Source organism: Microtus pennsylvanicus, chromosome 2 (assembly GCF_037038515.1).
Source record: "Microtus pennsylvanicus isolate mMicPen1 chromosome 2, mMicPen1.hap1, whole genome shotgun sequence".
Taxonomy (NCBI): Eukaryota; Metazoa; Chordata; class Mammalia; order Rodentia; family Cricetidae; genus Microtus; species Microtus pennsylvanicus.
In genome coordinates this window covers 108,006,144-108,078,232 of record NC_134580.1, presented here as the reverse complement: position 1 = coordinate 108,078,232, position 72,089 = coordinate 108,006,144, and the positions used below count along the sequence as shown (strand labels likewise).

General features: G+C 45.2%; 1 protein-coding gene across 2 annotated transcripts; it reads left to right on the top strand.

Moving 5' to 3' along the window:
• The first annotated feature begins 40,535 nt into the window (after window positions 1-40,535).
• Window positions 40,536-64,935, top strand: Pdyn (prodynorphin). 2 transcript variants are annotated; one of them, XM_075962145.1, is made up of 4 exons: window positions 40,536-40,625; window positions 54,634-54,693; window positions 61,632-61,783; window positions 62,902-64,935. In XM_075962145.1, the coding sequence occupies exons 3-4, from the start codon at window positions 61,649-61,651 to the stop codon at window positions 63,517-63,519; spliced, it is 753 nt and encodes a 250-aa protein (XP_075818260.1). In that variant the 5' UTR covers window positions 40,536-40,625; window positions 54,634-54,693; window positions 61,632-61,648; the 3' UTR covers window positions 63,520-64,935. The 2 variants fall into 2 exon arrangements, with proteins under 2 accessions (XP_075818260.1, XP_075818259.1); XM_075962144.1 differs by lacking the exon at window positions 40,536-40,625 and adding an exon at window positions 53,063-53,490.
• The last annotated feature ends 7,154 nt before the right edge of the window (window positions 64,936-72,089 follow it).

Sequence of the window (72,089 nt, the reverse complement as noted above, 5' to 3'; positions counted from 1 at the left end):
TCTGTGAGTTCGAGGCCAGCCTGGTCTACAAGAGCTAGTTCCAGGACAGGCTCCAAAGCTACAGAGAAACCCTGTCTCGAAAAACCGAAAAAAAAAAATGGCTTGGGTGGAATGAAGTCAGGTGACAGAGGGGACTGGGCTAGTGTAAGGATGTGCTTCCTGATTCAGTTCTGGAGTGTGGGGTAGATCTGTCTTTGCAGAAAGGTTAGATATGACCTGAATAGGGTTTGGGGGACTGTGGGTTGAGGGATAGATAGGGAGGATTCTGGCGAAAGCCTAGCGAATTACAGGCATGTGTCATCAATAAGGCAAGTGTTTAACAATCGGTTCAATTATTGGAAATTCAGACATGATATCGGCAGTCATTATATATAATGTGTGTGTTTGTGTATGTGAATTTTATGCATCTTTACACATGTAGGTGGGTACATGTGCCCATGTGCATGCATACAGAAGCCAGAGGACATCTGTGCCTTTATCACTTTTTCTCTTTTTTGAGATAAGACCTCTCACTGAATCTGAAGGTTGCCATTTTTCAGCTAGGCTGACTGCAAGCTCCAGCAATCTTCCTGTCTCCATTCCCCCCAGTGTTACGATTCCAGGCATGTGTAACCACACCCGTTTTTTTTTATATGGGTCGTGGGGAATCCAAACTCAAGTCTTCATGCCCATTCATTCAGCAAGTACTCTTACCCACTGAGCCATCTCCCCAGCCTGATTTTATAGGATAGGTTGCTTTACTGTGATAGACTTTACTTTTAGGAAACCTTTAGTTTTGTGCATTCTGTGCCTCTACTATGTGCAGCTTCACCCCACCCATCACCAGCTCCCTGTAGAGAGATGTATTTGTTATATTGGCCGAACCTGCACTGAGACATCCTAATCAACTGATGTCCATTGTTCATGTTACTCTTTAATGTTGGGGTTGCACACTTTCAGATTTGTCTAAGTATGTGGTAGGAACATAGAGTTGTTTCACTGCCTTGAAACTCCTCTGTGATTTATAGAACTGTTTTTAAGATATACAGGCATATTACTGAATATCAGTAAAGGCTTAAAAAATTGGCTGGATTTTTGACTGATGCGTAACACATTATAATTTTTCTTATTTAATATAATGGGTCTCCTTCTGGCATTTTCACCAAGAACATGCTTTTTTTAAAAAAAACACCTGAATGGTATTAAATGGGAGACACTTAAACTAAGTTACAAAGCATGTCATAAACAAATTGCGTACTATTTTAGTTAGCAAGCTTTGGCTGTGCACAGCTCACCTGGTGAAAATGAAATTGAAATGTTCTTCCACCCAAGAACAGAAATAGTGTTTCTGGAGGTGGCTGATTCAGCCTCCTGGCCTATTGTCAAAGAGTCAAATTCTTCCTATATTTCTGCTTGCTATCCCTAGGTTGCAGGCTCATCTTCTTAGTCCACAATGGCTGCCATTGTTGCAGCAACCCTATGTCACCGGCAATATAAAGAGTCCAAAAAGGCCTGTCTTAATTAGGGTTTTCTATTGCTGTGAAGAGACACCATGACCACGGCAACTCTTATAAAATAACACATTTAATTGGGGTGGCTCACTTACAGTTTCAGAGGTCCAGTCCATTATCAGCATAGCAGGGAGCATGGTGAAGTACAGGCGGACATGGTGCTGGAGCTGAGACTGCTACATCGTGTAGGAAACAGGAAGTTGACTGATACACTGGGCGGTATCCCGATCATAGGAAACTTCAAAACCTGCCCCCACAGTGACACCCTCCCTCCAACAAGGCCATATCTCCTCCAACAAAGCCACGCCTCCTAATAGTGCCACTTCCTATGAGATTATGGGGGCCAAACATATTCAAACAGGACCCTAACTGCGTCCCCTTTTGAGACTGGGGAAACTTTCCTAGATCGTCTGTCAGATTCTTCTTTATCACTTGCAGCCAGCACAGGGTCATGTGCCCCATTATCAAGTAGGCCAGGGGTGAGGGGAACATTAGTATCCAAAAGAGTTATGGCAAGTAGATCTCAACCCAGCAGAACGCTAATAATATCTGTCACGTCTTCCTTCCTGAACCCAGCGGCACAGTGCACACCTCCCGGTGGGACCGAGGCTTTGTAGGCATTTAAAATTCTCTAGGTTGTTTTGATAGACTGCAGGGTCAGACCTACTCTTTGCATTAATCATAGCCCACTGCCAGGAGCCAACGAGGGCCATGTTTCTCAAAGTGTTTGGCTGCTAAACACCTGAAGACTATCATGGTTATTAGGAAAAAAAAAGACTAGCAAATATTTGTCATATAGGCAAATTCTCATGCTGGGCACAGTCAGCATGTTCCAATTTCTGTAGGCTTAGATATGTATGCTAAGTAGTTCCTTCCTGTCAACGTAAAACAAAGTAGAATTACCTGGGACTAGAGAGCCTCAATTGAATTGTCTCCATCAGACTGGTCTGTGGGCATGTCTGAGGGACATTTTATTGATGGTTGATTGATGTGGGAGGGCTAGCCCACAGTGGACAGTGCCACCCCTGGGAAGGTGGGCACCGGCTATATAAAAAGGGCAACCAAGAAAGCCAGGAAAAACAAGCCAATAAGCCATGTTCCACTGTGGTTCCTGCCTCCGGGTTCCTGTCTTGAGTTCCTTCCCTGACTTCCCTCAGAGATAGACTGCTACCTGGAAGTATAAGATAAAATAACCCTTTCCTCCCTAAGTTGCTTTTGGTCAAAGTGTTTGCCGCAGCAACAGAAACCAGGCTAGGACAATATGTAACAGAATATAACAATAGATAACAGAATATGTAAACAGAAACTAGGACAATATATAAGTTGAATATATAATAAGTTGAATTATATATGAAGAAAAATGAAAACTAGATTGAATTTTTACTAGTGATTACCTTTGTAGAGAAGGGGAACGATTAATTTCAGGTGAGTTTCTATCATTAGTTGAATTTTGCAATGAATTAAGCACAATCGGAGATCCTTCAGGAGAAGGTTTCAGATGGTCCTAGCTGTGCTCTGTTCATGTGGGAATCTCTACGGGGCCGTCTAGTCCCTGCTCAGGAAATCATAGCATCTGGTTGGCTCTTGTAAGTGTTCCTCCATGTAACCAGCAGAAAGGGGAACTCTGACCACGCAGACTTACCCCACTTGCCAGGCGTTGGTGGGGACCAGGACATGTGACACAGTTTGGGCCAATAAAACGTCAGGAGACATCCACAGGCAGGCGTAGGAGTTTTAGAAAATATTTCTTTACTTTTCAAAGAGACATACAAAGGGGCCTCGAGAATGGCTCAGTGGTTCAGGGAGCTTATTGCTCTTGTAGATCACCCAGGGTCAGCTCCCAGCCCCCAAGTGGAGGCTCACAACCATCCACAACTCTGGTTCCAGAGGGCTGTACCCTTTTCTAACATCTGACGGTACCAGGCATGTACATGGTGGATATATATACACAAAAGATAAAATAAATCTTTTAAAACGTTTTAAAAAGAGACCCTGGAAAGGGGGTAGGCCTCTTCCTCCCTAAGACCTAATGCTGATTACATGGAAAGCCTGGATATCATAGCTGCAGTTCAAGATGTGAGCTTTCTGCTGACTGCTCCTGCCACCGTGTCTGCTGCCTGTTGCTTGCTATCTCTGCTCTGTAACCACCAACCCAAACAAGCCTTTTCTTCTCTAAGATGCCTGTGGTGATGGTGTTTGTCCCAGCCATCAAAAAGTAGCCAATACTCGCAAAGGGGCTTTGTGACTGCTTCAACAGACTGTAGCGGCAGATGTGAAGCTGTGGGAATTCCAAGATCATGAAAGATAACGGGAGCTGGCTGTGATAGCTTATGCCTGGTTTCCCAGCACTGAGGATTCTGAAGAGGATTCTCAACTCCAGAGGATCATGAGTTCAAGGTAAGCCTGGGCTACATGGTAAGGTTCAGTCCAGTTTGGGCTACATAATGAGACACTACCTCAAAGAGCAGAAACAAAATGAAAGAAAAAGTAATTTGGCTCCCTGGGTTTTTTTTTCTCTTGGAGTGCTCACGCTGGTAAGCCTGCCACAGCAACCGCCTTGTAAGGAGCCCAGACCACATGAAGAGTACATGCGACTGTCCTGGCCGATATCCCAGCTGAGATCCCAGCTGCTGATCTGCAACAATAGCCAGCCAAGGGAAAGAATAATTCACCCAGGCGATTCAGGCTAGTGTTCCACCACCCAGGGGTGCTGCGGGACAGACAAGCTATCCCCACAAAGCCCTACCGAAACGAAGGTGTATAGATGAAAGACGTGGTGTTTCACAGAGGTTCTGTGTAATTTGTTACTAGGCTAACGACCACAATGGGGGCAATATGAGAGGGTGAAACTTCATCTCTGGAGCTCAAGGTTTGAGTGTGCCACCTGTCACTTACTCCCTGTGTGACTGTTACCAAGCTGGTGCAACTCTGTTCCTCAACTTCATGTGTAAAATGGGAACAATAACACTAAAGCCGTCACTAAATAGTAGTATCAGTGTATAAAACATTTGAGCTAGTGCTCTGTGCATAGTCAGTTATGACTATTCTTCACTGGCTAGCTGGTAGACCCCCAGAAAAATAAATATTACCCGAAGGAAGCTGATGTGCTGTTTTCTGCAGTCACAGGACAACTTCTGGAATTCTGACAGTGAAGACATTAAGGAAGGATGTTTACAAGGCTGCACCGGGTTCATTTAAAGGTGAGTGACCCTTGCGATCCAACTGGACTCTCTGAATGTGGCTGACAATGAGGGCTGACTGAGAAGCCATTGATAAAGGCACTGGGACTTGTTTCTACTGCACATACTGGCTTTTTGGGATCCTAGTCTATTTGGATGCAAAGCTTCCTAGGCCTGGATGTAGGTGGGAGGGCCTTGGACTTCCCACAGGGCAGGGTTCCCTGCCCTCTCTTAAGGAAGGAGGGGGAGGGAGGAGAGTGAGTGGGGGAGTGGGAGGGGAATGGGAGGAGGGGAGGAAGTGTAAATTTTTGAATGGAAAAAAAAATTGAAAAAAAAAAAGGTGAGTAACCCAAAGAACAGTATGATTGGGCAGAGTTTATGTACTGATTGCTTTGGAGTGATGGCCCCAGAGAGGCAAACTCCTTGAGGTGTGTCTTCTTGAGCAAGTGATTACTTATTGATAGGTAAGACAGTCAGTTGGTTCAGTCTCTCAGCTCCCTCTTTCCCACCCCTCCCGCTCTTTCCCCTCTCCTTCCTTTTCTCTTCTCCTCTCTTATAGGGTCTAATCATGTGGACCTAGATGTTTACCGACTTAAAACTGATCTCCTACAGAGACTGCTCCTACCAAGATCGGCTAAACCTGTCTTCTTGGCCCATCTGTATATGATAACACCCACCCCCTTATTTATCTGTTTGTAATAAACCTACCTCCTTGTCCAGCCGTATGCAATAACTGCCTCTCTCTTCACCTCTATATAACAAACATTTTGCACTTCCAGGATGTTGCAGTTTCTCCAGGAGAGAGTCCAGACCACTTAAACCCAGCTTTCTGTCTGTGTGTCCATTTGTCTGTCTGTCTGTCTGTCTTTTCTTCATTCCCTTGCCTGTAACTGTGTTAGACATAACAGGAGCTCAAGGCAGAGACTGAGGCAGAAAGCATAGAAGAGAGCTGCTTACTAGCTTGCTCCCCGTGGTTTGCTCAACCTACTTTCCTGCACCGTGCAGGACCACCTCCCGTGGGATGGCCCCACCTACAGAAGGCTGGACCCTTTCATGTCAATCACTAAGCAACAAAATGCCCGCCCCCGCCGCAGACCTGCCTACAGGCCAATTTGATGGAGGCATCTTCTCAATTGAAGTTCCCTCTTTCCAGATGACTGCGTGCAAACAACGGGTAGGTGATTGTCCTCACCCTTCACTTCTTAGCCAGTCCTTGCCTGTCATGAATTTGGGCTCATCTTAAGACGACCATGACATAGGAGCAATCCCAAAGTTCCCATTTCTCCTGTGAAGATGGGGTATTATGAGAGTGATGGGGAACAGTGAGCCTACGTCGCAGTGAACGACCAGTTAGAGCTCAGAAGGCCTTAGGCTTCCAAGAGAATGGTGGGTCTGAGCCAGTGCCCATGAGAACAAGTCTTCAGTTTCTGCAGCTGCGGGTTTCAGTCGGGTGACATAATTGGATTGCCACTGATTGGAGAGGACAAGAGGTATCTCAGGAACCAAGCCAGAACCCAGAAGGCAGCCCAAGGGCCAAGTCCTCACATTGCCGTGAGGTTATTTCCCTTATGTTGTCTTAGGGACAAGGAAGCAGAGGAGAAAACATTTTGGAGAAAAATCAAATAGCCTCTATAGCATGATTTCTCAACCTGTGGGCCATGATCCTTGGTGGATTGAACAACCTTCTCATGGGGTTGCCTAAGACCACTGGAAAACACAGTTATTTACATTGGGATTCATAACAGTAGCAAAATACAGTCATGAAGTAGCAGTGACATGATTTTATGGTGGGGGTCACCACAACACGAGGAACTGTATTAAAGGGTCACACATTAGAAAGGTTGAGAACCATTGCTCTATAGGATTTTAACTTTTTGAATGATTATTATTTTATATAGATTCTCCATATGTAGTCCAGACTGGCCTCAAGTTTTCTGTCTCAGTTCCAAGTGGCGGGATGACAGGCATGCACCGTCACCCCTGCTGTCTGTAAGTGTTGCAAACTGATCGTCATACCCAATTTTGAAGAGTTAGGCATCAACCAATAGAACCACACCAAGAGAGGACATTTGGAGGCAGGTCTAGCGTTTCCCACTGCTTTCTTAAATTGTGAAATTACTCAAGCAGGGGCTGGGGAAATTGTTCAGTGGTTAAGAGCGCTTGTTATGCAATCATAAAGATTGGAGTCTCAATCTCATTGCCCATGTAATAGGTGGCTTCCCACAAACACTTGTAACCTCAGCTCTAAGGGATTCAACATTCTCGGCCAGTCATCTTGAACAAAGAAATGTGTTCTATACTTGTATACATGTGTGCATCTGCACGCACATGTGCGCGCACACACACACACACACACACACACACATTATACTTGAGGGACTGGAGAGATAGCTTATCAATTAAGTGAGTTTTCTGGCTTCTACAGTGAACATAGCACCCATGTCAGCCAGGTTCTGAACAGCCTGTAACTTCTGCTCCAGAGGATCTGATACCCTCTTCTGGCCTCTGAGGATACACACACACACACACACACACACACACACACACACCACAGACACATACATACACACACATACAGAGAGAGAGAGAGAGAGAGAGAGAGAGAGAGAGAGAGAGAGAGAGAGAGAGAGAGGGAGGGAGGGAGGGACATATTTTTAAAAAAGATTTCTTTATTTTTATTTAATGTGTATGGATATTTCCTCTGCACACATTCAGTACAATGAACGTCAGAAAGGACATTGGATCTCTTGGAACTGGATAACTGAGCTAACACGTGAGTGCTAGGGATTGAGCCCAGGTCCTCTGCAAGAGCAGCCAGGATTCTTAACCACTGAGCCATCTCTTCAACACCACGCATATACAAAGTTTGTTTGAAAACTGCTCAAGCAGGAATGTAGAAAGAAGACAGCGAAGAGCCGATACCCACGCCTCAATTGTTTTCTGAAGAAAACTTAAAGAAAATCACACACACCCTGACATCTCCCCCACAGGCATCTCTGAAAAGGCGACCACAGGGTCCTGCATGCTATGGGGCGTTCTTGGTTGACACTGGGGACTGTTATTGACATTAAAGTGGGCGAGGGGCAGAGAGCCTATGTTCTGCGGCCTGCTGCCACTCCATCTCAAGGTCAAGTCTGCCAGGACTCTATAGCACCGCCTTGTAGGAAGACGTACTTGTGAGGGTGTGTGGGTGCACACACCCAGGTGCTATCATGTGTTTATCCTTTATATCTTTGTATTATAAAAATTGCACATAAGTTGCTGAAATGTAAAGATGTACCAGAAAAGTCTACAGCAAGAGCAGGGGGGAAATTGCCTGTGGCTCCACCCTCTAATGGGAGCCACTGTTGACATCCGGGGTGGCTTTCTTTCTAGTCCTTGCTCTCCACATGACTGAAATCATGTTAAGCATGCATGCAGTTTCCTACCTCAGGTGTATTTTGCATGGGTCATTTAAAGTCTCCTGACCACTGCTCACTCACCGCAGCCTACTGGGATGGGAAGGGTGCTCCGATTCTGTAACAAAAATGCTGTGTTTTCTAAAACTCTATCTGAATTGTTGCTTGTTGATTTGCTTCTGTTCAACTATTTGTAACCTCAATCCTCTGAATGACTTTAACATGAAGGGGGGCCCACCCCTGCCTCCTGGGGCAGGATCTGGCTGTGTGAATTCCCTGAGTGCTGAGATGACAAGACATCTAGCATCATGCCTGATTTCATGACCTCGTTGCCAGGGAGACACTGAAAGTTTGGGAAGACTGCATGCGGCTTCACAGCCTATGTCTCTCTCTAACCTAACTTACAGTTTTCCCCAGAACAACAGTAGGTTTTGTATCTACTATATAGGAACATACTTAAAGGAAGCTGTTATCTACCCCTTGACCAGCTGCAGGGAGAGAGAAGCGGGGACACCTGGATGAGAGCAGGTACCTGATTCAGGGATCGTTGGAAATGGCCCTTCAGATCTCGCTCTGTTAAATCTTAATTACAGGTAGGATCTGGCTGGCTAGGTGGAGGGCCCTCTATTCTCTTTGGACGGCGCTTCCTAGACGTGGAGAAGCAGAGTCTAAGTAGGGCACTGAGAACCAGTGACCTGGAGGGTGAACACAAAGCACCTGCAGCATACGAAAATGAATGTAAGGAATTTTGTCCACTTTCAGTTCAAGAAGAGGGTGCGTGCTCCTCCTATCGAGCTGGGCCGACACAGTGACTGCTTAACTAATAACAACATGGTAGAAGTTGGGCTATCTTCTGACCAAGGCCTTAGGGGACCAGAAGCTGTTTCATTTTATTCGTTTGTTTTTTGTTTTCCGTTGGTTGTTTTTTGTTTTTTGAGACAATGTTTATCTGCGTAGCTTTGACTGTCCTGGAACTCACTCTGTAGACAGGCTGGCCTCGAACTCAGAGACCTGCCTGCCTCTGCCTCCACTGCTAGGGTTTGTTTGCTTGTTTTTACGACAGGGTCTCGCATTATATAGCCCTTGCTGGCCTTGAGTTCACAGAGATCAGCCTGTCTCTGGCAAGCTGGAGCTAAAGGAACTCACCATCATACCTGGCTACGTTCTAAAAGGACTGTAATCAGTCCAGGACACACCGAGACCAAAGACATCTTTGACCTTCATTTGGGTTGACCTGTCTTGTCATAGAGAAGGAAACTGTAGCATCACACACTCCCAGGCCCTTGCCTATGTGTTCCTGCCTTTACCTCCTTGCCCCTTCAAGAGGCAGCATCTGCCCGGGAGAATATGTAGACCTCTTTCCACAACAGTTTACCACCACTGACTGTTGGAAGTTCACTGATAGAACTGAACCTTCTAATCTTAGCCCCAGGCATTTGAGCTTCTTCCTCTATATGATTCCCCCTCCCTCCACCCAATTTGAAATTTATACCCTGGCAATGCTGAAGCATGTGTGGGCAGCCAGTATATGGAACTTGTTGGGTTTCATGGTCTAAGTTGTTGGGTTTCATGGTCTAAGTTGATGAGGATGACTGACCAGGTCTCTTCCTCAAGAGGGCGCCAGATCTCATTACAGATGGTTGTGAGCCACCATGTGCTTGAAGGGAATTGAACTCAGGACCTTTGGAAGACTAGGCAGTGCTCTTAGCTACTGAGCCATCCCTCCAGCCCCAGGAATTCCCCAAATCTGTCTCACTAGATGTAATCACCCGACGCTCAAGTTTTAGTCAAATACCCAATGAGCAGCTAGACAAACCTCCAGCCACACAAGATAACCTGAAATCGGGAGTACCTTGTAAGTTCTCTCGTGACAGTGAGTTTCCTCCCAGGAGTGTTTATGGCTCACCCTTGTAGGTCTGAGACCCCTCAAACGCCCTCCTCAGGTCCTCGGGTTTATGCTGCTACATAACAGAAAATTTGTGTAGTTCTCTTAGGACTCACACTGTTTCCTTCTAGTTCATTACATGTCCCTGTCTCTTAGAGCACGCTGACATTTGCCAGTAGTTTGGATTCCAGTGGTGGTAAGTAAGGGCAGTGGTGGGTTTAAAACAGAATGAACTATGTGCTTGCCAAACCATGTGCCTCAGATAGGGCTACCTTAGGTTGCCAAGCAGAGAAATGCTAGTGTCCTAATGCGGCGGAAAGCGGCTGCTCCTCCCGGGTACCTGTAATGACTTGGGGATTATCAGTTTCATCTCGGTCCAGTCAGATGTCCGTATATTCAGCCTCCTCATTCTCTCCCGATAATTTTCACATGCACTTCTAAGGATAATTTGACTGACACTCAAAGTCAGCAATCTGCAGAATTAAATTCTCACTCTGTTCTCAGCGGTAGCAGTCATGTATCTATAATAAATCGACTCGTTCTTTTTAACAGTTAGGGTTCTCACCTCACGGTGTGAGTTCAGCTTGACAGTCTCTCTCTGTCAGTATCCAAGTACACTCAGAAGAATAGACGCTGCACCGTAGCTCTTGCTGCCGTCATTGGCACCACCCAAGCTGGGTAAAGCAGCTTCCTGGGCTCCCCGGGGCTTTGGATCCCAGTCCCGCACAGGCGATCAGTTGATGGACACCACGTGTCGTGGGTTGCACCAGTTTCATTTCCTACTGGGAAAGAACTTATTACTGTGCTCAAGCTCGGTAGTTTGGCCAAGCCAGGGCTCAAAACTGGCCTGTACAGGTTTGTCCCCTGAGCTGACTCTTCGACCAGCCAGAGTTCACTTAAAGACAAAATGCAGATAGCGGGACTGATGAGTTGGCTCTGCATATAAAGAAGTTTGCTGCCAAGTCTGATGTTCTGAGTTCAATCCCTGGAACTCACATGGTAGAAGGAGGGAATCGGTTCCTGTAGGTTGTCCCCTGACCTCTATCTATGCGCCATGGCATGCATGTACACAAAAAAATATTTGTAAAAGTGTAGCGATTTGCACAAGGGAAGTTTAAGTCAAAATGATCAAGTCTGAAATAGAATTGAAATCAAGATTTGCTCTAACAAGGAGCAAAAAAATATGTAAAACTGTAAATGCAGAAGTAGAAATTGTATACAGTTCTCACTACCCTTAGAACGGAAATATTATGCCCAAGAAAGAACGCCCAGGACTGGGACCATAACCAAGAGCTGTTGGAGGGAGCATGGTGTTCTGCTGGCAGGAAAAAGAGTTATGTATTTAAGGTACCGTACCATCCGTACTCGGGGAAATCTGTCCTGGAGGATTCCAAAGGAATCATTTGCATGGAGATGCCATGCTTTGAAACTTGTTTCAAACTGTCTGACATGACGCCATGCGAGACTGTTCACAGGAAGGTACTTCTATGGTATTTCCCTTTGATGACACCAGAAGTTTGGAGGAATCTGCTTGCCTTTGGGAACTGCTGGGCGCAACGTCCTGAGAACCTGGTGCCTGCCCTTCATGATCTGGGTGTGGGAGGGGTTGCATATGTACTCGGGGTTGGGTGCTGCAGAAAGCACACACTGGAGCATCTCAGAATGCTGCTGCATCTGGTGCCCACAGTCTCCTGCCCGCCTGAGCCTGGAGATGCGTAAACTGTAGCAGCCTGGAGGAGAGGCTTAGGCAAAGCAGGAAGGGAGAGCTTCCCCCTTCCTAGCCTCTCTTAGGCTCCCAGCAGACAGACTTTAGATTTTATCAGCTGGTAAAGGAGAAGTAATTATAAGGCCCAGTGGAGCTAGCACACAACCCACAGAAAAGGATAAGTTTGCATCCGAGACAATAAAGTGACGATTGACCCACGGAGCAAACACTGAATTCATCTCAGACTGAGCTGTCTGGTACCATGCTCCACCAGCCTCGCATGGCCATTCCAGTTTGTATTTAATAAAATTAAGTGAGCATTTATATTTTTAATAACCAGCCACACTTGGCCCCTTTTCAAGAACTAAGCTGCCTCATATAGGCAGTGGATACTGTACTAGAATGTGCAGTTGCCTTTCTTGCTCATCTAACAACTCATACTTGCCTCTTTGCTCTGGCCGGTGGGAAGATTGGAGACAGACACATCAGTCTCCAAGGCCAACAGCAAGGTGACTCTCTAGCAGACTCGAGGCCCTCAGCATCTCTTCAGAGAAAGAGCATCTCCTTTCACTTTCTTTAATCACAGCTGCCTTGTCTGCTTGCTTTCTCCGTTGCTTCCTCTCAGTAAATCTCATCTTTAAACATGTATCTCAAGATTAAACTAAGCAAAGGACACTTCATTTGAAAAAGCTGAATGGATCCTTACCAAATCATCTTTCTTATTTTCCAAATAAAGAACTTAGAAGTCCAATAACGAAACCAATCACTTCTAGACATAGAATCCTAGCTGAGATGATGACGCAGGTTTCATGACTCCTCTTCTGAGTGTCAGAGCGCAGGATTTACTGCCTGTCTTCAGGATACGAAGGTGACATCACCCAAGGAAGTAATTAGACCAGAGAGTTAACTGTGATTCATGGCTCTCTTCTGAATTCTAAATATAGGCATGAGAAGGTCAGGTAGAGGAGGCATCTCACAGCCCCAACAAGTTTAGCAGAATCACTTGCTCCCCTTATTTATGGAGATGGGCTTGGTTGGTTGTCTTTTTGCAACTGTTACTTGGGACCCTGCTCATGCCTTAGTTGGGCTTAGATTCTAGCCTACCTTGTGGTCCTATTCATTAATTTCTTTTTTTAAAAAATTATTTATTATGCTAGTTCCAGGACAGGCTCCAAAACCACAGAGAAACCCTGTCTCGAAAAACCAAAAAAAAAAAAATTATTTATTATGTATACAGTGTTCTGTCTGCATGTTTGTTTGCAGGCCAGAAGAGGGCACCAGGTCTCCTTATAGATGGTTATGAACCACCATGTGGTTGCTGGGAATTGAACTCAGGACCTCTGGAAGAGCAGCCAGTGCTCTCAACTTCTGAGCCATCTATTCAGCCCCCTATTAATTACTTTCTATTCCACTGAGTTTCCAGGAGTGTCTCTGTTACATAGCTAATGTCCCTGTCCTCTTTCCCTTGTGAAAATACAAGGTAATGACCTACTGTAGCTGGCTGAAGCTGCAGACATACAAACGTGTGAGCTCACCAGCTGGTAGCCTGTGCTGCACAGTATTTCCTGTATCATAGTTACCTCCTAAATAGCTCTCAGACCTGCCTCCGGCCCCATCTCCACTTACTCAGTGAGTAGCCCACTTATTACCTGGTCCACACAAGGTCGTATTCTCTCTCTCTCTGACAGGGTTTTACTGTGTACTCATGGTTGGCTTAGAACTTGTTAAGTAGACCAGCCTGTTCCTGAACTTACAGAGATCTTATGGCTTTTGCTTCCCAATTGCTGGGATTAAAGGCATGTTTCATCCTGTTCCAACCTGCCTGTCTGCCATCTTGTCTCTTATCCACAAAGGGCTTTGTTGACCGAGGTTTCTGTCCTGCCCGGTCCCGCAATCGTTCAGTCCCAAATAAACACACAGAAGCCTACATTAATTATAAATGGATTGGCCTATTAGCTCAGGCTTCTTATTAACTCTTATAACTTATATTAGCCCATAATCCTTGTCTGTGTTAGCCACGTGGCTTGGTATCTTTTTTGGCCAGGCAGTCACATCTTGCTTCCTCTGCGGATGGGTGACGACTGCAGACTGAATCTTTCTCTTCCCAGAATTCTCCTGTTCTCATTGCCCCACCTCTACTTCCTGCCTGGTTGCCCGCCTATACTTCCTGCCTGGCTACTGGGCAATCAGCGTTTATTTAAAATACAAGTGACAGGGTACAGACCATTGTCCCACAGCAGGGTTTGGATGGAGGTGTCCTCTAGTCTAACCAATTTGCCTCTAGGCAGCAGAACCGTTTTTGTTTTGTTTTAAGAGATATAATTCATGTACAGAAAGTTTGCTTTTTTTATTTTTGGTGTGCATTTCTGTGAATTCTGACAAGCACAGTCATATAAATGCTACCATAACCAACAGATAGCCTGATTCTGACCCCAAAAAGTGCCCCTGGAACTCTTTGCAGCCAGTGCCTCTTTCCATTTCTAGCTCCTGACCAGCACCAATCTGTTTTCTATCTACATAGTTTTAGCCTTTTAAAAATACCACATGAGATAGAATTATACAGCGAGGCTTTCTTTATGGCTGCGAGTGCTTTGCAGCTGGCCTCATGCGTTTACCAGATGAGTCTTCTTCTACTCAGTTGACACATGCACTGTTTGCTCCTCTTGCTGCTAAGTAGAACCCCACTGAGTCAGTGGGTAGTTTGCTGATTCTTTTTCTAGTCAATGGCCTGCACTTGTCTCCAAGTTCTGGAAGCTGCTACGCACACTTGCTTCTAGTCCGTACATGCGATGTGTGAACACACATTTGCTTTTCTCTTGAGTCAGCCTTAGAAATCCATTGCTGGGTTGTGTGGTTGCCTGGTTGTTTTTCTGTTGCTGTGACAAAATACCACACACAAGCAATTTCAAGAGAAAAGGATTTGGTTTGGTTCACGGCTGGAGGGTACAGTCCATCAAGGCAGGGAGAACATGGTGGCAGGGCTGTGAGGCCACAGGGAACATTGCATCCACAGTCAGGAAGCAGAGAATGGTGGGTGCTGCTGGACCTACCTTCCTTTCTAAAACTGCACAGCCCAGTTTGGCCTCGAACTCATGATCCCTCTACCCCCACCTCTTCATCATCAGCTTACCAGAGCGTTCCACCACATATTCGCCTGAACCCCAGTCCCTGGGATGGTGCTGCCCACATTTAGGGAGAGTATTTCCACCCCAGTTAAACCTCTCTGGAAATGCCCTTATAGACCTACACGGAGGTTCGTCTCCTAGGTGATACTAAACCCCCTCAAGCTGACGATAAAGATGAACTATCTCAGATGGTGTGAGCATTTCTAACCTCAACTGACAACTGGAAAATAGTTTTTCCAAGAAGTAATACTCACCCTGCGTGGAGACCTTGTTACTCCAGTCTCGTCTGCATTGCAATAATTTAGAATGTTTATCTTTTATTAGTTCTTTGAGAATTTCATAAATGTGTTTTGAGCATAGTCGCTCTCTTCCCCCACCTCCTCCCAGATCCCCTCCCTTCCCACCCTTTGTCCTCTTGTTTTTAAATCCATCAATTGCTGCTTATGCTGCCCATGCATTCTCGGATGCGTATTCCTTTACTGGAGCACAGTCAACCCGCCAGGGGTGACACCCTCCGACAAACCCAACTCTCCCGCTCTCCGTAGCTATCAAATTTTAAGAATGTCTGAATTCTTAAATTCTTACAAAACAAAACAAGACTTCAAATGTGTGTTATGGATATAGCTCAGCGGGTAGGGCGCCTGCTGTACAATTTTGGGTCCCTAGCACCCGTGCAAATGTTGTAGGCTATAGTGGGCATCTGTAACCCAGGCACTGTAGGGTGGAGACAGGCACATCCAAGAGGGCAGCAAGGCTAGCTGAAACCGTGAGCTCTGGGTTCACTAAGAGACTTGCCTCTTGACCCGAAAGACTCAGCTCGGGCATCTCCTCTGGAGATCCCCCCTGATTTGTAGGCGGGGTCCTGAGCTGTTTCTGTGAAGATGAAGGTAAGTATCAGAGGTCTGACAGAGGTAAGAGCCAACACTTCGGCTTTCCTTCAGTCTGGGTTTCCGCTCTAACTCTGATTGCCTTGCTTGCGGAGTCGCCTCTCTGGTGTGGTACGAGAAGAATGGTCCGAGGAGTTTTGTGATGATGATGGGCATGGGTCCCTGGAAAGCACAGACCCTGGCCTGTAATAAGAACTGAACTATAGTATTCATTCCTAATGACCAGTACTTAGAAGCTTTTATCCTATTTTGGGGGATTTAATATTTATTTATTTAGTGTGTATGAGTGTTTGCCTGCATGCATATATGCACACCATGTGTGTGAAGTGCCCACATAGGCCAGAAAATGGCTTCTGATTCCCAGAAACTGGAGGTACGGCCCGCTGGGAACTGCTCTGCAGTGCTGGCCTTTAACCCCGGTCCTCTGCAAGAGCAGCCAAGGCACTTAGCCACAGAGCCATCTTTTAGCTCCATCATTTTGTTCTTTGAGTAATGTTTCTATTTATTTCACATATTTATACAATGTATTTTGACATTCATCCACCGCTACCTTCATCTAATTCCCCCCTAGGATCCCCAACTAGAAGCTGAGCTTTGTGGGATAGGGGTGAGACAGGGCCTCATGTATCCCAGCCTGGCTTTGAACTCATTGTGTAGGGAAGACTAACCTCGACCATCTGGTCCTCCTGATTCTACCTCCTGAATTACAGGGTGACATATGTCACCACACCCTGTATATAAGTGCTGGGGACCAAACTCAGGGCTTGGTACGTGCTAGGCAAGCACAATTAATTGAGTCACAGCCATTCCCATTTTTTAAAAACTTATTTTTTGTTTTATTTGTGTTATGTGTGTGTGTCATGTGTGTGTGTCGTGTGTGTGTGTGTGTGTGTGTGTGTGTGTATCATGAGTCTTTGGGTACCCTTGGAGGCCTGAAGGAGGTGCCAGATCCCCTGGAACAGGAGTTATAAGTGATTGTGATTTGCCCAATGTGGGTGCTGGGAACTGACCTTGGCTCTTCTGGAAGAGCAGCATAGGCCGTTACTGTAATACAGATTAACTGAGCTCTTAAATATCTGACATTTCAATACTTCTTTATCCCCCCTTCACCCCGCTTGGTACCTAAATTATAGACTCTATAGGACTTTAAGTACAAAGAAATCTCTGTGCCCCCCTTCTATTTCCCTGCCGCTCCTCATAAAGTTATGAGGAGAGTTGGCATCCGGCAGACTTGGATCCTAGAGCAAACTAACTCAGTGACCTCAGCATGGCTTCCTTTCTCAAACCGTGGCTCTCTTTGAGAAATGTTCTCGAGTTGGGCAGTGGTGGTGTAGGCCTTTAATCACAGCACTTGGGAGGCAGAGACAGGCAGATCTCTGAGTTCGAGGCCAGCCTGATCTACAGAGTGAGTTCCAGGACAGGCTCCAAAGCTACAGAGAAACCCTCTCTCAAAAGACAAATAAATAAATAAATCTTCTCACCCTGGGTATCTGCGCCTTTCTCTAGCCACCTGAGCATCTCCTTAGGCTGTATCCTGTATTGCCTCCTGACCACAGATGAAGTAATGAGACCCTTCCCTTGTCTTGTAAAGTTCCATCAAAGGTCCCAACTCAGTCCTGAGTAGTGGTGGCAGTCTGACCGTGTCTTAAGAAGCATATCTTTTTTGAACATGTATTTTGTTCCCTTTCCCCAACCTAGTTGTGAGAGTTTTGAGAGCATGGATAATTCTCTTGGCCTTTGTGTCTGCTGACATGTCTTACCTGTGCTTTTGCTGTCCTCTATCACGGCTGCATGCCATTGTCGCTCGGGTCTGTTGATGACAGTACTATTATTGCCAAGTAGTTACCAAGTGCCAGGTCTATTGTCTCACCTCGGTATTACCACCATACCAGGAGGTAACTTCATTTTCAGCCTCAATTTACAGATGAGAGAACCGAAGCTTACAAAGTGACTGGCCCTGAGGTCAGCCGGATGATTGGCAGAGCCAAGAGTGAGCACAGGGAGCCTGACGCCAGAACCCGTGCTTCTCTCGGTGACACCCTGCCCACCTCCTCTGCCATCAGAGAGATGGATTGGACTATATTTGTCCTACTTGCGTCAAAGGCTGGTCTGAGCGCAATAGAATGAAATAACTGAAGAGGGCGTAAAAAGATGAAAAAAAGTTGGAGATTCAAAGAAAAAGCATTGTCATTAAACCTCGGGGATTTCCAGACATTATTCCATAGCGCCGGTTCTCTGACATGATTATCTGCTACCATCTGCCCTCTATTAAACGTTTCCCAAAGGGATGGCATTGATGAGAAGCCAGTGATACTTCAGAGGAAATTACTCCCCTAAGTGGTTCTGGGTGATCCTAAAACCTCTGCCCTTGCAGACAGAGCAGGTTCTGAGACATTCAGTTTTGGTGTTTTATTCAAAAGGATGACAAAGAAGCCAAAAAAGAAAAAAAGCATTGATTGATTTTTCTGGGGATACTTGTAGGCTTTGGATGTTCATATTGTCTGCCTCCCCTTTCCTAAGGCTCTCTTAGGGCTAGAGTCTTATGGGAGGATGCTGTCCAGGAGGATGCCTGAACGTTCAGTAACTCCAGTGGGAGCTCTGAGTGTCCAGCAGGTAAAGGAACTTGTTGTCAAGCCTGGTGACCCCCGATGCTCCCAGACACACAAGTCCTATAAGTTGTCCTTTGACTTTCACAGATCTGCAATGACACACACACACACACACACACACACACACACTAAACAAAAGAATAAATATAAAACCAGAATTTTAAAGTAACCGCTATGGCCCGGAAGAATGGGAACTTTGACTGGGTTTGGGAGAGGAGTCATCTGAGTGGTGGCGGAGGAGTCTGTTGAGTGGCAGGAGAAGAACTCTAAGCACAGATGCCACTGGTCAGGTTCCCTAGTCAACAGCCAGGTTCTCATTCCGTTCCAACCAATAGGAGGTAACACAAGCAACCACTGCCCATTTTTTTTTTTTTTGTCTTGGCTAAATAACTGCAGAGCTAGGAGCTGGAGAATTGGCTCAGTGGTTAAGAGCGCCTGCTGCTCTTGCAGAGGACCCAGGTTAGTTTTCCAGCAGTCACAGTGCAGTGACAGCCATCTGTAATTCCAGTTCTCGGTGATTTGACACTTCACTAGTGTACATACATGCACGTATACATACATCATACATACATACATACATACATACATACATGCAGGCAAAACACACAATAAAATAAAAAATAAGCGATTCTTTAAAGGCTTGCTGAGCTTGTTGCTGCCAAACCAAGAGAAACTCAAGACAATGTAAGTCTGCATCCATTAGAGAGACAGCTGTAGGTGACATTGACAGCCCCATTTACTGTGTCAGGAGTGAGGACATGTGTGCTTCATAGGCCTCATCTCACTTAATTCCACAGCCTCACCAGATAGGTTCTATTATTATCCCACCTCAGCGAAGGAAGACAAGGAGCTCGGAGAGCTTGAGTCACCTGCCCAAGTGGCTCAGGTGGCTCACACTCCCCTCTCTCCCTGGCTTTCTCCTGTGGAAAATGTCAAGTCAGTAGAAAACTTGTACAATGAAAAACGTGAAAGGGTACAGCCGCAAGCGAGGGCGTCTTTGGCTACGCTTAATCTTAAACCTATAGTTTCTGTAGTTTTGTCTGATTTCAGTTTTCAAGATGAGTCTGTAGATCGTGAAAGACTAAAACGGAGTAAAAATCTACCTTAATGTTAAAGATGCCACATTCCCTAGATGCTACTCTGTGAAGCCTTCCGAGACCAAGGAAGGCAAAGCTATCTCCAACTGCTCAAAGGACAGAGGCTCTGTAACTGTTAAGTCCAGAGAGAGGCCTTGGGGCTTCCACGGGTAGCTCGTGGGACGACCCTTTCTTCCATCTTGGGTATCTCTTTCCCTGCTTGTTGGTCTGTTTGTTGTTGTTATTGCTGCTTTCCGCCACTGCTCTCCACCTGCTCATTTCTACCTGACAAGGAGCTTGTCAGGATGAACGACTGACAGCAAGTGTTGAAAATTAATGCACCCAGCAAACAGAGAAATCCTAACTAGTAATAAGCATAATTGCTCTTCAAGATCTATGCAAAGCCCTCGCCCCCAACAGCAGGCAAACAAAGAGGGAGAACATGCTCACATCAGACACCTCCTGAGCTGGGGTGGGGGTTAGGAAAGTGTTGGGAGAATGAGTCACTCACCAACTGTCTTGCAGGCTCATCTCTGCCTATGCCACAGGTGGCTGGGCCCTGCTCCTGACTTGCTGGAGTCTTCCTTTTTCAAAGGCTGTGCACTGTGGTGCTGGAGAGAGGGCTCTCAAGGTCCTACCTGCTTTAGACTCCTTGTGGGCGTGGCTATATTCCCCGCACTGAAGATCTCTTCAACTCTGTTTCCTAAGTGGAAGTCAGGAACATGGTCTATTTGGACAGCAGATGTTGGGATATTAGGAGACTATGACCTGCTAATTTATTTAAAAATGCAGGAAAATGCAGACCGAGGCAAGGAGAAGAAGGCATAAGTAGGAAGGTATGTGAAAACAGTAAGCTTTTTGTTGTTGCTGTTGTTTTAGGTTTTCAAGACAGGGTTTCTCTGTGTTGTCTTGGCTGTCCTGGAACTCACTCTGAAGACCAGGTTGGCCTCAAACCACAGGCTTGACCATACATGTATTACATACCTCATACCATACATGCCTCAGGTTGTCATGTCCTTCTTGTGGCCATCTGGAAGAGCCTGCCTACCATGGAATGCCCCAAGAGGAAGTAGTTCCATGGGAAAAAAGTTCCTTCCTGGAACAGAACTTTCTCTCCTGTCTACGTGCTCCTCCAGGTGGGTGTAGGGTGTGAGATATGACTAACTTCATATTTTACTTCTCAGTGAGCGGCCAGAGTAAGTCAATATCTTTGTATCTTTATGGCATCTAATGTATAGAGCCACTGAATTCTCAGAAGCAGCTGTCTTATCCAGTTAAAAACATCTCCCTAATTACAAATGTTGGCAAGTCTTTTAAAAAACAATTTGGCAGCATGTAGTACATGATTTAGGACGCTTATGTTTGAAAGTCAAAACTCAAAGGCATGTGATTTAAATAAGAAAGGCAAATTTATTATTTATTATTATTTTTAAAAAAGATTTCGTTTTTGGATCCCAGCTCACTTGCTACCAGGGACCTTGTAGCTACCATCTTGTGGCATAGACCCAGGCAGACGACCAGCATTCTGTCTCATTTCCCCTCCATTTGAGTTGCCCGTGTCCCTTGGCTGCTCGCCAGGGTCATCCACCTTCTCTCAGCCCATCTCCCTTCCTCTGGAACTCATCAGATCTCAGCTCAGTTCCCAACAGGAGTCTAAGAACCTTATCATTCGCCTGACTGGGACCCTCCAGTTATGCTATCCAGCACTGAAAATCACAACCAAAGAGCTAGGCAGTGGTGTTCTGGGAGTTCGACGCCAGCCTGGTCTATAGAGTGAGGTCTAGGCCATCCAGGGATACACAGAGAAACCTTGTCTTAAAACAACAACAACCACAACAACAATAACAAAAAACAAACAAAAAGAAAACCATAACTAGGACACACTACCAGAGAAAGCTTGTTTCAGGCTCTTTGACTAAACTCCTGAGTAACTGAAGACCTTGGTAAAGGCTGTATCTGCCAAATACCAGGTAAGCAGAGAAATGGAGACTCCAAGTCTGCTGGGAAATACCTCTGATGGGAGAAGAAAGGTGTCATGAACAAAAAAGACAGGAATAAATATATATCTTTTAATAACAACTCTGAATATTAATGGTCTTTATTCTCCCAGTAAAAAGATATAGATTAACAGATTGGACTAGAAAATATAGTGGAAGTTTCTTTTTTTTCTTTTTTTTTTGGTTTTTCGAGACAGGGTTTCTCTGTGGTTTTGGAGCCTGTCCTGGAACTAGCTCTTGTAGACCAGGCTGGTCTCGAACTCACAGAGATCCACCTGCCTCTGCCTCCCAAGTGCTGGGATTAAAGGCGTGCGCCACCACTGCCCGGCTTTGAAAGTTTCTGTCTAGCTTGGTCTCACAGACATTCAGTCCCAAATAAACACACAGAGGCTTATATTAATTATAAACTGGCCTTTTGGTCAGGCTTGTTACTAACTACCTCTTGCAACTTAAATTTACCCATAATTCTTATCTAGGTTTAGCCATGTGGCTTGGAACCGTTTCTCATATGGCATTCTCATTTTACTTCCTTTGTTTCTAGCTGACAACTGTATCTCTGCCTTTCCTCTTCCCAGAATTCTCCTAACTGGTTGCCCTGTCTATACTTCCTGCCTGGCTACTGGCCAATCAGCCAGTAAAACAATACAAATCTTTACAACATATAAGAGCATTATCCCACAGCAAGAAAACAGGAGCCACCTCTTTGTTGTCTCAAAGAAACACACCTCAGCAACAAATACAAATATCTCCTTAGGGTAAATGGATGGGAAAATGTATTCTAAGAAAATGGAACTAAGACAGAAGCAAGTGTATCTATTCTAATATCTGACAAAATCAACTTCAAATCACAACTAGTCAAAAGATAAATGCAGTAAACACAGGAGCACCCAATTTTATTTTAAAAAAATAACCTGTTAATAAATCACATTGTACCCCAAAAGAGTGATAGTGAGTGGTTTTAATACCCTATTCTCACAAACTGATCATCTGGAAATTAGCTAAAAGAGAAGCTAGGGAAATAAGTGACATTACAAATCAAATGGGCTTAGCAGATACCCATGGAACATTCCACCCAAACACTAAAGAACATGTTCTTTTCAGAAGCCCATGGAACTTTCTCCAAAACTAATTATATGTTAGGACACAAAGCAATATTCAACAAATATAGAAAAATTGAAATCATATCCTGAATTTTATCTGACCACAGTGAAATAAAGCTGAATATCAATGGTGATAGACACTGCAGACAATACATACATTTGTGAAAATTAAAGACACACTACTAATACTAATTGGGCCAAGAGTTAAATCAGGAGGAGAATTTAAAAATTCCTAGAATTGAGTGAAAATACAACATGCCATAACCTATGGGACTCAATGATGGCAGTCATAAGATGAAAACTTATAGAACTAAGTGCCTACGTTAAAAAATTTAGAGAAATGTCAATTTAAGAAATTAATGAGAATTCATAGTATAGAAGGAACACAGATAAAAAGAAAATGGAATAGGAATATTATTTAAATACTATTAAATTTAAATATTAAATAAATAAGATATTATTTTAAAATTATAGCAGAAAGCTTCCTAAACTTAGAAAAGAAGTAGACAGATAATCACAAGAGGTATAAAGAATTCTGAATAGACATGACCAGAGAAGAAAGTCTCCATGACACATCATAGTCAGGATGTCAAAAATGCAGCGTAGGAGCCAGGCGGTGGTGGCGCACGCCTTTAATCCCAGCACTCGGGAGGCAGAGGCAGGCGGATCTCTGTGAGTTCAAGGCCAGCCTGGTCTACAAGAGCTAGTTCCAGGACAGGAACCAAAAGCTACGGAGAAACCCTGTCTCGAAAAATCAAAAAAAAAAAAAAATGCAGCGTAGGAGCTAGGGAGATGCCTCAGTGGTTGGGAGACTGACTGCTGTTCTAGAGGATTGAGGTTTGATTCCTCATTCCTAAATGGTGGCTTGCCGCCTACAGCCATCTGTAACTCCAGTTCCAGGGGACTCGACGCCCCTTCTGAACTCCAAGGGCATTAGGCATACATGAAGTACACAGACAAGCCTGTAGGCAAACATTCATATACATGAAATAATATTAAAATAATTTTTAAAAATCAAAAAATTGAAATAGTTACTTATATCCTATCAGACCATGATGGAATAAGACTAGAAATCAACAATAAGAGGAACTACAGATACCACAAAATATTTGTAGACTAAACAATACGTTTTTAAATTGGGTTACCCAAGAAATCAGGGAGAAAATTTAAAAATTCCTAAAGACAAATGATAATGAGAATAGAACCTATCAGAACCATTGGGATGCATCCAAGGCTATCCTAAGAGGAATATTTATAGTGATAAGCACTCATTTTAGAGAAATCTGAGAAATATCAAATAAATGACCCAAAGCGACTCAAAGCGCTCACAAAACAACAAGCAGCCAATCCCAAGTAAATATAATAAAGATTAAGGAAGAAATCAATGAAATAGAGACTAAAAGACAATACACAAAATCGAACAGTTCTTTGAAAAAGTTAGTAAGATAGGCAAATTCTTAGCTAAACTGACAAAGGAAATAGGAAGAAGATACAATGAACAGAATCACAGGTCAAAAGGGTGATCTTCCAACTGACTCCAATACCATGCACAACGGTTTGTTTTGAGAGATTACCATGGAAACTGATGCACCAGACTTGTAAATCTAAGAGAAGCAGAAGATTTTCTAAATGCAAATCATCAACCAAAATTAAAGTCAGATGATATAAATTACTCTTTGATACATTGGGGTATGCTTGAATGTTGTGAGCAGAACTCCAATAGCACAGGAACTGGTCTCAAGTGTCCACAGATGGGAGTCTATGAAACTGAAAAGTTCCTGCACAGCAAAGGAAGCTAGCCAAAAGGGCACAAGCAGTCCATGGGGTGGAAGGAAATTTTTGCCAGCTTCACTTCAAATGGGTTCATACGCTGAATTTATAAAGAATTATAGAAATTAAATATCAAGGAAATAAAACTGTCACTCATCAAATGGATTAATGAATTAAATAGACAGTTTTAAGAAAGATAAGTGGCCAATAATTATTTTTAAAAGTGTTCAATTTTCCATGACATCCAGAAAATTCAAATTAAACTACTTTGAAATACTATCTCATCCTCGTCAGAAGAGTTATTATTAGGAAATCTACGACAAACTCTAAGGAAGAGAACTAATGGGATGGATGCCTTTCAGAGAACTGTGGCAGAAGCCAGCTTTCCTGGATTGATTTCACCTTTCCAATAAATTTCCTTCATTTTATCAAATTAAAAAAAAAATCTATGACAGATGTTGGAGAGTATGTGGAGAAAGAAGAACCCTTGTTCAATGCTAGTGGAGGTGAAAATGCCATTATGGATATCAGTTTGGAGATACCTCAAAAAATTGAAAATAGAATGTCCATGTGACCCATCTGTCTTAGTTAGGGGTCTCTTTTGCTGCAATGAGACACCATGACCAAAAAGCAAGTTGAGGAGGAAAGGGTTTAGTTGGCTTACACTTCCATATCAATGTTCATCATTGACGGAAGTCAGTACAGGAGCTCAAACAAGGCAGGGTCCTGGAAGAAGGAGCTGATGCAGAGGCCACGAAGGAGTGCTGCTTACTGACTTCTCATGGCTTGCTTAGCCTGCTTTCTTATAGAATCCAGGACCACAGGCCCAGGGAAGGAACCACACACCATGGACTGGGCCCTCCCCCATTGATCATTAATTGAGAAAATGCCTTACAGCTGGATCTCATGAAGGCATCTCCTCACCTGAGGCTCCTTCTCTGATGACTCTAGCTTGTGTCAAGTTAACACAAAACCAGCCAGTGCACCAGATATTTTGCTTCTGGGCATAGACCCAGAAAATCTTACATCCTACCAAAGAAATATTTATACCCCTATGTTTATTGCTTCTTTATTCACTATAACAAGGGAATGGTACCAGCCCAGTTGTCCTTCAACAGTTGAAGGAACAGTAAGAATCTGGATGATATAAAACAATACTATTCATCTTTAAAGTAAAATGCAATTACAAAATTTACAGGAAAATGGATGGACTTAGAATGTGTTATACTAAGTGAGCACACCCATATCAGAACGACAAAAACCCCAAATGCTTCTCCTCATGTATGTATTCTAGACCATCTAGACTATAATGCATACATGTATATACATAAGCAGATGCACACGTGAGTATAGTCTAGCATGAAGAAAGGAGAGAAATAAATGATTCATAGTAGATGATGGGGAAGGATCGAATATAGGCAAAGGGTACATGAGTTACAAAAAACAAAATGCCTTTTCCAGTTTTAACTCCATCACGGATTTTTCTCTTTTGTGTTTGGTAGATAAGTGCATAAAAATGGAATTGATAGTTATTCCAAGTATATGGAAGATCTTGAGATGTGTTGATGTAAGGTATGAGCAAGACCTTGTTTGGGGAACTACATTAAATTAGCTGTGTGATGTTTTATATTTGCACACTTAAAAATTATAATAAGGTGATTTTCATTTTAAGAGTATGCATATGTGTGAGCCTCTGTTGAATGAGTGTGTATATGTGTGCAGTGACTGTGGAGGTCAGAAGTGTGGCTCTGCTGGTCTTTTCCTTACAGGTGGTTGTGAGTTGCCAGACATGGACGGATGCCAGGAACAAAACTCAAGTCCTCTGCAAGAGCAGTGCATGACCTTCAATGCTGAGCATTCTCTCCAGGCCTCACGGTTCTATTTTAAAATCTTCAGTTTCTAACTATTCATTGGTAGTCTACAAAAATAAGACTAATTTTCGTACAGTAGCCTTGGATTGTATAACCTTGTCAAACTCACCTGTTAGTTCCAGGAACATTTTCTTTTTATAGATTCCTTGAGGTTTCTTACATAGGCTGTGGATATGGGCAGCGGGTGTCTTACTTTCCAGTACGCATGTCCTCTATTTCTTTGATGGGTCTTGTCGCAGTGGCTAAGGCTACTGGTGGAACACTGAAGTGGTGCGCTGAATGTGGGTCTTGCTCCCAGGCTGATGCAGACAGATGTTAGCTGTGGCGTTCTTTAGAGACACACCGTTCAGGTTATGGAAGCTCTCTTCTAATTCCAGTTTGCTGAAAGATTTTAAAAATGAATCATGACTGGATATTGGGTATAACAAGATACTTTTCTGAATCAATTAAATGACCTTTGCGTTTTTTTCCCCTCTACTGTGTTAATGTGGTGAATCGCACTGATTTTACATGTTGAGCCAGTTTTTTACCTTTCAGATGCTAGGCCAAGACATGTGGGGGGGATTAGGGAGAGGAAAGAAAGAGAGAAAAGAGAAAGGGGAGGGGAAGAAGGAGACAGAGAGAAGAGAAAGAAAAGAGAGGAAGGAGATTTGCATATGTTCATGAATAACTAGACAATATTTTGTTGGACTCATAGGCATGGTCTATTTGTTAGGTCTAGTTGTATTTGTTAGGAATATTTTTAACTACTTTTTATATTTTATATTTAATTTTTAATTTTTTATATTTATTTTATTTTTATATTTAAACTTTTTCATACTGGCTAGACATATTCTCCTTGATACTAGTTTATTTAGTAAGCTTGGAAATATTTCGGTCATTATCATGCTAGTTTTGGTAATTTGTGGCTTTCAAGAAATCCATCACTTTCCAGTAAGCTGTAGATTTAAGTCACAAACCGTCAGAACACGGTCCAGGAGTGGCACTGTGTGGGAGAATGCTGAGAGCCTGTGAGGACTCTCCAAGAAAATATGATGGGAGTCTGTGGCTTTAGTGTCTTCAAAACATGGAATTGTTGTTGGAGTGTTCTCATGCTCCTCCCGGATGTCGTGGACAGGAGTGAGCTCACTTCAGATTACTCGGTATTGCTTGCTGGTGTTATTCAATCAAATCTTCACGTCTCTACGGAAAAACACGTTTCGCCATGTGTGGCTCGTCCTTGTGATTGTGTACAGCCTGAACTCATGAGAACTTTCTTCACATGACCTTCCTTAACCCACAGAATATAAACTGAGGCTCCGAATAAAGCTGGCTATGGCACGAGACTTTAAGCCTCTTCATTCTCCCAGATCCCAACCACCTCTAATGCGGTGGCCATAAACCTAAATACTAAATTCATGGTATTTCCTCCTCAAGTTAAAACATGTTTGTTTTATGTGTACAAGTGTTTTGCTGATATGTATGCATGTGCATGTTGTGTGTCTGGTGCTCATGAAGATCAGATTTCCTGGAACTGGTGTCACAGATGGCTGTGAGCCACTGTGTGGGTGTTGGGAGCCGTAGCTAGGTCCTCTGAAAGAGCAGCCAGTGCTTTAACTGTTGAGACATTTCTCCAGCCACCAAGGCATTTTCTTTCTGGTTGGTGACTGCAGTCTGTGGCATTCTGATTTCTACCTGCATACTGGGAATTTGTGTCTTCTATCTTTCTTTGTTATTCTAGCTAGAGAGTTAGCAATCTTATTGACCTTTTCACAAATGCATCTTTTGTTTTGATTGACTTTACCATTTTTCTGTTATCAAATTCATTCATTTGTGATCTTTGTTATCCTTACTTCTCAAAGTTTAGAGGGTTTTTTTTTCCTGGTTTTTCAAGATGACATCTTAGACTGTTGACAACTGTCTTATTTTCAAACATAAGCATTTAATTACACAGATTTTTTTCTTTTGAACACCTCTTTCATTGTGTCCCACTAACTTGGATACACAATTTCAAATTCCTCCAATTCAAAAGTTTTTGTCTGTACCCATTCTTAAGTTTCTTGGTTGGGACTAAGAACTTCAAACAGGGGGTCACAGTTTCCATATGATGGCTCTGCTGGGATTCCCCAAGATTTCCCATAATCTCTTTTTCCTATCTTTTCACTTAATTGACACAGATGAACCTGTTCTTGCACCTCTTGACAACATGAAATTTGTGTTCATTTTCTGGACTTTTCAATTGTTTGAGCCAATGCTTTTCAGGTAGTTTGACTGTAATTGGCCCTGTAATCTCATAGGAAGTGGCACTATGATGAGTTGTGGCTTAGTTGGATTGGGTCTGGCTTTGTTGGAGGAAGTGTGTCACTATGGGGTGGGTTTTGATGTAGGCAGAAACTGCTCATTCATTTCCTGGCTATGCAGACCTGAATAATCACAGAAACTTTATTAAGACAACACTGTTCGGCCAAAAACTCAGGTATGTTTCTAGCTAACTCTTTACATCTTGAATTAACCCATTTCTATTAATCTGTGTATCACCACGAGGCTGTGGCTTACCAGGAAATATTTAGGCATCTGTCTCCTTTGGCAGCTACATGGTGTCCCCTCAACTCCACCTACTCTCTCTATATATCTCTGTTCAGATTTCCCTCCTGGCTTTACTCTGCTAAGCCATTGGCTGGAACAGCTTTATTCATTAACCAATAAAAGCAACACATATACAAAAGGACATCCCACATCACTGAGGTATCCTATGCTCAGGATATGTTCCATGTCTTAGTCAACTTCTTTTTGCCTTCTGGTCAAAATGGAACTGGCACCATGTCTACCTGCACACCACCATGCTCCCTGCCATGATGATGAAGGACTGAACCTCTAAAACTGTAAGTGAGTCACCCCAATTAAATGTTTTCCCTTATAAGGAATCCTAAGACACTATGTTTCCTCATAGGGTATCATGAACATTCCTCTCCCTCCTAGAGGGGATGTTTCAATTAGGGGGAAAATGCAATACAACAAAGCATTCATACATAGAGCCTTACAGCAGGAAGTACAGCACCAGGGGTGGGGTTTGAAGATTTATAACCCTACCTCACTTCCAGTCCTCCCTGGCTACTTCCTGGCTGTGGATGAAAATGGGATTGGTCAGCTTCCTGTTCCTACTGACTGTGGCCATGCCTTTTCCACCATGATGGACTATAACCCTTTGGAACTGTCAGCCAAAATACAAATTTTATTCCCTAAATTGTCTTTCTTTGCAGGGTTATTTTAGTTACAGTAAAGTAACTAATACACTATGGCACTAGGGAAAGAGTTCTGACTGACATATGGACAGCAAGGGGTATGAGAGCCACAGTGAGGATGAAACTTTAGCATACAAATGTGTCAGTAGTAAGAAGGAAAAGGGACCTCCTTTAAGTGACAAGTGGTGAAGAAGTCATTCAGATCAGAGAGACAGAGTTGTTTTTGAAGGCCCAGAAAAATGGATGAGTTAAAACAAAAAAAGTAGAGAGTAATTGACAGTGTAAAATCCTTTCGAGGGGCCAGTCGAGACAAGAACTGAGAAGGATCCTTTAAATCTGTCAACAAGGAGGTTCATGTGTCTGCCAGACTAGAAAAGTCCTTGGCTTCCTCATGCTCTGTGCCCCTTTCTGCAGAATAAGATATTAAAACAAAGAGATATTTAATTTTTTCTTCATGTTTTGATTTGTTTTGGAGGTGGCAGATTCAAGATTACAGCTTGCAGAGACCCGGCTCCCCCAGCCCTTCAATACTTAGTCCTGCTCCTTACCTAGTACTTGAGCCTTCCTCTTATGATGATGAGGATGATGATATCTGTCTGAAGCTGCACCTGTTCTGTTTTTGTTATTGGTTTGCTCTTTCAAATCATTTATTCAGTTCACACTGACAGTCTTTAAACACAATCAGTAAATCTTACTAAACAGAACTCCAACATACCTTGGCCCCACTTCAGCCACAACAGCTTCCAGAGAGCTCCAGAAACCACCTCATCAGCTAGGCAGTAAAGGGAAAGCCTATGTCTTCAATGTATCTGCTGAGAATCCCTCATTCATAGATGGGCCAATGAGAACATCAGTTTAGTACTTCTTTTTAACCATACTTTGTATGCTCCACACAGAAGATCCAGGCAAGGAAATTGTAGCCATTTTAAGGCAACCCCTGGGAAAGGTGGATTTGATAAAGATGACTAAATCAGAGATTTGATATAAGGAGATCCTTGGCCATAGCAGATCTGACTACTCATGAATTCATCTACCTACTTAAATAAAACCAGGTACTTTTGTAGCACACATGAGGCCCTGGATTTAATCCCAGCATATCATAAACCAGTGGTACACACCAATAATCTCAGCGCTTGGGAGATAGAGACAGGAGGATCACAAATTCCAGGTCATCTCTGGTGACATAGTCAATCTGGAGTTGATCTTAAGCAAGACACAACACAATAACAGAAAACTTGGCTAGATATGTTCTTTCTGTACAGAGGTAGGATATATGTCTCTTCCTTTTAATCTGGGTGGACTTGTGATGGATTTGGCACATTGAGTTCAAATGGAGTGATGCTGTATGACTTCTAGGGCTAAGTCATAAGAAGTCATAGAGTTTAAACTTGTTTTCTGGAAAACTAGCTTTAAAGAATCCTGAGTGCCGGAGACCATTTCCTAAATATAACATCAGTAGCACAGACACTGAGAGCAACAATAAATAAATGGGACCTCCTGAAACTAAGAAACTTTTGTAAAATAAAGGACACAGTAAATAAGACAAAAATGCAGCCTACTGAATGGGAAAAGATCATCATCAACCCCATATTAGACAGAGGACTGATCTCCAAAATATATAAAGAACTCAAGAAACCAGACATCAAAATTTCAAATAATCCAATTTTAAAAATGGGGTACAGATCTAAACAGAGAATTCTCAACAGAAGAATCTCATATGGCTGAAAGACACTTAAGGAAATGTTCAACATCCTTAGCCATCAGGGAAATGCAAAGTCAAAATGATTCTGAGATACCATTATATACCAGTCAGAGGGCTAAGATCAAAACTACCAAAGATAGCTTATGTTGGAGAGGATGTGGAATATGTTGGAGAGGATTGTTGGTGGGAATACAAACTTGCACAACCACTCTGGAAATCAGTATGGCAGTTTCTCAGAAAATTGGGAATTAACCTACCTCAGAACCCAGAATACTATTCTTGGGTATATACCCAAAGGATGCCCAATCATACTACAAAGACATTTGTTCAGCTATGTTCTTAGCACCATTATTTGTAATAGCCAGAACCTGGAAACAATCTAGATGCCCCTCAACTGAAGAATAACTAAAGAAAATGTTGTACATTTATACATTAGAGTACTACTCAGTGGTAAAAAACAATGACATCATCTTGAAATTTGCATGCAGATGGATGGAACTAGAAAAAAAATCCTGAGTGAGGTAACCCAGACACAGAAAGATGAACATGGTATGTACTCACCCATAAGCGGATACTAACTGTAAAGCAAAGGATGACGAGCCTATATATATAATTTCCCATGGGAAGGGGAAATAGACAAGATCTCCTGAGAAAAATTGAGAGCATGGGGGTGGGGGAGAAGGGAGGGTGGAAGGGGAGGAGGAGCAAAGAAAGGAAGAGGGGAGGAGAACGTGAGGGAATGGGATAGTCGAGATAGGGAAAGGACAAAGATGGAGAGCAAGGAAAGAGACATTTTGATTGAGGGAGCCATTTTGGGGCTAGCAAGAAACCTGGCACTAGAGAAATTCTCAGGAATCTACAAGCATGACCCCAGCTAAGATCCTAAGCAATAGTGGAGAGGATGCCTGAATTGGCCTTGTCCTGTAGTCAGATTGATGAATATCTTAAATATCACCATAGAACCTTCATCCAGCAACTGATGGAAACAGAGGCAGAGATCTGCATCGGAGCACTGGGCTGAGTTCTCAAAATCCAACTGAAGAGTGAGATGAGTGAGAATGTGAGCAAAGAGGTCAAGACCATGATGGAGACACCCAGTGAACCAGTTTACCTGAGCTAATGGGAGCTCACCAACTCTGGCTGGACAGAGAAGGAACCAGCATAGGACCAAACTAGACTCTCTGAATGTGGGTGACATCTGTATGGCTGGGCAGACTGTAGGACCACTGGCAGTGGCACCAGCTTTTTATCTCCACTGCTTATACTGGCTTTTTGGAACCCATTCTTTTTGGATCGATACCTTGCTCAGCCTAGATATAGTAGTGAGGGCTTTTGTCCTTCCTCAAAGCAATGTGCCTTACCCTCTCTGAAGAGTGGATGGGGTGGAGGGCTGGTGAAGTGAATGGGAGGAGGGGAGAGAGTGGAAACTGGGATTGGTATATAAAATGAAAAAAAGATAGTTTTCTTAAAAAAAAAAAAAGAATCCTGAGCCCCTATGCTAGGGAGGCCAGAGGCAAATGCTCTGGTCACCTCCTACTGAGGCTGGCCCTTGAGTTACCAATACCTGGGACTCTACAAGTGAAGTCTCCAGGTTATTCCAACCCTTGGCTATTTGGGTTTGCTTATTTGGAGCCTCAGATATGTACAGTAGAGATGAGCCACACCAATTATGTTCTGTGTGAATTCCTGGTCGAAGACATGGAGCATAACGAAGTGATTGTGTTCATGTAGTTTGCTGTGCGGTAATAGATAAATGAAAGAGTACAGATTCTGAGCAGTGTTTCACTTTAAGATGAAGGAACTGAACTGGGTTTCAGGAAGATTAGGCAAGTTGACCCAGGTCCCACAAGTGGTCAGTGCAGAGCCATAGCTGAACAAATGTCTGGGCTATCATAGGGTCTTCTCTCCCTGTTATCCCAAGTGTGTCCTGCTGGATTAGGTATTTAACATCTCCCAAGCTTCTTATCACTATTCTTTAGTCTGGGGGCTACCCTTGGTCTATATAGATTGCAATGACCAGGGCTGGGCTAGATAAACAATCTCAGTGACACATTTGGTTTGCCTTCCCTCTAGATAATTGAAAGATGTTTGCTTTGCAATTAGTTCTTTTCTGATTTCCCCTCCACACACCACAGGCAGGAGCCAGGCACTTCTGCCAAGCCTGAGAGTTCTACTTCTCTCCCCACATTGCCCTCGGTGTGCCAATACCCACCGGTTCCCATTAAATTCTAATCACACTTGTAAGAGGGCTGATTCAGCCTCCTCTGACATGCCCAGGAAGTGCTAGAGATGAGCAAACCTCTTATTGGAGTAATTCTGGGAGCTGAGGCAAAACCATGGCAGGAAGCCACCCACTAACTAGGAACCCAAGACATCAATCAGCCAAGCTGATTTCTCTGCTTTCGCAGCCATTTGAACAGTTATCCTTGCTCCAGGCTCTGTTCAAAGTTACTCGACAAGTGGGTTCCTGGGTGATAAGTCACCACAGCCTCACTGCACTCTCTCTGTGTCCTGGGGCTCTCTTTACTCATTGCTCAAAATGGGCTGATGCTCATTTGCTGCACTTGAAAAAGAACAGAGCCGGCACTTCTCCTGCTCACATCCTGATTGTGGCAGGAAGATGAAAAAGGAACCCGAGGTAGGCTAGGATATCAATATGCTTCTCATTTGGTACCCTGGAGAGATAAGGGGACGAGGCTTAAATTCACTTCACTGTGCCCCCACTATCATTCTTCTCCAACAGCAACAGTTGCATGATCCAGCCCTGGGAAGCTACTGATAGCCAGAGGGAGCATGGGGAAGGGACCGCACTGCCATCAAGCCCCATTTCCTCATTTTAAATAGAGTAAATTGAGGCCAGAAAGATTTACCTAATGTTAAGTAGTGATGAATGTTTAAGATTTGAGCCTATCTCTCCCAGGCTAGCATTTCTTACAGGTTTCAGGAGTCCCCTGCTAAGCACATATTGGTGATTGACGGCCCAGCATAAAACCAAGGGACTGGATTTGCATCAGTCTTCTCTCACTTATACCTGTGGTGAGAAGGTAGCCCACATAGCCTCAGTTTCTCTCCTGTAAAATATGAATAAAAATGGAGCAAAACGAGGCTTGTGAAGATTCATTCATCCACACATCCCTTAAAACTCTTGAGGATTAACTATGTGCCAGGCTGTGTCCTGGGTACTCAAGCTATAGTAATGACAAGGCTGTTGCTGCTGGTTTCGAGAGTGATGGTCTCGTTAGTAAAGTGGATGGCATGCACACATCACAGAAATTCAATGACCATGGGAAGGGAAACAACTTTCCTTTGGTCTCCCTGTGTTTTAGGTAGCAGGAGACACAGGGTCCTGGCTCAACTTTGTCAGTCTGAGAATACTGGTGGCTTGAAGAGATTAAGTGTTCAACAGTCAAGGGCACATCAGCCTTTGTGTTCTCCAGCATGCCGGGCCCCAGGATATACTCAGTCAATATTTGTTTGGATGCGTGAAAATTACAGATGATTCTTTCTTAGGTTCATCTTACTTATTTATTCTGGTTCCATTTTGTGGCTCATCCTTAGCCCAGAAATTAGACCTGAGCTTTATGCTAGACATAGTCCTTGGGTCACAGCATATGCTAGCATTTTTGACTGAATAAATACATGTGTAGTTTCTGTTGGCCCCCACTTGATAGATTTGGGGACATGACAAGCTCTAGAAAGGCAGGAGCTTTTCCCATCTTTGAATCCTGTTGGAATAAGACCTTGTGGTTTATCTGTTATGGGTACTCTAGTCATTTACTAGCTTATGCCAGTCACTTGCTTTGCCTTCCTCAGGGCCATCAGTATTCAAGCTTTTTTGATGTTCTCTTTGGTACCTAGGCTCTTACACTGGCCTCCTTGCAGTTCCTTAGACACGTCATCTTGTTCCTACTTTGGGGACCTGCTAGTGTTGTCTGCAACCATGTGACCACCATATGTCTCATTTTCTTGACTCCATTACCTCTGTACTCACATGTCACTCCTTAAGGATGATCACGTTATCCATAAGCGCGTTCCCTGCCCTTATGTGTCCTCTTTCCCGCAGTTACGTGAGAGCTCGCTTGTGTGTCTGTTGGCTGTTTGTTTGCATTGCTGCCATAGAAGCTTCAGGAAGCCAGAGACCTTGTGGCCATTGTGCCCAACTGTATCTGAAAGTTCTATAATATCCCAGGGCGTGTTAGGCACTCTGCAAATGTTTTATAGAATCAACGGGTAGACAAAAAGAGTATCCCAGCATATAGTGGTCAAAATAAATCCGTAGACAGTTTCAGCACTCATCCAGTTCCAATTCAATGACCCAAGACTTCTCCTGTCTCTTGTATTCTCATGCCTAGCTTCGACTGAAAGATGTTTACATGCTTAGGAACAGATGTGGATGAAATCTCCTGACAGGGCATCAGAGAATTTTGCCTTTTTACTGTCCAAAAGCAGGCAGGGGAAAGCCCCCACTACCACTTTTATAGAACATTTTCAAATAGTGGTTTATACAGATGTATGCTCACTGTAGAAAGCCCCACCATGTGTGGTGACTGAGGACACGTATCTTCTCCATGTTTCCAACTGAGAAGAACTGCCAAGAGGAGACATCAGGAGGAAAAAAAAAAAGGAAATATTAAGTTTAGATTTCAAGCGATGGCAAAATGAAGATGTCACGAATGCCCAGTGGAAGACTGGCTCATTATTCTTCTCTCCACTCACTTCCCCTGGGCTCTATTTTCTGCCTCCGCACCTGAGACTCAAGGCGAATAGCAAAAATTTTCCTTTTCAGAACCACGGACAGCAACTGGCAAGCGGCCTGGACGCCAGGGGGAGCCAGACTAGGAGCAAGCACCCAACTAAACAAATATTGACTGAGTACATCTTGGGGCCAGTCCTGCTAGATGATACTGAGATTCCTATTATCCTGACCTTCAAAAACTCAGTTTCTTCAAGTCATCAACATTCTTAGACTGACCAGGATGGATCAGGGGCCCTTGGATCAGGCTTCCTGATACTTAAAAAATAGAAAGGCCAAAGAAAAACTGTTTCCTTTCCCACGGTGGTTAAGTTCTGTCGTGTGCGCATGTCATCCGGTTTACTAACGAGACTCCCACCCAGCAGCAAGAGCCTGGCCATTGCTACAGCCCAAGAACCCAATAGAGAAAACGGACTAAATCTTAAACTTTTCCACTTGCCAACTATTTTGGGACAAGATATTTTAATGCAACCCCAGGTACATAACAATACAGAACAGGTAAACAAGCCAACCTTGTTTAGGTAGCCTGAGCTACCTAAAACATGTCAGCTAAGATTTATGAGTTTTGTATGTTATGAATTGCAGTGGAGTTTCCTCCCCCTCATATATAGGAAGTTTTCTTCTCTACTAGAAACAATGATTTGATTGTGGAAAATAAACCTACCATTATTTTTCAACATGTAAATATCAGATTAGCCTATCTTTGAATTGTATAGTACTAAAATATAGGTTTCATTATACAGATTAAGAAGCCAGGCTGTGTCCAGAAAGGGAATCCAGCAGTAAAGGCAACTGCTACCAAGCCGATGGTTCAAATTCAATCTCTGGAACAAACTTAGTGGGAGGAGAGAACCAACTCCGACAGATGTCCTCTGACCTCCACATGTGCTCTGTGCCACTCACGCGCACACAAAATAAACAAATGTACCGATAATTTAAAAAATAAATTTTAGGTTATTTATGTCACACGGAGTCTTGTCTTTTGAAAAATTTAGAAAATATCCCATTTGTTTCAGGATAAATCAAATTTACCTGTTTTATTTTAAATACATATAATGAGCTCTTTGGTAGCATTAAAGATTTTAGGGGTAGAAAATTAAACACTATTCAACAACAGAAATAATTTTGAAAGCATTTTTGTGCCTAGAAATTAAAATTTAGAGGATGAATGGACTACTCTCATACTGTTATTACTTATTACTGATAAAAATAATTTTATAACTAAATTTAAAATAAATCATAAAACTGTAAGTAAACATCTTTACTTTTTCTCACCGTTAGTTTTTCACAACTAAATTCTCATAATGTGTTCTTTTAAGAGAACTTTCTTAAGTATTTTATTGCTTTACTGTCTTTTGGTGAATGACAAGAAACCATTCTTTATTATAGATTTATTTTAAAGTGCTTCTCAACCTGAGTTTTTGCTTTTGCTTTTGGCAAATAATGACAAATATATTTATCTTGATATATGTGTCATATATATTTCAAAGCATCACGTCATAGATATGAATACACACACATTGTGATTTGAATGGCAAATGTATTCATAGGTTCCTCTCTGAACACGGGTCCCCAGTTGGTGGCACCGTTTGCGAGACTGTGGACCCTTTAGGAAGTAGGGTCTTGCTGGGGTCCCTCTCTACCCTAGCATGTCACTGGATGACAGGTTTTGAGGGTTTATAGCCCTTCCTCCTGCCAGTTTGTTCCTTACTTTCTGTGTGCAGTTGAAATGTGATTATTCAGCTTCCCACTCAACGCTAAGGATGGCCCTTCTGAACCTGAAAGCCAAAATAAACTCTTCTTTAAGTTGCTCTTGGTCATGGTATTTATTGGAGTAACAGAAAAGTAACTGACACAACATATATACAAGGGGATGGCTAAGTTGAGCTAGTTAGCATGCACAATGCCTCATATAGCTTTTCTTGAGATGCTGATGTGGGATTCCCTTCTGTATGCTTTGAATGTGTTTGGTTAATGAATAAAGAAGCTGCTTGAGCCTATTCCAGGGCAGAATAGAGTAAGGCAGTAATTCCAAACAGAGATAGAGGAGGAAAGTAGGCAGAGCCAGAGAGAAGCCAAGTAGCTGCTGGAGGAGACAGACGCTAGGAACTTGCCGGTATGCCAAATTCATAGAAATGAGTTAATTTAAGATGTAAGAGATAGTTATGAATATGCACAAGCTAATATGTCAAGCAGTTATTTAATTAATATAATTTTTGTATAATTATTTCTGGTCTGGGTGACCTGGAAACAAATGAACAGTCTCCACCTACAAGATGCTTCAGAATCTACTTAGCATTTTCAGAACTATATTGTTATTAACTAGAGTCACACAATGTATGCTACATCTCTTCAACTTATTCCTTCTACTGAATGAAATTATGTTTTTGATCAAGATTTTATTATTTTTGCTATAACCTCTATCCCCAATTACACTTTCAAATTTGATAAAGTAATTTTTAAAATAATGTAATTTAAATTTATTATATGCACATTAAGTTTTGCCTTTACATACGTCTGTGCACAACATGTGTGCCTGATGCAAGAGGAGGCCAGAAGAGAGTTTCAGGTTTCCCTGGAGCTAGAGATGATTGTGAGCTGCCTTATAGATGCTGAAAACCAAACCCATGTCCTTGGGAAGAGCAGCAAGTGTCCTTAATCTGCTACACCATCTCTCCAGCCCCGACTAACTATTTTATGGTATAACACACATTTGGAAGGAAGCTGGGCTCTAGACCTCACCACAGAGGCTTGGATCCCTCTTTTTCTTTTTTCTTTAGTTTTGTGCTTTTGTTTTTGAGACAGACTCTTACCATGCAGCCCAAGCTGCTCTCACACTCATGATCTTCCTGTCTTAGCCTCTAGACTGCACCACCACATCCAGCCTAGTCTCTTCTTCAATGGAAAGAGTTTGGGCTTCTTTCTGCCAGGTGGCATACAGAAAGAAACATTTGCAGTGTCTTCACTAAGACTCTTCTTTAGTCTTCACATCAACCATGCAGTGTGTGTGTGTGTGTGTGTGTGTGTGTGTGTGTGTGTGTGTGTGTGTGTGAGGGGGGGGCACTGTCATCCATACACAGATCCAAAAGTTCTATACACTAATCTTCCAAGCAAGCATCATTTCTTGGGCTACCCCTCCTCGTGTGCTGGAGGTTCCTGAGTCTTGGAGGGCTGGACTCACCATGTATATATACATCTGACAAGTGCTAAACCGAAGACTAGAAAGCTTAAGTGATTTTTCTCGGCTCACAGAACACTAAGAGCTGAAGTAGGACCCAGCCCCAACTCTGTCTGACTCCAAAGCCATTTTTAACCCGTTCCAGCTAGTTTTATGTCAACCCGACACAAACTAAAGTCATCTTAGAGAAGGGTAGAAAATATCTCCATAATACTGGGCTGTAGAAAGGCAAACTTGTAGAGCATTTTCCTAACCAGTGATTGACATAGGAGGGCCCAGCTCCTTGGGGATAGAGATACTTCTGAGCTGGTGGTCCTGGGTTCTACAAGAAAGCAGGCTGAACAAACCATGAGGAGCAAGCCAGTCAGCAGCCCTTCTTTGTGGCCTCTGCGTCACTCCTGCCTCCAGGCTCCACTTGGTTTGAGCTCTTATTTTGGCTTCCTTTAGTAGACTGTGATTCAGGATATATTCGCCAAAAATATTCCTTTCCTCCTCAAGTTGCTTTTAGTCATGTTTCATCACAGCAATACTAACCCCAACTAAAATAAGATACAGTTTTCTTTAGGCTATCCAGCATTCAATTCATGACTTTAATTTGGGGCAGGGGGAGATTGGAGCTGGAGAGATGGCTCAGCAGTCAAGAGCATCTGCTGCTCTTGCAGAGAACCTGGGTTTGAGTCCCAGAATCCATAGCAGGTGGCTTACCTGCAACTTCAGTTCCTGGAAATCTGGCACTTTCTTTTGGCATCCACAGGTACTGCACACATATGGTGCACATACATACATGTAGGCACACACATGTGCATTAAAAAACACACTCCCCTACTCAGAAAGAACCAACTCTGATAACAGAAGTATCTGCTAACTCTACCTCTTTGTGGCACCATCTTATTTAACTTACTTCACCTTGATGTTAGAAGGGGACAATGGAGTGAAAAGTAACAGCTGGCATTTATGGATGGTTCTAGGGTTATAACCACTATACATTTATTAATTTCAGGCTTGTAGCAGCTCTATAAGGGTCATTTTGTTATTGCTGACTTACATAAAAGATAGCCAAAGCAGAGAGAACCTAAGTAGTTTGCCAAAGATCACGTAGCTAGTGAGGGGCAGATACAGACAGTCAGTGTGCAAGAACACTTCCTTGCTCTCAATTGCTGTATTATATGCTAAATTATATACAATCCTACAAAGGATAGATTTGATTAAACCTCAGATGAAACCCCGACCTATCCACAAGGCACCACGTGTCCTTTTCCCTGGCAATGCAGAGCCTATTATGCGACATCTCCGGAGAGACACAGAACAATTTTAACTATGCCAAGAAGTCCCGAGAGTGTTTTCTTTAAATGAGGATTGGTACTGTGCAGTTGTCTGATATTCTCTCCCACTCACTTTTCTCAGATGTGGAAATCGCTGTGCTCTGTGCGCCCTCCACCAGCTTGCAAATGCTTCACCAAGGAAGGTGAACCTTTTTGACGGGAGTTGGGTGTTCAGAAAGTTACTTTTTTAAAATGCCACTATTACAAGAAACTTGTAAAGGTGACTCAGAGAGGCAGAAGCTTGTAATGGAAAACTAATCATTTTATCAGAGGTGGAAGCCAGCTGAAGACCCAGCTTTAGACTGGCAGTAGCCTTCCACCAAGGAGCCCTGAGTTGAAACGGAGCAGCTGTTCAAGGTCAGTCAAGAACAGGGATCCAGAAGCTCCCATTCCCTGCGATAAGATTCCTGAGTTTGTCACAGACTGAGGGTGGGAGGTGGGTCCCCTGCAGGATGCGTTTGCATGGTACTTTGTGGTTGCTCTGTGAGCATGTGTGCATATGTACACTCATGCAATCATGTTTACGAGTTTGCAGCGACAGGGTGTTGGCAAGGGTCTCTACATTGATCCTGTTTGCGTGTGTCTGCTCTTATTGGTGTATGTTTGTATGAGAACTTATTTGTCTCAAGTCTTATGTATAGATTTTGGGCACCTGAGGTCTATTTTAGAACATCAGTTAGGAGACATATCCTTGATGTTTCGTGAGAAATCCACAAATGCGAAATGTCTGGGATGATGGAGCAGTTTCAGGACCAATCCTGCTGCTAATGGCATAGGAGAAGAAAGATGCGCCACCACTCTCAGCATTACATGATGTTCATTTCATAGAGGAGGCAGCGGGAGCTCGGGGAAGGATAACCTGCCCATGCCACACAGGTAGGAAGAGTGGTACCCAGAAGAACATCCAGAGCCTGGGCTTCTCCATCCCTCCAAGCTGCATCCCTTCAGCTGCACCAGCCTTCATCTGGAGAAGTGGTCTCATGGTGGCCTGCAGCAGACATAGGAGACGGTGGGAAGAAAGGAAAAAACTAGGTTCGGGACTCAGCTTGCCATCAGTTCTGTGGCCGTAAGACATTAGAGGGGCTTCTGTATTGCTGTGACAGAATGAGACTCTGGATTTTTTTTTAAAGATTTATTTATTTATTATGTATACAACATTCCTTCCATGCATGCTTGTATTCCAGAAGAGGGCACCAGATCTCATTATAGATGGTTGTGAGCCACCATGTGGTTGCTGGGAATTGAACTCAGGACCTCTGGAAGAGCAATCAGTGCTCTTAACCTCTGAGCCATCTCTCCAGCCCTGAGACTCTGGATTTTAACCCAATAGGGCTCCGCTGATCTGGTGGTGTGGGCTGTATAGGAAGGAGGTCCTTGTGGGTGGCCTTCCTACAACCCAGGCAGTGTTGAGTTGGGAAAAATACCTCCAGTGGGTACAGAAGGGTAAATTCAAGACTCATTCACCTGTCCTGGACACATGCTGTGATTACATTTCAAATATTTGAGATTTGCCCTTTTTAGATCTGGTCAAAGTATTCCACACCACTATTCAGTGAAGTCTAGACCTGGCGCCATCACTACCTTTTGCCTGTTGATTGACCAGAAGTCAAGAACATGCTCTAAGATGTGCAGTCATAAATATGAATGATGTTGCCATGTCCAGAGCCCAGATAAGTGCTCAGTTAGCAGGTGTCCCTTCTTGTGGCCATCTGCTGATCACAGTCTTGTTCAGGGGTTGCTCCCCAGTAGCTGGGAAGGAAGGAGGGCATTGTGGGTAGATGATAGAAAGGCATTTGGAGTACAAACCAAGCAGACTTGGCCACAATTGTGGTTTCGCAGAAGCCCGATACATCATTTAAGAAGCTTCCTGCCCCCAACCCAGAGTTTCATTGTCTTCACTTGAAAAATAAACATACAGAAATTTGTCCCTGTTTATCACTATGCCTGGTGCACCGTGACTCCTCTCTGTGAGTCACAGAAGCCATGCATGGCTATTTGGGTGCTGGTTCCCTCTGTAAGGCACTTAGATGCTGATGGATCTTGAGTTTCTGGGCTGTGTGACCTCAGGCACAGGGGTGTGACTTCAGGCAAACCATTGCTTTCCACGTTCAGTACCTTCCTTCCTTCCTTCCTTCCTTCCTTCCTTCCTTCCTTCCTTCCTTCCTCCCTTCCTCCCTCTTTCCCTTTCTTTCTTTCTTTCTTTCTTTCTTTCTTTCTTTCTTTCTTTCTTTCTTTCTTTCTTTCTTTCTCTCTTTGTTTTGAGACAGAGTTTCTTTGTGTAACCTTGACTGTCCTGGAACTCATTCTGTAGACAGGCTGGTCTTGAACTCACAGAGATCTGTCTGCCTCTGCCTTCCTAGTGCTGAGATTAATGGCATATGCCACCACCTCCCAGCCTCCAAGTTCAATTTCTTGCTCTGACAGATGGAGGTAAAACTAGCATCCACTTTGTTGTGAGGGTTAAATGATGCAGTACATAGAGATTACTTAGCAGAGTGATAGGCTCCGAGTAGGAGAAAAATAGTTATAAAGTAGGGGCCAGAATGCTGCTGCTGAGACAACAATCTGAGAGAAGTTTTGTCCATGAGAATTGGAGCTCTCCCTCGTTCCTGTTTCCCCTCTCTGCTCCTGGCACCTGGTAAATTTTTGGGCAGAAGATGCACACAGCTCTGTGTTTTTGTTGCTACCCAAGAGCCCATGTCTTCTAGGAAATGACATGTTTATAAATTCAGGCCAAGAGCACATGTGTGCCATGTCTAGCTTGGTGTCTGGGTGATTAGGTTCTCAAAGCTTAGAGTCGTTGCCAGGATTGGGAGCTTCCTGCCAGCTCTTGGCCTGGTGAGAGGATGTTTCTCTCTGAGAATGTCTGCCAACTTTTCCTGCTTCCTCAGTGATAGCCTTGAGCATCCTGTGGCTATAGTGAGCTTTAAAAGATAGAGACCTTCTGGTTATTTACAGCCAGGTTCTTTGTGGCCAACCTGAAGTTCTGTAGAGGGAGCTAAACCTTGGTGTAAATACTTTTGGCTCTGCCCTGGCCATTCCAACCTTATTTCATAGTCAAGATACCTGTTATGTTTGGTTTTAATGTCAACTTGCCACAAATTAGAATCACCTGAGTAGAGAACCTCACCGAAGAAGTGATTAGTTCATGTGGGAAGACCCACCTAGATTGTGGGAAGCACCTTCTGGTAGCAGCCCACATAAAAATAGCATAGCAGAAGGGAGACCATGTTGTCATTTGCACACTTAACCTTCTCTCTTCCCACTGAGCTGATTTGCCCTGTGGTTGATAATGATTACTTTTTTGCAGATATTAGAATCAGTGTTTCTTGACTTTCATTATAGAGACCAGCAGCTTCCAGAAACCTTCAGGGCTTGCTTGAGGAAAGCTCCCTGCAGGAAAGATATATCTCATGAATTTTTTCAAGTCCCCTTGTTTCAGATCCCAAGTTTCTACATGAACGGATGTGAGCCTGGAAGCACAGTGGATGGGAAGACCTGGGGCTGAGGCAGGAGTCTTAGCAAAGTATAAGGAGCTCCTGGATCCTTTAAATAACCCACTAGCAGGTCAGGATTTGTTTCTTTATCCCAACTGTGTGATGATATGAACATCCTGCTGTGGAGAGATTGTGTGTGTGTGTGTGTGTGTGTGTGTGTGTGTGTGTGCGTGTGTGTGTGTGTACACATACAAGGTTTACCATTGTAATGAGTTACACATTTACTTCATCAGTGTTAAGTTGTGTGTTTAGTTCATCATGATGTTCTACAACCGTTGTACATTTTAGTAACTGTTTCTTCATTCCAGAGACTTGAGCAGTGACTCCGTATGTCTCCCTTCTGCATAGGAGTAAGTTAGTTCCACCCTACTGCTGTCTTACAAATGTGTCTGTCTGGACTCGCAGGGCTGCTACTGTGTGGCACTGCCTTCTGGGTTTGCCTCATTGGGATGCTAAGACTCATCTTCCACAGCAAATAGCAGGACCCCACCCCTTCTCAGAGCCAAATGGTACTGCAGTCTCTGCATAGACTGTCAGGTCTTACTCTTTCACCAGTGGGATTGCTTTTTAAAAAGTCAGTGTGTGTTTATCCTTTTAAATTCCTAGTGCCAATCTTTCAGGGGTTATTCCTAGAAGTAGAATTGCTGGGTTATATGATAATTTCATGTTTATATTTTGATGCAACATTTTGTTTACCATAATAATTATGTCGTCTTAAGTGAGTTTTTTTCATTTCTCTGCTTCCTTAATCTTGGTTCTTTGAGGCGTTCTAGGAAACCCATTTTTGTGTCTTTGGTGAGCTCCTATTCTTTCAACCCAGGTGTTACCTGGGTAGAGGATCCTTCCTGAGCATACCAGGAGAGAGATATCGCTGCTGCTTCCACCCCTTCCGCTGCTTCTCTTTTGCAGTTCTTTCTTTCATATTCTTATGCCTGCACGTTTCCTTCATGGGATTATGAGCTTGATAAGGATGGGAATCATGTTGAATTTGAATTTGAATAACTGGTATCAAAACACTGAGACATGCTTCTTGTTCAAGGGCTGAGTAAGTTGTTTCTGGATCTCTGGGTTCTTTGTCGACAGGAAGAACCCATTTTCAGTCCTTGGCAGCTTCCCAAGTCTGTTCTGAGAACTGTCTGTTTTTACCCAGGGTCCTGCGTGGCCTCTCCCCATGCTTTGTCTTCTGCTGCTCAGCTCACTTACCTCGCTTGGAATTCCTGTGGTCACTAACTCAGCAAATGTTTGTTAAGCACCTAGTAGGTGTTCAGCAAGACAATACATTTGCCTTCACAGGGTTTATATTAGATGAGGGGAAGCTGGCAACTGTCACAGAAGCTAGCAGTCATCATACCCTTGATGTGAAGATGAGGGGCAGTGATCAGCGTGCGGTAGCAGGGTTGCTCCGCTGCAGGGCGACACTCTTCGTAAGTAATGGAAGGACTGAAGGGAAAGTGGCCCTGTTACAACCCAGAGACTTGAAGCCGTCTAGGGATGGACAGGTCATTCTACCCAAGTCCTAAGTGATCTCTCAGCCTCCCATCAAAACACCTTTCTGTGGCTGGTGGGTATGGACACGCCATGAACTCTACTTTATTTCTTATTTTCATTATATATATTCATCATACATGATATTGTTGCACAATGATATTTTCATATAAGTTTGTGTTATGCATTGAGGACACTCCTCCACATCCCTTACCCTCCCTTTTCACTCCCTCACCTTGCATTAGCCTGCTTTGTTGCTCTAGACAATTTAGCTTTTATTTTCATGTTATATCTAAATTGATGCATATTTATAAAAATCCAGGAACCACACATGAGAGAAAACCCAGGATATTTCTCTTTCTGAGACTGGATTAATGTACACAATATAATTACTCCTAGTTGCCTCCCTTTCCTGAAAATGTAATTTTGTTATTCTTCATGACTGAAAATTCCCTTGTGCATATTATATCATTATCTTTATCCTTTGCTGTTGGACACTTAGGTTGATCCCACAAGTTAGCCTGTGTGAATGGTGTTGTGGTAAACGTTGATGAGCAAGTGTCTCTGCGGTGTCAGCTAGGGAAGCCTTTGGGTAAACAGGGGCAGCACAGCTGGATCACGTGGAAAATTGTTCAGCTTTTTGAGGAAGCTCCATACAGACTTCCCTAGTGGCTGGGCTAGTTCACAAGCTGGTGAGCAGTGTTTCGGGTCCCTTTTCCCCTCTTCACCGCCTCACCAGCACCTTTTGCAACTTGCTTTCCTAATGTCTAGATTGTGATAGAATCTCACTATAACCTTGATTTGCCTTTCTCTAGAGGCTCGTGGGGTTGTAGGCTAAACTGAAGTTTCCATGTTTAGTGACTGTTTCTATGCTATCCTTTGCAAAGTCTGCTTATTTCATTAGCCTAGTAAATTGAGTTGGTTTCTTGTTTAGTTTTATCAGTTCCTTGTATAGCCTACATATTAGTCCTTTGACAGTTATATAGATGGCAAATGTTTTCCATTCTGTAAGCTGTCTCTTCCCCAATTAACTTTTCCTTCACTGTATAAAATCTTTTTTTTATTTTAATATTTATTTATTTATTATGTACACAATATTCTGTCTGTGTGTATGACTGCAGGCCAGAAGAGGGCACCAGACCTCATTACAGATGGTTGTGAGCCAACATGTGGTTGCTGGGAATTGAACTCAGGACCTTTGGAAGAGCAGGCAATGCTCTTAACCTCTGAGCCATCTCTCCAGCCCTGTATAAAATCTTTTTAATTCATGAGGTCTCATTGCCAATTACCATTATTATTTTCTGATCGATCAACTGGAGTCCTATTCAGGGCTCCCTGCCCATGTTTATATTATGAAGTATTTTTCTTTTGTTCTGGTTATCTTTTGTTAACTTGACACATGTATTTTGACCTAGGAAGATGGAATTTCTATTGAGAAAATGTCCCCATCAGATTGGCCTGTAGTCAAGTCTGTAGGAAATTTTCTTGATTAATGATTGATGTAGAAGGACCCAACACACTGTGGCTGGTGCCATCTCTGGGCAAGTGGTCCTGGGAAGGTATAAGAAAAATTTGCCGAGTGGTGATGCGTGTCTTTAATCCCAACACTTGGGAGGCAAAGACAGGTGGATCTCTGCGAGATCAAGGCCAGCCTCGTCTACAAGAATTAGTTCTAGGACAGGCACCAAAGGTATACAGAGAAACCCTGTCACAAAAAACCAAGCAAACAAAAAGCAGAAAGAAAGAAAGAAAGAAAGAAAGAAAGAAAGAAAGAACAAAAGAAAGAAAGAAAGAAAGAAAGAAAGAAAGAAAGAAAGAAAGAAAGATGGAGGGATGGTCCAGTAGTTAAAGGCAATTGCTGTTCTTGCAGAGAACCCGAGTTTGGCTCATAGAACCCACAAAGTGGCTACAACCATCTTTAACTCTAGTTGCAAGGGAACCAACTTCTTCTGCTACCCACGGGCAGCAGGTATGAGTGCGCTGCACACACATCCATGCAGGCGAAACAATCACACATTTAAAATAAAAGTGAATACATCTATTTTTAAAAGGTTATACTATTTAAAGAGAAAGGGAGGGAGGGAGGGACAGAGAGGGGGAGGGATACAGGAAGGGAGGGAGGTAGGAAGGAAGGAAGCTAAAAGTGAGCCGGAAGAGCAAACCAGTAATCAGTATTCCTTCATGGTTCTGTTTCAGTTGGGGCCTCAGTTCCTGCTCGAGTCTCTGCCTTGGCTTCCCTTCTTGATGAACTCTAACTTGTAATGTGTAATAAACCCTTTCCTTCCCAAGTTGGTTTTGCCCAGTGTTTTATCACAAGAATAGAAAGCAAGCTAAGCTATTTTAAATTGGTACCAGAGGATGGTATGCTCTAAAGAACCTGATTATATTGTTTTCTGGAGGAATGTGGAAGACTTTGGAACTTTGGTCTAGAAAACTGGCTGAACACTGTAAGCAGAGTAGGAGGCTGAAAGACTGTAGTTCTGAGAATAGTATAGATTGTAGAGGCCAAGCTCAAGAAGTTTCATAAGGAAGCAATGATTTTAACAGCACCCCAGAGGCTACTCATATGCTACTTTGACAAGAAAAAAGTTAGCTGCCTTTTGCCCCTGTCCTAAGAACTTGCCTGAGGCTAAATGGAAAAGCAATAAACTAATTTCTTTGGTAGAGGAAATTTCTTTCTTTCTTTCTTTCTTTCTTTCTTTCTTTCTTTCTTCCTTCCTTCCTTTCTTTATTTCTTTTTACATTTTAAAAACAGGGTTTCTCTGTATATCTGTGGCTATACTGGAACTCTGTTCTATAGACACTGTTCTATAGGCTGACCTCAAACTCAGAGATTCACCAGCCTCTGCCTCCTGAGTGCTGAGATTAAATCTCTCTGCTGGTAGAGGATATTTCAAGACAATATGATATTAAATCTGTGATATGGTAATTACTGATAACCCTTATGCAAGCCTATAGTGAAAAAAATGTGGGTCACAAAGAAATGCAAAATTCACAGTTTGGAGACACAAAGGATAATAAGAAGCTTACTGTCACAGCGGAGGCTTGTGCTGAAGAGACCTGTAATTGTTAAGAATATTAGCAACATTAAGTAGGTGGATCTCTGAGTTCAAGGCCAGCCTGGTCTACAGAGCTAGTTCCAGGACAGCCAGGGGTACAAAGAGAAACCCTGTCTAGAAAAAAAACAAAACAAAAAAGAAGTCTGCTCTGCACTGGAGTAAGGGAAAGGTGCCCTCAGGGAAACACCTGACCCAGTTAAACTTCCAACTTGGGAAGGAGAGCTGCTGAGGCCAGGCAGCCTGAGGGAGGGGATTCCCTGCCTGAGACCCTGCCAGGGAGAGCAAATGTGGACGGCCTTTGTGTGAAATTGTGAAAGTGAAGCCAGAGTTGTGGTGGAGACTCCATGATGTTGAAGATACCACAGCTGTGAGGGAAAAATCCACGCCCCCCCCCCCCTGCACCCTTCAGGTCTTTGAAGACACAAACTTGGCAACAACAAACAAAAGCTGTTCAAAGTGGCCCACCCCAAGTTGGTAGCTCAACTTGATAGCATCAGCCACGTGGTGCTGGCTTTAAAGGCATAAAGAATGTAAGAGTGAAGGGGTTCTTGAGTTCTTCCTCTATGACTTGGGGGAGCTGTTGAGGCCAAGCAGGGGCAGGGGAGTCCTTTCCTGAAGGCCCCCAGAGAGGGGGAAAGGCTGTGAGAAGCCATTGTGCAAAGTTGGGAAAGTAAAGCCTGGTTTCAGTGGAGACCCCAAGATATTGGGGATGTCAGAACCATAGATATCTGCCAAGGAGCGCTCCATAGAGGGAGAGAAATCACCCCAAGAGAAAGATGCATGTTGCAGGCAGTGAACCTGGAGGGCCAGAGCCATCGAAGCTCTTTAAAACTCATGTCCTGTACATCAGATGTGCAGCTACAGAATGTGGTGTTTGTCCTGCTGGGTTTAGGTCTTTCTTTGGTCCAGCATTTCCTCACTATGCCCCCATTCCTCTGTTCTGGACTGGTAAGGTATATTCCATGCCATTGTATGTTTTTACCTTACAGGGGGTTACAGTTTGAAGAGATTGTTTTGTGTCTCAGAAAAGACTCTGAACTTTGTTATTTGTAAACAGTGTTCAGACTGCCAAAGAGTATGGGGACTTTTGAAGTTAGACTAAATGCGTCTTATTGGCCATAAACAATATGACTGTTTGAATGAGAAATGTCCGTCATAGGCTTGGGTATTTACAAACTTGATCCTCTGTTGGTGGTGTTACTTGGGAGGTTGAGGGGGTGTGGTCTTACTGGAGGAAATAAATCATTGGGTGTGGGCCTTGAGATTATGTAGTCTCACCCCATTTCCTGTTTGCTCCCCACCGACTTGCTTTGTGTCTATATTCACAGATGTGGTCTCTCAGCTTCTGGCTCCTGCTACATTCCTGATGGTTTACTCCCAAGCCTCCCTGTTGTGATGGACTCGTCCCTCTGAAACCATAAGCCCAAATAACTCTTACTTCTTTAAGTTGCCTTGGTCATGGTGTTTAACCACAGCCACAGAAACGGAACTAAGACATTTCCTTACATTTTCTTCTATAAGTTTCAGAGTTGCAGGTCTTATACTTAGGTCTTTGATGCATTCGAAGGAGATTTTTGTGCAGGGTAAGAAAGAAGACTGTCCAGTTTTCCCATCACCATTTGTTGAAAGGGTTACTTTTTCTCTGATCTGTGTTTTTTACATCTTTGTCAAGGACCAGGTGGCTGTAGCTACGAGGATTTGTAACTGGTCCTGCACTGTGTTTCTCAGATTTACGTGTTGGTGTTTGCGCCAGTCCCATGCACATAATGGAAGCCAGCTATGGTGATACACCAAGAAATACTCTTTTAATCTTTTGTACTCACACAGGGATTTTAATGTATTTTATGTTTCCGTGAAGAACTACCTCGGGATTCTGATATTGCTTTTGATAAGATAGCTATTTTCTCGGTATTGATTTGTCCAATCAGTGATCCTGGAAAGTCCTTTCATCTTTGAGTGTCTTTTCCTATTTTTTCCTTTGGTGTTTTAAAGTCTTCATTATTTTTCACACTGGGATAGGTTTACTCTGAGGTGATTTGTTTGTTTTCCGCCTCCCAGCCTGTTTCTTAGTCTGCAAGCGGAAGGTGAGGGCCACAGCTGATCACAGGACAGCTGATGGATGAGAGAGGTTTGCAGCAATAAGAGCTGCCTTCATTTCCTTTACTTTTCTGTCTTCTAACGTGATCTCCCTGAAACCTTTCTAACAGCACAGCTTGAGGGTTGATTGTTTCAAGCATTTCCTTCACTTTGTTCTTTGTTTCTCGTCCATTTCATGATCAGAACTGGAGATCATCATTTAACGAGTACAGGCGGCAAGGCGCAGGAGAGAACGCAGGGATTAGTCCTGACAGCGAGATAAAGCTGCCACTATCTCCCTGCCTTCAGAGGATGACTCGGGCATTTGTGCATCTAAATGAGGTGTCCGTTGGTTGTGATGGATAGAGTCAGCCCACAGGAGAGTCCAGGGAGCCTGGTTTGCTCTTCCCCTTCAATGGTGCTCAGAGGCCTGCATTAGGACCTCAAGTGGGAGGGGTGTGTGTCCCAGGCCTAAGGGAGACAAACTTTGTGTTAGGGTTCTCCAGGGATAAGGAGAGTCTGTTATTAGCCTTCTGCAACATGTACGCAATAATTGTGTGTGTGTGCCTAGGCATGTGTATGCCTGCGTGCGTGCATGTGTGTGTGCGCATGTGTGTGTGTGTATTTAGAGGACACTGTAGATAAAAATAAATGCCGGAAATATTTGCTTTGAGGCTACGATGGCCTCCAGCGAAGGCTACTCAACACTGAGCATCTCTGCCTGCCTGCGCATCTCTTTATAATGTAGCATCTCCCACTTCTCTCTCTAGCATCTGCTGACTTCCAGCTAAGGGAATGACGTCACCCCATCTCTTCTAGGATTCTTGGTCTATTCCAAGGTTATTGCCAAGAGTTTACGTCGGTAGAGATTAGGAGAAGGGAGGGGGAATTAAAGAGAATAGGAGCGGAGGGTAGGAGAGTTAGACCTCGAGGATGAAGAAACAGCTCATTTTCAGGTTGTGAGATCCTTGGGTAGCAGTGACTAGAGACACTAGGAGCTCCAGCTCGGCAAGCAGGAAGACAGCCCGAGACATGGTTACCAGATGCCGGGCAAGTGCCTGGAAGTGTATGTTCCTGCCTGTCAGAGCCAGCCCTTGGTTCACTGTGGGCGAGGAGTCCTGCAGAAGGAAAGCTTAGGGTGGAGATGAGAAGGAACCGGGGGCCTGGAGTCACGGCCCAGGGACAGGGCATCTGGGACCTCCCCACTCTCCCTGCATGACTGTCACTACACCACACGGCAGCTGCTTAGTCACACAAGGCTACATTGTGACAACCACATCACTGGGTGGCTTTGCTGAGGCTCCGGTGAAACAAGTGACGATGTCTGGGATGTGCTGGGATGTGCTAGGTACTCACCAAATGGCCCCTTCTGTCATGCTGGGTGTATGAGAGCATGAGATGACCCAGCGGCAGGAAGAGGCTGATGCCCCAGAGAAGCGTGAAGCGTGGCTGGTGCATCAGACCGGGCACGATTGAGCTAATCACTGCAACCACGAGGGCAGCTGTGAGGAAGTGCGGGCCATGTGCCAGCCACGGAAGACGTTCTTGGCATTTCCTCTTTTCTCTATGGCAAGCTCCCAATGGGGGCTCTTTTCCCCATTTTACGGATGAGCAAACTGAGGCCGAATCTATTAACTTGTCTCAGTACTCTGCACTGGTGAGCGGCAGAAGCAGAAGTTAAAGCCAGACTGCCAGTGTTACTAGCTGCTCTTGTCTACCTTGTTCTGGCAAACCGACTGAGTCTCAGAGGTGGACATTCTAGAGCCAAGTCCTCGGGGTGGGCCATTGTCCAGTAGGTAGAGAGTTAGGGCCAGATCCATCTGGGTCTGGATGACAGGTCTTGGTGACAGATATGCTAAGTTCAGGGGCCAGTTAACTCTCTAGCCTATGCTGCTGAACCTGGCCAGGACATGAGAATTAAACCTGACATCTTTGTTCACTGCCTGGTGCAACCCAAGTGTTCATGACACGCACTCCCTGGCCAGCCGCTGGCAGTCTCCCCACCGAGGCAAACAGTTGTGCTGCTGGCTAAAGAGACAAGCATGTGTTCTTCCACACTCAGAGATGCCCGTGTTTTGGGAGCTGTTTCCAGCTGTGCAGACCCTGCAGGCTGCTCATGGCACGGTGGAGGGTTCCCGTGGGGCGGATGTGATCCCTCCCAGATACATCACAGCCGGGACTCTGAGGACTACCCCTGTTACTGCCAGAGGAAGCTGAAAATCGAACAGCAGCCCCTGGTTGTAAGGGAAAGGCAGCGCCTGGCATCAACTCAGGCAGGTGCCCAAGTCAACTGGCACCCTAACACAAATGTGCACTCATCTCAGTGTGTGCGTGTGACCCAGTCAACACGGAGCTGAATGTTCTTTTTCCATAGCCAGCAACTGTTTTGGGCACTCCAAGACATCCCTTGGTCCCTATATTTTGAGACAGCCTTCCTTGTCCCAGCATTTCTGTTTCTCTGACTCTCTGTCCTTTACCTCCTAGTCTCCGAGAGCTTCTGTGGCTGTGCGTCTTTTTCTCTTTTCCTCTTGCTTTGTCTGCACTCTTCCTGTGTCTCAGCCGTCGCCTGTTTCCTTTCTCTGTCTGCTGGCTTTCTCTCTGCCTTTCTATTTCACTCAGAGTCTCTCCATCTTTCTGTCTCTGCCTTTCCCCACCTTTGTCTCTGCTTTCCTGTGACACTCTCCTGGAAATGCTGAAAGTGGCCGGATTGGAAGTGACAAACAGCACTACACTGCGAATCCACCCCCAGACTGCGCACTTGCGTCCTCCCCCACATCCCATCACCAGCCATTGTGTCTCACCCAGGCCCAGGGAGTTGAGTGGAAAGGCCTGGGGGGTCTGAGCTCTGACTGCTTTGCCATTTCCCCATTGGCTCCTGGCAGCGTGTGCTGTGCTAGCGAGCGCAAGAGGGCTGAGCGACAGGGGGAGACTCTCATCCATAAAAGGGGGGAAAGGCTCCAGAACTGCCATTCTAAGGGGACTTGGTAGCCCTCACAGCTTCCTCTGTGGCACTTCTCTGAGCTAGAGTCAGGGTGCCTCCTGACTCTTGGATCGGCCACCCGACCACCCGACCAGCCAGAATACCAGGGACAAAGCAATATACAGGTAAGATCTGCAGGCAGCTCAGGCATGCTGGCTTGACGCATCTGCCCCTCCGTGGGAGCTTGGGCTGGGAGAAGTCAGGTTTGGTTCAGACTACTCAGCGCAGAAAGTCGTCCTTTCAAGGCTAGTTTACAAAAGCCAGGTCAGGGAGTCCTAAGAGCTGCCTGCCCTCTAGAACCCAAGCCCTGTACAGTCCTGACTTACACAGGTGCTAGCTGCGCCTCGGCTCTGCCACACAGCGGTCCCCATGCTAGTTTCCAGGGTCTGAGGGGAAGGGGGCAACCTGGGCGGAAGACCAAGAGGTTTCACTAATTAGCCGGATTTTAAAGGTTAACAGCCTCACCGGACTTAGAGAACAAGGACTGCGAACGTTAATGAGGTCCGGGACTCGGCATTTGCCAAGTGTGGAGCGGCACCATCAACGCATAAACAAGCGCCGTCCGTCTTTTTTATTCTTTCTAATTCACGTTTAATCGCTGATGAGGTGCTAATTTGCTATGATTTTACTCCGAATGGAGGCTGTGGGAGCGTGGCTAGACACCCGAGCCGGCCGAGCAGGGCTCGCCAATTTTACTTTGAAAAGACTTGTTGCTTTCATGTAAATTACGCCGGAGGCGGCTAAGTTAGGCTGCAGGAAGCTCGCTTGGGGAAAGCCATGGGTTCTCTTATAGCAATGCCCACATCCAAAGAAAGTGTTATGGAACCCCAAAGTTTGACATTAGTAATAAAGCTGGCGAGCTTCAGAGAAGGTGCCTGGAGACCACTCCATGGTTGAACAGTAAATTCTGTGGCTTGTTACTTTCCCTGGGTATTTTTTTTTTTCTGAGAACCTCTCAAGGTTTACAAGTATCCCTTAATAAAGCCTCCAAGCTCTTTAGGTTATTGGCTCTGGTGTCAAGCACCCTCCCACGGACAGCGAACTCTCATTACCGCCCTTCGGCCAAGGGTTGGTGAAATAGACACCGTTCATCCTTCTACTCTGACAGGCATGGCTGTCAAGATCTGTTGCGAAACCTTTCCAAACGTCAATCCCTTTCCATTCCTTCTCGTGGGGGCTTTCCTCCTGTGCCCTGCTCACCTTCCTTCCCTGCGTCCCTCACCACTGCCTCATCCCTCCCCACTCTGCCTTTTGTTCTGTTTTTGCAGGTCATTCTTCCCCAGGCTTTGAGATCTGTGCGGGGGAAGTCCTTGAAGCAGCAACAACGGGTGAGTTATGGTGCTGGTGTGTGTGTGTGTGTGTGTGTGTGTGTGTGTGTGTGTGTGTGTGTGTGTTTACCCACACACTCCTGAGCCCATGGCTTTGTCCTCACTGTGCTAAGAATGCTGGGTGGCAGGCGACTCTCCTTGTCTCCCGGAGTAGCTGACAGCTGGGTTTGGGGTGTCCCAGAGCTCCCACAGCAGCTGTGTGGTAGGCTCCCCCATTCTGCTGCAGCGGGCTGCTCAAGTGCTTCGCTCTGGGGTGTTTGAGAAAGCACACGGAAGACTGTGAAAACTCACAGGATTCCCTGAGCGCTACTTCAAGAATTTCCCAGGTATCACCTGAGAGTGGGTGGCCACACCTGAGCCTAGACTGAGTTTAAACCCCGTGGGCAGCCTTCCTTTGCTGGGTAATTGTGCAACAATTCTTTTCCTTTTCTGGGTCTTAATTTCCTCACTGATATAATGCAGATAATAATAATGTCCTTTCCCTCCTATCTCCGTGAGGCTCCAAAGAGAGGCTGTACGCACCTGGTATTTGGTAGGCACTCAGTAAATGCTACCATGGCCAACTCTCTGCTGATTCAAAATGGCGGGCTTCAGAATGAGCCCCTCCCTTCCTTTTCTTATATGACATCTTCGGTCACCCCATTCCATGCTGCCGTGTGCTCTTCCAGGGAAATATGACTAAAACTCAGATCTTTCTGGGGCCAGTGTTCCTCTCTGCACCCCTATAGATGACTTCATTTTTTTTTATCTGCCCTCCCCTGACAATGAAATCCCTCCCTGACATCTCATCGCCGCTCCCGATATCCTGGCCCAACTTTTCTATATTTCATATCTCACTTTTATTCCTCGAGGGGTCAGTCGTCGCTGCTTTGGTTTCAATGCATACCTGAGGAAGGGCAGTCAGCAGGTGATTTCTCTCACCCACTTGCTCATCTCAGCTCCTAAGTGACTGGCAGATCTTAGGGGTCTGACACGGTGCTAAAACAACTTCACCAAGACAGAGCTGACCACAGTGGGAAGAGATAGGGACGTCAGGCCGAGCTATGTCTCCAGGTCCGTTGCAGCCCAGCCTGGATCCTACTCCACGCCCCCACCAGAGCGCTCATATCTGAGGCAGGTGACATGCTCAGGAGTTTTCTCCTCACCCCACCCCAGTTACCCCACTTGCCAGAATGCTTGGCTATGAGCTGCAGACATACTCACCGGAGGTGATGTGTGGCTTCACCTGCCTGCGTCCCCAGTCTTATTCCTGTAAGATTCAATTTAACTTGATAAGCGTTTCCTGAGCTGTTACTATGTAGCAGACTTGGGGAGAGGCAGAAGAGGACACTGGCATTTACCTCCTTTTCCTTGCTTCCTCTCAGCCCCGCCCTCTTCCTCAACATCTGCACTGCCCCCCACCCACTCGTGTCCCTTTACTCTGACTCTTCATCTCTCTCCTTGACCTCTCGTTCTCCGTTTTTCTTTCTCCTTATCCTACAAATGCACCAAACGACAATAAGGGAGGGGGGAGGAGACTCCAGTACAAATCTGACAGCCGAGACACATTCCTTTAGAACTGCAGCTAATGATGTCACCGAGACCGTGGCCATTGGGGCCTGGGCTGCAGGACCCATATTTCTATCTGTCTCTACTCAGTAAATGTGGTGACCTTTGGGCAAAGCCTGGTCCTATGTCCGTGCTTTGATACTTGCTGAACAAAACGTTGGCTCATTTTCTGCTCAGGACTAAAGCCATTCTGCAAACTGGTTGCCCCTCCTCTATGAGTGAGCATTTCTCAATAAGGGGCATCCTCCAGTTTCAGAGCCTTCTGTTGGCAGCCCCTTGGGAACTCACAAAAATGAACTTGTTACTTTCTACTAAGGTGAAAAGTCCTAAAGTGGTTTCATCTTCAGGAGTGTGACAGTCTGGGGGTTAGCCCACAGGACATGCCATGTGTCCCTACACCTCTGGACAGCGGGTGCAACCGGTGGATTAATGTCATGCCTAGTTCCCATGTCTCTGAATCACTGCATTCCCACCTAGAAAGTGGGACCGATAGTGCCCAGATCACAAATGCAGGTGATTCATATCAAAGATATAAAGCATTTGGCCTCTAGGTAGAGGATGCTACGGATTCCAGTCCTGCCACCAGGATGGTTCTCCTCTGAAGCCTGAGCCTATACTGATAGCCTGCCTTGAGGGGCCATCTGGAGGCGTCTGGCCCAGAGCAGTGGCTCAGTCTGATAGATTCCAGGGTGGCTGTCACCGGAGGGTCACAGAAACATTGACGTGTGTCAAGGTGGGTGTGAGAGCTGGAGGTTCTCCTGACTCATTGTGTGACCTTAAGCAAGTGACTTCATCCTTCCCTCTTCCCATTTCCTCTTCCTCCAAATAGACATAATCATATGCATACATTGCTCCCAGAGATAATTGTGATGTTAAATCATGCTATTATTATTCCTCCCTGGCTTTTCAAATAAAAATGCTTGTTGCCTCTGGAGCCCCAGCTGACTACAGTAGAAATATCTCAGAGCTAGGTAGAGGACAAAAAAATTAAATCAAAACAAAACCCACTCTTTCAAGGAACTCTGGATAATAAGACCAGACCATCCCTTTATACTTTATTTAAAGTGTGCCAGGCATAGGTTTAGTGTGCCTACACGGTCTCTCACCTGATGGCTAAACAACCCCCAAACCCTTTGTTATTAGCCACACTGTCTAGTGAAGGAAACTTTTCTCCAAGTGGTGGTAAGTGGCTAGCTGGAGTCTGTGCTCTGCTCTCCTACTGAGCAGACTCAGTGGCCTGCAGCGGGATTGGAGGGGCCGCCTTCATCGAACCCCTCTCATCTCAAGTTGCTTTCCCAAGTTGTTTGAGTCAGCCTTCCAAGTATGGCAGAGACAAGTGTTTATTAGGTGCTCTGCAGGGACAGTGAGGACTGGTCTGTGAGTATGTCCCCCTATGACTAGGACCAAAGTGAGATACAAGTCTAATGTCTCAAAGACTTTTGACTTTTTTCCAAACAAGTTGGAAATAAAGGTTCTCCCCGCTTGGAAAACTCCCAGCTTTAAAATGTCTGTTTATTCAATCAACAAACTTGTATGGAACTTCTGGTCTCATCTGAGCCCTGGATGGGGCTCTGGGAACTATTCATCTATCATCCACCCACCCATCTGTCCATCCATTCATCCGTCCGTCCGTCCGTCCGTCTGTCCGTCCGTCCATCCATCCATTCATCCATCCATCTGTTCATCCATCCATCCATTCATCCATCCATCTGTTCATCCATCCATCCATCCATCCATCCATCCATCCGTCCATCCGTCCATCCGTCCATCCGTCCATCCGTTCATCCATCCATCCATCCATCCATCCACCCATCCATCCATCCACCCATGCATTCATCAATCACACAAACTTCTCTGGTCCTCTTATAATGTTTCAAACAAATGCAAACTATAGATAGGTCCACGAGGCTGGTACAAACTGGCCCCTGCCCCTTCTTGGCATTTAGTTCTCCAGTTTCTCTTTGATGTATTTTTCTCAACTGTAGCCTCCCTGTCATGGTCAAGCATACCACACGCATCATACTGCGGGAACTTTGCAATGACAAAATCCCCTCTTGTGTCAGACTCAGATAAGATGTAACTATGTGCTGGGGCTAGCATGGGTGGCTGCAGGAGCTCCAAGGAGGGACCATGTCCAGACAGACTTCCTGGAGGTGATTCCTAAGGCTGAGTTCTAAAGAGTGAGAGTTAGTTAGGTCAAAGGTAATAGGAATGGGTGACAGGTGTTTGGGACAAAGGGAATTCTGAATGCAAGGACTGGGGATAGCATGCATTGGCCCTTGGTTATAGAACTGGGGAAAATATTGCTTCAGCCTAATGGGGTTGTCTCGAGGATTTCCTCATGTTAAGCTATGTTCAAGATGGAGCACAGAAAGACATACAGTGTGCACTCTGCAAATACAGGCTCTCTGTGCTGGGAAGGCTGCTGGGTATAGGCAGAAAGAGTCAGACCTCTGGGAGGCATTATGGAGCCCGAGAGGCTGGAACAGAACTGGGTCAGATGAGAGTGTCCAGAGAGTCCCTGGCTACCATGGAGATTGTGTCTAGGGGGATACCAGTTTTGTATAGAGAGTTCGAAATTGGGTCTATTTTAGAGCTTGGTGCTTTTGGAAGTCTCCCAACAGGTGTTAGAGACTGACACTGGATCACCAGTGGTTTCATTTGCTCAAATATTATAATGGGTTAGGTCAGCTATTATTAGTATCAGAAAAACAACACACACACACACACACACACGCACGCACACACACACATACACCAAAAAAAAAAACAAGCCCCCCCCCCCAAAACCATGAACCTTTTGTTTTGTCTGCATGTAAATGGAACATTCGCTTGCCCAGACCTCTGATTTTCTCCTCTGATAGAACAGGGCACTAACCCGAGGGACGTAGAGACTCAGAGGGTACATAGGCATAGCTCTCTGCGTTTTCTACTCTGAGCTTCCCTGTGCCGGCAGCAGTTGAGCCCAGTCTCAGAAGAAGCACATGGACCTGCAGTCCGGCCTACAGTTGCATAGAACTTTGGACAAAGTACCAAGATCCTGAGCACCAGTTTCTGCTTCTCTAAAGTGGGCCAATCACGCCTACCTCTCAGCGAGTGGGTAGACTAGGCTTGGGCTTAGAGTCAGGGCTCTGCGAATTGTTGCTGGGACTCGTGGAAGACTTAGCTGTTGGTGACTAAACCTGTTCTAGAAACTGCAATTATTAGCTGGAGAGAATCAACAGAGTGGGCTCTGCACCCAGCTCCGTGCAACAGAAGCGCCCCCATAGGGGCTTAGGGCAGGATGGGCTCAATGATGGCAACTGAGACAATGGTCAGGAAGGCTCTGGTTGGGGAGTCTACTGTGTGCTTCGAGAGAGGAGACCTGTTCTGGGGTTTGGGCTCATGGGTGGAATCTTTGAAGGCCCTGGACATCAGAAGAGAAAGAACAGTTTGCAGGAGGAGAGCAGACAGTGTCTCCTTTCTTGGAGACAATAGGTCAGGATGTCTATGTGGGGAAGAGAGTAAACCCCCCCCCCCCAGCTGGCCAGCTAGGGGTCTCTGGGGCCTCACAGATGGCTTGCAAGAACTACATGGTGATTTGACCATAAAAAGTTGACTGACGAGGCCAGAGTTCTGGGTCAGTGGTTAGGGGTGAACCCCAAACTGGTGTGGGATTGTTTTGTGACTTATGCAGGCAACTCACAGCTGCCTGGCACGTCAGCTCTGGGGGATCCAGGGCACCCTCTTCTGGTCTCCATAGGTACCTGAAATATATATACCCCACCTGATATCGACATATAGTTAAAAATAACATAAAAATCTTTTAAAAATTGGCTGTGATTTTTTAATTTTAATTTTCTACCCCAATTGAAATATAATTACATGATTGTCCTCTTTCCTGTCCTCTCCAGTCTTTCCAATGCCCCTTCCTTCCAACCCCACCCATATTCCCTCTCTCAAAAGGGACCATTATAAGAAGCTTTCTTATAATCCATCAGTCACCGGTCAAGCACTTACTAAGGGCCTATGTACTGGCTGGAGTTTTAAATGCTGGGATAAGAAGCTAAGACAGCTAAAGTCAGTGCCTCTGAGAGCTAACATTCTAGTTGGGGGAAATGGTAAAGGCGGATACCTCAGCCAGTATGAGCCTGTCTGGCCCTGTGACATTTAGTTTATTTAACACAGAAAGGCAGTCTTGTGAAAACCTGAGGTCAGAATACTTCAGACAGAGGAAGAAAACAAACAAGGGCACTGAGACAGGAACGAAATTAGCCTGTCTGAGGTCCACCAGCAAGTACTACAGAGAGGACAAGAGATAGTGTGTGTGTGTGTGTGTGTGTGTGTGTGTGTGTGTGTGTGTGCATGTACATGCATGCCTGAAGGGGCGGAGTGCTTGCACGGCTAGTTAGGGGGTGCACTATGGTGATGGAGAGGGTACAAATTACTGGCAGGTGAGACCTAATCAAGGAAGGAAGAGGTAAAAGGAGGGGGAAAGCTCTCCAGGAAGAAAAATCAGCATGTGCAAGGCCAGGAGGTGAGAGAGGAGATCCCAGACCTCACTGTTGGGGTTAGGGGTGGGGTGAGGCAGAGGCTGAGGCTTTATTCCACTTTGTGGGTGCCTTCTCTGAATTGCTATGCCGAGAAGGGTATTTCATGCTCCAATCCGAGAAGCTAAGGGGGGAGGCCAGTGTGAAGGGGGGGTGAAGGGGAGCTCTGGTCCAAGTGAGGAGCAGTGCTAAAGAGAAAAGGGCGAGCTCTAGAGAACTTGCAAAAACCAGTAAGAACGGGAGTGTTAGTCAGTCATACAATGCTTGTTTACCATGTATGAGGCCCTTGGTTCTATCCCCAGCACCAGAGAGGGAGGGAAAAAGAGACAGAGACAGAGAATGGGACTAGGAGACAGAAAAGGAAAGAAGGGGAGGGAGAGAGAGGAGAGAGAGGAGAGAGAGAGAGAGAGAGAGAGAGAGAGAGAGAGAGAGAGAGAGATCATTACAGCTTGGGGACTCAGGTCATAACTGCATACCTTCCGGTTGGTGATAGCCCAGGTGTGTCTTGCAGTTGGACAGACCCAATCGAGCCCTGACTCCCCAGCTTCCTAGCTCTGTGGAACCATTTTCCTGTGCCTCAGCTTCCCCACCTGTCCAGTGAAAACTACAGCACAGCCTGCCTTGCAGAGCTGCTGTGTGGATTGTGAACAAAGATCCCAACGTGCAGCGATTACTCAGCCCTCCCGTCAGCCCTTACTCCGTGGCCTTGACTCCCACTTTCCCTCCCCAGCTTCTGTGTCCTTGACTACTCTACAGGAAGGGGAACGCCTGCCGCCTCGTGCTCCTACACAGAGATGTGAGTAAGAGATGTGGCCTTGTCAGCTCAGGACACTTCACCATCTTGTCCTTCTCCCTCTCCAGCAAAAGAGTGAGACAGAATGGCGTGGTCTGTGCTGATGCTGGCGGCTTGCCTCCTCGCGGTGGTGCCCTCCGACGACGCAGCGGACTGCATGTCCCTGTGCTCCCTGTGTGCAGTGAGGCCCCAGGACTGGCCCCATCCCATCAACCCCCTGGTAGGTCTCAGCAAGGCTTCTCCATACCATTCTATTTGTGGGTGGAACCCAGAGACGGGAGGTAGCACATCTGGGCAGCTGCTGAGTCTGCTGCACCTACCGCATCGTTCATGGCGTCTCCTGCCCTCCAGTCCGGTGGGAACCAGGGTCTGCTGCTGTCTAGTTCCCATTGCAGTCCAGACCTCATCACCATGGCTCCCCCAGGTCTGCACACAGACCATGTTTCCAGGCAGCCAAGTGCTTGGCAACAGGGTGTAGACCATTTGGGTGCTCGGTGTGCTGTCTGCAGCACAGGGTACACATTCCAAGGCTTCTGTTTCTGACTGATAGTCACCTCAAAATTCGGTCATCCCTGTCAGGATGCCCTTGGTGGGCTTGGAGCTTCCGCCCCTCTCCTGGGCCTGAGGCTCTCTGCGTCCCATCTGTTGGTGCTGCTCTGGGCCATCCTCCCCCACATGCCTCACCCTGCACTGCAGGTGGACTGCAGCCGAGTTGGCTATACTGTGGTGGACAACCCGCAAGCTTGAATTCTGGCCCTTTCTAGCCCCCTTACTCTGAAACTGTTCTCCGAGTCTCACTCTCCTCATCTACAAACCGAGAGCGATTCTCTGAGATCATGATGATGGCAAGTGTTTACTCTCTGAGTCTAGTCTATATCCGTTGGGCCACTCAGTGTGTCCTGCTCACTGCGGGAAAGCAATGTGGCGACACATGGGGACTCCAGCCTCAGACCTTCAGAATTCAAGTCCCAGCATTGCTCACTGCCGTCACTATCATTATAGTCGAGGTGACTGAATGCTCCCTACAGCACTGTGAAGCAGATCCTGTGGTCCTCCCAGCACACATGCTCAGGTGTATAGACCCCTCCCATTCCCTATGGGTATCCTTCCTGCTATTCTGAACCTCTGTCTCTAAAGTGTTAGCAGTCCCCTCCACTTCTAGTAGAGAACTACACCCTTTGGCGTATGCATATGTGCAGGGCAATAGGAAGATCTTGCTTCTCCTTTCGGCATTTCCACCCTTGCCTCTGTGCCTTTGGGATAAGTCTGATTTCTCACCTCTCGCATGATGACAGTCATTTGGTGTCATTACTTTTGTGCTCTTTGGGATCCTTTCAGATTTGCTCCCTGGAATGTCAGGACCTGGTGCCACCATCAGGGGAGTGGGAGAGATGCCAGCGCTATTTGTCTTTTTTCGCCGCCTCTGCCTTTGGGCTCCCTGGCAAGGATGACGTGGATAACGAGGTTGCTTTGGAAGAAGGGTACAGCGCACTGGCCAAGCTCTTGGAGCCCCTCCTGAAGGAGCTGGAGAAAAGGCAATTTCTCACCAGCGTCTCAGAGGAAAACCTCAGGGCTCTCTCGGGCAGGTTTGGGGATGGAAAGGAGTCTGAGCTTCTGGTGGGTGCCGAGCAGATGAATGACGGAGCCACGCAGACTGACGCACTGCTTTTCAACGAGGAGGGCTTGAGGAAACAGGACAAACGCTATGGCGGCTTTTTGCGCAAATACCCCAAGAGGAGCTCAGAGATGGCCGGGGACGAGGATGGGGGCCAGGATGGGGAGCCGGTAGGGCATGAGGACCTATACAAACGCTACGGGGGCTTCCTGCGGCGCATTCGGCCCAAGCTGAAGTGGGACAACCAGAAGCGCTATGGCGGCTTCCTTCGGCGTCAGTTCAAGGTGGTGACTCGGTCCCAGGAAAACCCTGATACCTATTCTGAAGATCTAGATGTTTGATGCGTAACACTTCCCCACCAGGGAGTTGGGTCAAGAGCCCCCCCCCCCTTCCTGTACTAGAGACCACCTCTTCACCCCTTTGTGCTTGTCCCACCCCTTGCTCCATTCAGCATTCACAAGGAAACATCTAAGCCCAACCCACCCCTGTTCTGCCTGTGAGTGAGTGCAGTATTTGCAGTCAGTGACAGAGAAGAGCGACAGTCCCTGGCCATGTCCCATGTCCGGCTCAAACCTGTAGGCCTCTACCCCCATCCGTGGTGGTTTTTGACACCAACCCAACCACGCTGTCCCTATGACATCCCCCACCCCAGAATCCAGGGAAGACTTGTTCTTCATACCTGTCAATCTGGGATCCCCAAACTTCACTGATCACCAGCTCCTCTCAGAAGAAAAATGAGCTGTCCCTGACAGCGTGCATGCATGAGACAGAGTAGAAACTTAAAACAAGATATCTAGAAATCCTAACCGCATTTTCAGCATCAGGGGCTCTTTTAAGGTACCCTGCTCTGGAGGCCACGGGTTAAATGAAAAGCCTTTTCGGTGGCAGGGATTATGACCCCAGTGAGGCCAGGCCTCTAGTGGCTAAATGCTCAGTCTGAGCATCTAGAGTTCTCGTGGCTTCAAGCGTGTCTCTGGAAATGCCCTCTCCTAGGCCCTGGGTTAAAGTAGTGCCTCCCCCCCCCCCCACTCCCCGCTGCTCATGCCGAAAAGCCATGAGCTTCTAAAGGCTGAGACGGTAAGAGGGGAGAAAAGCAAACCAATTTGTTCTGTGCATCAAATTCAGAATTCGGGCCAGTTCCCACAGCCCTCATTAAAAAGGATCAGTATCACACTTCTGCCCCATGAGGAACTGAAGTCGAGTGGAGCTGAGGAGGCTGAGCGCAGCTGTGTTCTTCGGGAGCTGAGTTGGCTGCGGGAGTCCGAGCCATTTGGCTGAGTCATTTGGCCCAGCATATGCACTGGCGCTGGGAAAGGGGATCCAGACGCTGCAGCTGAAGGAGCGACTGTCCCACCTCAACACTACAGTGAGCCGTAACCTCTATGTCTCCAAGTAAACAACTGAGTGTTCAAGATCAGCTGGAACCCCTTGATTCCTATAACCCAGAGTCAGATGCAGGGTCCTCCTCGGTTTCAAATCGCCCCAGCATCAGGCAAATGTTGATATGGGTAGGTTAGAGAGATGGGGCTGAATGGGAGAGGAAACAGACTGGATTTGCATTTTTGCATTAGATGTCGTGAGTGGTCCCTCTCCACGCATAGGAGCTCTTTGTGTGTTCTGAAATCTGTATATTGTGTTGGGATGACTTTATGTGCTGCTCAAACATCACATTTATCCAACTTACTTGGAATACGTGAGTCCTTAATAGGCCTGTGTAATTCCCTACTTCTCTGGTATAATAAATAAGATTATGCTGATGACTTGGTGTGTTTGCCTGAACAGTAGTCTCTGGAGAAAGTCTACTGCATTATATATGCATGTATGATGCGTATATACCTGAACAGTAGTCTCCGGAGAAAGTCTACTGCATTTATATGCATATATGATGTGTATATACCCACATAAGCACACACATGTATAGCTGTGTTGGAGGATTGAACCTGGTGCCTCATGCATGACTGGCAAACACTCTTCCACTAAACTATAACTCCAGCCCCTATAGTCATATTACAAAACAAAGTGTGGAATAAAGAAAACGAGGAAGTGAGTGTGCCCCAGGCTCAATTCTGTAAATTGAGTCTGGGTGACTTTGGGTAAGTCATTGACTCCTCTGGGTCTTTGCTGTTTTTCTGTCTTAGTAGCCATATCCGAATCTACTGCTATTTTAACTACCCAAGGCCTACAGTCAGCATCCAACGGCCAGACTGCTACCCAGGCTACAGCGTGGCACAATTTCCAGTCCTGCCTGCACTGGCTTGGCCACAGTCACCAAATGTAATTTAAAAAAAAAACTTATTTAACCTTATTTTATATGCATTGGCATCAGATCCCAGGGAACTGGAGTTAAAGACAGTTGTGAGCTGCCATGTGGGTTCTGGGAATTGCTCTTAACCACTGTTATCTCTCCAGTCCTCCAAATGTAGTTTTTAATCTAAGTTGTTTTATTTACCAATAAAGACTCGGGAGTAAGATGTTGAGATAAAAATCTGCTAGATCAGAGAAACCAATAAGCAATCAGCTGACTTTCCTTTTTAGTCATAGACCCAGAGAGAGAAAGAGAGAAAGAGAAAGGGGGTGAGAAAGAGAGAGAGAGAGCCTCTCCACACTGTCACAAACCAAAAGGACCGAGAATCTCTAAGTCCCTCCCTACTCCTTCCTGTGTCTCTCTATCCATCTTACCAGGTCCTCCGTACTCTCTATGGGTAATTCTTGTCAACTAGTCGCTGGCTCTGCCCAATCCAAGGTTAATTTTATTAACACAGTCTCAGAGTTTCATAGTGCCACCAAATATCAGGCAACACTTCTTGTTTATATAAAATATAGACTAGTAGGACCTTGTTTATAATGCGGCTGAGCGGATCAGATGAAATCATACTTAAAAAGTTCCGAGAGCATACTAGGTTCAGAAAATGAGAGTTTCCTTCCCTGTGTGGCCTTCAGAAACAACGGTGAAGTTGGGCAATTCAGCACTAGAAAAGCAAGGACAGCAGAGAGAGGTACTGCCCCCTCAGGGGCCTCTTCCGGAGCTGGGAAACTGGGACAGGTCACAGAGACGTTCCTAACAAGAGTGGATGTGTTAGTGGCAGACAAGCGCCACCCTCTGCTAACCTGCCATCATTGAAGGGTGCAGATGAAGTGTCTTTACATGGGATGTGTCAGTGACTCAGCGCCTGTAGACATGGCTTCCTTTGGAACACTTGGAACACTGGAACACACAGAAAGCATAGGGCCACAGAGATGCAACACTCATTCTCTAGTGATTAAATGAGGCACTAATTGAAGGCCTACTGTGTTTAGAAGACCTGCTGCAGAATGAACATGTTCTTTGTTCTTACAGTGTTATAGAAAGCCAATTTGTTTTTTTGGTTTTTCAAGACAGAGTTTCTCTGTAGCTTTGGAGCCTGTCCTGGAACTAGCTCTTGTAGACCAGGCTGGCCTTGAACTCACAGAGATCCACCTGCCTCTGCCTCCTGAGAGCTGGAATTAAAGGCATGCACCACCACTGCCCGGTCTGAAATCCATTTTTTTTTTTATTTTTATTGAGCTCTACATTTTTCTCTGTCTCTCCCCTCCCTGTCTCTCCCCTCCCCTTCAACCGTTTCCTAAGGTCCCCATGCTCCCTGGAATCCAAATTTTGAAACTGTACTCAGAGAACTCAGCTTTATTCATGATTTTGCTAGCAGGCAATGTACCAATACCAAAGGCAGTGCTTTGTGTAAGTCTGGTTCCATCCTGAAGGTTCTTATAACTTTTATAGTCTATATTGAGAGTGTTCAACACTCCAACCATCTGAGTGTGCTCTCTGGGTTCCGTGCCCACTGACAGGGAGTGTCTACTGTAGTTTGGGCGTGCCTTGGACTACATGGTTATTGGCATGTGGCATGGGCATTGCTGGGAGCTGTTAAGATATTCTCACTCTAGGAAACAGCATTTTGATGTCTAACTGGACAGCCGTGTCAACTGTTTCTTAAGACAGATTTACAGGCGTTTGCTTTTCCCAAGATAAGAGGAAGGGGATTCAGCCTAAGCAGGCAGGCACACAAAGAGCAGAACTCAGGAAAATTCCGACTCCTTCTGTCTCTGCTTAGCCCTACAGTTCTCAGGCGGAAACTGTTAAGCTGTAACAGTGCATGGTAGCAGCTACATTAGATGTGCAGACTACTGAGTGCTTAGGATATATATTCCTCTTTCCTCCTTCAACAGGCTAGAGGTTCAGCAAGTAAGGAAAACTATGAAGCTAAAGTTAAAAACAGCGGCAATTGCCATAGAGAAAAGAATGGGGATACAAAGTGAAGGACAGTGTGTCTACCCAGACAATCCTTCTCTTAGGGAGATTCTTTCTTGCTCGTCATGGGAAAGGGAAGTAGGAAGGAGCCTAAGTTTTGAATTCATTCTACCCAGCCACACCCAGGTCCAAAGCAGACACTGAGTCTGCCTGACCGCGTTTGTAGCCTGACACTTGGCAGCACTGACTTCCACTTTGATGGGTCAGAGAGTCAGCTCTGTCATGTCTACCTGTGGAATCCTGATCCGGTGTCATCTGTCAGCCTGGAGTGTTCTCTGGAGAAGGTTTTTCTGCTGCTTTCAAAACTGATTTCTGACTACCTCAAATGGGTAAAGCAGGGCTATTTGTTGACTTATATAATGCAAACCCTAGTAAGGCTGTGCTTCAGGAGAACTGGAACAAGGGACTCTCTAAGGACCTCAGGACCTGTCTGTCAGTAGGCTCTATGTATTTTTCCAGTGGCTTCCAAAAGTTTTAGCTCTCAACATGCAGGCTTCTGTTTTATGTATTATTTTCATAATAATCCTAGTCAATATTCTGTTATACCTTTGGCAACATTTAGGTCTTATGACCAAAACTGAGCTAGTTCCAGTCATCACAGGCAGGTTTGTCTGCTGCTCTGGTTGGTCACAACATGAACATCATGGAGTCAGATTGGACCCATCCTCATGCAAAGTAATGGGAAAGGAAGGAGAGGGCTGGCCCAAAGGGGGAAGGAAAACTGGAGCATGATTCCCACAGGTAGGGAATGTGCCAGACCACAACAACAGCGAATCACTCTCTAGCGAGTGGAGGGCTGGTGGGGACAGGAGAAGCTGGCAAGCAGATGCCGTGGGAAATGAACAAGAGACTGCAGACATCTGGCTCTCCAAGATGGCTCTCGGTTGGAGCTAAGTAATTATAAAATCGTATTACAATGTGCACAACCGTGTTTGACACCAGCCATCACTCTCCCACCACTTTAGGATGGCTCTTTCCAAATTTAAAAAAAAAAAACACGAGAAATAGCCCTTGATATTTTCCCATACATTATGGATTCCGCAATCCTAGTGTTTCTGGCTTCCCCTTCCTAGGTTACTTTCGTGGTCACCAAGAGGCCCACCTATGAGGGGTGGGCAACATGGCTCAAGGGGCACAGAGTCTTGGGGCTCAGATTTCTAATCTCTTGAGTGGTGACTTGAGATACTGACTTTACTGGTCAGCAGCAAAAATTCAGGAGTAGCAAGTAAGTCACAAGACACCTAACTTGCCTTAAGCAGTGTGTGCCACATGCTGACTGCTCCTGTAGTCCAGGCCCACGGGCCTGATATTGTTCTGGCACTGCACAGCGGCCATGGCAGGGGGGACTGGACCTCTTCAGCACCCTGTTTTCTAACGATGACTCTGATCATGCTATGCCTGGTACCACCCGAGTAATACACACACCTGTTGAAGGAACAACATTCTGCTGTTTGTGTTTAAAGAGTGGCATTAAGTAATTCTTCTGGAGTTGTGACACATTTGCTCTAAAGTCCCCTCAAGTGAGAATGTTTAGGTTTATGCATATAACTGCGGTTGCTGCCACTCGGTCCCCAGCAGAGAAATCTCCACACCTCAGAGGGCTCCACACCATCCTTTTTAATGAGCTATTTGTGGAGACAGAGACTATCACAGTCCTTCCAGATTCCAGAGCCTCTGTCCCTGCCCAAGGTTACTGTGCAATGGTCACGCAGCACACAGGCACTGGCTACCAGCATGCCAACACCCTGGTAACCTTTAGAGAGCCCATTACTAAGAAGCAAGCAGTTTCCAGACAACATCGAACACAGTCACCAGACAGGAAGTTTGGTCATAATGATTATGACAGCCATTACCGTCCTCTGCTTTGGATCAGCTCTCCCCCATGCTCCCCCGCCAAGCCCCTCAAAGGAACCAGCCTAGCAATGGGGCTTATCTATTCATTAAAGGCTCCAATGTGAAGACAACAAAAATCCTCACATCAGCCAAGGGAACAATTCTCCCCTAATAGATGTCAGGTTGGCATCCATAACACGACACAGGAGTGTGGAGATTTATAACACAGATTTCTAATTACTCATCCGACGTGAAAATGTGCACCCATGTTGCACTCACGCACAGTTTGTCTTGTTTCTGTCTAATTCCAGCTGAGTCCATCATTTTTCATCACCTCTGACAGGGAGTTTGTCTTCTGAAACCATGCACCTGTCTTCTTCTCCATCCAATGCCTCTGGTCCCCTGCCAGGTCCCTGCAGGAGCTTCCCTGAGGCCTGAGAAGCCAGGGGAGCTTTCTGATTACCCACATATGAAATATTGGGACTTGGGGGAGGAGCACTGGACAGAGAGTCCAGACTCAGGGCCCTGAGCGTTGCTCTAACTGCACAGCAGCTGCAGCAGGGGACTGGACCTCTTTGGTTTTCTCTTCTGTTAAATGCTGCTGGTGATATTTCAAGCTTCCGGGAGCCAGCACGTGATGATCTGCATGAATTAATTAATTCTGACCCAAACCACCGAGCTTCAGTTTCCTAGTGTAAGAATGAAGTTGATGGTTTCTACCCTATGAGCTGAGGGAGCTCACAGAGAGACACACAGGGACGCCATCTGGCTAAAAGTTGTTGCATAATCAGGGGCAGTGTCTTCCCTATCTGAATTCATCTCAGTTTTGATGAATATTATTGAGCACCTACTGTATATACAGTGCCAGGCAAGGCAGGGGATTCATTGATGCTTTGGGGCTCAGTTTTCAAGGGGGAGATAAACTAGCTGTAACAGAATAAGTGGATCTGGCGGGAGCGGGTTAGGAGGGTGTGAGTCCTAGGGAGAAAAAGAAAGGGAGGAGGGGGTGAGTAACGGAGAAAGGATAGCCCTGACATAAGGGGTGACATAAGACCAGAGATGCGTAAGGTTGACAGTAAGTTGTAATTGTCTAGAAGTGTGTGTGTGTGTGTGTGTGTGTGTGTTCCAGGCACAGAGAACAGCAAGTTCAAAAGCTAAGAGGAGAGTATGTGGTTATTGGTGGTAGAGGAGTAAAGAGGAGGGAGTGAGGGAGGGCAGAGGGTGGAAACGGAGCAGAAGCAGATGGACCAGATGGCACCGGGCTTCCACACTGTTCTGACTTATCCTGTTAACCACTTCAGCCTCCGAGTGTCCTGCTCTGGGTAGTTTACTGTTCTGTGGCTCACCAGATGAGCCCTGGAAAAGACCCTTGACTTATGACCCACAGGGGATGGGGACCTCTGGAAGCATGTGAACTAGATTGGGTAAATTTGCATCTCCTCAAGAGGATTATGGAAGGTTCCAGAAGTAACTCAGGAACTTTTCTTTACTGGGATCAAGCCCCAGTCACAATGCTTTCTCCAAAACAGACAGCAAGGGGAAATGGGACTTGTGGCTCCTAGGTGCTTCAAACTCCCTGCAGGCAAGGGGTAGCTCTGGGAATGGTTCTGGTGGAGGCTGGGAAGCCAGTTTGCAAAAATGAATTGCACTTGAGAAATTAGGTTGCGGAAGGTGCAAGAAGCTCCCACTTCCCCACCCTTTTTAGCCCGAAAAATGTAGCCTCATGGTTTAAGCTTTTAGGAAGAAAATTGTCTGAATTGGTCTCTGAATTGCTTTATATAAAAGATTCATCACTGTCAAGTATATACATCAAATTTTTGCAAATCAAATTGAATTTCAATGCATTAGGGATTATTGCTATTCAGTTTCTTTTCTGATTTTGCAAGTTACAATGCTTCTTGCCTATTTAAAAGTATCTGAAAACCCTCCAAAAGCATCAAGAATGTGACATTAACCAACAGTCAGGGTTAAGACAATGAATTTTCGCTGTGCCCTTCCTTGGGCAAAGGCATAGTTGGGATCAGTGCAGGCATGATCCCTGCACTCAGGACCAGTGTGGTCCAGCGGGAGAGATTCCTTAGAGCAAATGCCAGTACAAACACATGAAGGGCTATTCTGGTGGGGTGGAGGGGAGAGAGGAGCATTGGTAGAGACAGCAGAGGCCTGGCCTGTGGGAGCCCCATGAGAGAGTGACTTCCAAACCAAGGCCTGAGGAGGAGCAATGACTGGAGTGGTACAGAGACATCTTAGTGACAGGAAAAGCTTGATCATGTACGCCTTGGAGGTTATGTTGTGACAGGTGGGCCTCATCGTTGTGAAATATTACTGTAACTAGGTAAAGATATGTTACATTTGTTATGTTGCATTTGCTTAACGAATTAAAGATGTGTTGCTTTGTCTGCTTAGGGCACCTGATTGGCCAAATAAAAAGCTGAATGGCCAATAGTTAGACAGTAGGTGGATAGGTGGGGCAGACAGGCAGAGAGAATAAGTAGGAGGAGGAATCTAGGCTTCAGAGGAGAGAACGAGGAAAACAGAGGGGCAGGCGCCTGGGACACAGAGCAGGACATGCAGAATAAAAGAAAGGTGAACATGGATGAAGAGAAACAGGTTAAACCAAGTTATAAGAGCTAGCAGGAGGAGCAAAAGATAAGACTGAGCATTCATAATTGATAATAAGTCTCCATGTCATGATTTGGGAGCTGGTTGGTGACCCAAAGAAAGCCTGCTATACCTCATTGCAGAAATGAAGAAAGCAAGCAAAAGCTCTCATCAAAGAGGTGACAGGGTCAG

Coding starts and splice junctions, on each gene's coding strand:
- Pdyn (XM_075962145.1), top strand. CDS start 61,649: ATGGCGTGGTCTGTGCTGATGCTGGCGGCTTGCCTCCTCGCGGTGGTG. Junction 61,784..62,901: donor CCCATCCCATCAACCCCCTG/GTAGGTCTCAGC, acceptor GGATCCTTTCAG/ATTTGCTCCCTGGAATGTCA.